General features: G+C 41.5%; 1 protein-coding gene across 1 annotated transcript; it reads left to right on the top strand.

Annotated features, from left to right (window-relative positions):
* Positions 1-4147: 4147 nt before the first annotated feature.
* On the top strand, positions 4148-31094 carry LOC308314944 (cohesin subunit SA-1-like; the record flags this gene model as incomplete). Its single annotated transcript, XM_080762768.1, has 29 exons — positions 4148-4186; positions 4605-4701; positions 5727-5803; positions 6430-6634; positions 6771-6922; positions 7163-7360; positions 7683-7781; positions 8441-8520; positions 8739-8846; positions 9229-9325; positions 15736-15832; positions 15963-16066; positions 16321-16413; positions 17059-17151; positions 17291-17491; positions 17645-17712; positions 17869-17956; positions 18441-18524; positions 20094-20180; positions 20547-20688; positions 21587-21717; positions 22546-22647; positions 23609-23742; positions 26446-26574; positions 27057-27193; positions 28591-28807; positions 29963-30043; positions 30585-30708; positions 30923-31094. 29 exons carry the CDS (start codon positions 4148-4150, stop codon positions 30980-30982), a joined length of 3324 nt encoding a protein of 1107 aa, XP_080618894.1. The 3' UTR covers positions 30983-31094.
* Between the last annotated feature and the right edge of the window lie 26985 nt (positions 31095-58079).

Below are 58079 nucleotides of genomic sequence, written 5' to 3'. Positions count from 1 at the left end.
TTTTTGTTGACCAGTGATGAGATCCTGTATAGGAATCTTGTTCTTGGTTGACTTTTTTTGTTGGTGGCCATTTTATCACTGGAAAGATTTGCCTCCAGGATGGAACCCTTAGAGTATATGGAACCAACCTAGGTAGGTCATTTCATTTTTTCGTGTGATAACATTGTCACCCACTCTAACCAAAAAGCCATCTGCCTTGCTGAGATTAGTATTTGATCCAAAAAAGAATGGACCACAACACCACAAACGAACGAGAAGACAGAGAATTGAGAAGACCTGGGGTGGGGTCCCCCTAGTGGGGTCACACCAGGTACAAAGCCTGGTGGTGTTCATTCGGAACCCAGTGGGATTCGGTTTTGAGTTGAGCCTCAGCCTGTAATTTGCACACGCACACGCACCGCTACCGCGTGCAGCAGCAACCTGCAACGTGAATCGATCCCAATCTAGATCCCATCGTCCGTATGAGAAGAATTAAGAAGGTCGTATTGTGATTGGGTAGAAACTGAGTGTCCTGGTTGTGGATTGGCCGATTTGGCATCGTTTAATTGGCGCTCTTTGTACGCAGAGGGGGAAAATTTTTAAGCATTTTGAGGAGGAATCATCAAAGTAGCCCACACACTTTAACGCTACGATTAAAAAGGTATGCTTTACATTTACACAACCAGAATTGTTAACGCTATGTCTGACTGTATGTTTTTCGCCACATTACTACTTTATTATTTGTTTTTTGTTAAGTGAACTTACTTTGCCAATATGAAAATATGAAAGCTAAAGTGTCAGATTTGTAAGCTAGTGAAAACCTAGCCCTGAAACATGACTGCCATGATGATCATGAGAGTCATGAATCATGGCTAGTGAAAACCACATTTATGCACATGTCCTAAGGTTCAAATGTGTATATGAAGAGACAGTGATTCTTTTTTGATGACGAATTTGAGTGTTTTATATTGAGTTTAAGAAACGGTAAAAGTTGAAGGGCTGCTCTTGTAATGGCAGCTGCCTCCTTAATATTAATATCAATCATTTAAAGATGGCATTCGCCTCCTTGTGTACTGAACACAGAAACATACTTCATGCTTATCCACGACATTACTATAGACATACGGTAAAGGGTTTTGTAAACTTTTGGAGTATAGGTGCTTAAATGTTTTATTATTGATTGATTAAGGGCTTTATTGCAAAAGTGCATTTATAGAGGTCCACATGTCTAGAAACGACAATAGTCAAGTCCTAAAAGTAGCTTTTAGCTAAAGAGAATTAATGTATAGGCTATTCATTGTTGCACACACTATAGTCAGTGTTGGGGAAGTTACTTTGAAAGCGTAGCTTGTAAAGCTACAAGTAGCTCACCATGGCAGTAGCTTGATCAAGCTACATAGCTACCCCTGGAGAAATGTAGCTTGTAAAGCTACAGCTACATGGAAAAAGTAGCTCAGCTACTTTATATTTTTCAGCGTTAAATTGAGAATGTACATGCGGTGCATATGAAACAAAATATAATATCCTACAAAAAAGTCACATGCCACGATGCCAGCTGAAATATGCCTCTCAACAGTTTTATTAAAAAAAATAAAAAAAATAAAAAAGACTTAGAGACTTACACAAATAAAAGAGGATCTGTTGAGGATACTGTGTGTTATACATGGCATTTAATCGTCAATGTTAACACATCTTAACTGTAAAAAAAGAGACCCTTGTATAATGAGAACTACACCTACATTATAACTAAACAACTGTTACATGATGACATTTGATCGTCAACATTTGAAGACCCCTGTTCTAGACAGATTTTCCCCCATTAAAGAAAGGATAAAACAAACCAATTGTTGAGAATGTTATTAAAACGGGCATAGTCTTTACAGTCACACAAATAAAAGAGGATCTGTTGAGGATACTGTGTGTTTAAATGGCATTTGATCGTCAATGTTAACACATCTTAACTGTAAAAATAATAATAAAGGTCTCTTGATAGCCACACCTATACATAAATCTTAACTTAACACAACCTAAACTGTATAACTGTAACTTAACTGTAAAAGAAAGTTGGGCCTATATTTTTTTATATGCCAGGGCAGAACCGTTTGTTGACGCGACACATGAGCAGTCTCTCAAAGTTCTTATCGGATAAGCGGTTGCGTTTGGCACTGAAAATGTCCTTGCCAACACTGAAAAGCCGCTCACATGCGGCACTGGATGGGACACCACTGTTGAACTTGTGGTGTTCTAGTGGGGGGGTTGTTCTAGTACAAGCATTAACACAGCAACCAATGGTCAAAATGAATATATTTATTTCATGTTATTGCCCAAAATTGTAGCTTGTAACTTGAGTAGCTAAGCTACCAAAAATTACCCAAAAAGTAGCTGAGCTACTTGACGAGGTACACCAATATGAATGTAGCTAAGCTACCACAAGCTACAGCAAAATGTAGCTAAGCTACGTAGCTCAGCTACATGTAGCTTAATACTCCCCAACACTGACTATAGTCAACCTTTTGCTGTAGCTAAATGGAAGACAAATGCAAATACTGAAAAGACAAATACAAATACTGAAAAGATGCACTTGGATTTATTTCAATGTGATGCTTTGAGGTTAAAAAGTGAATGAGTGCATTGAACCCATCATTCAATATTGTTAATGTGGTATACCCGGCCTGGCTTGGGACCCGGCCATAACACTAGCCACCTCAATGTAACTTTATGTGCATTGCATTGCTAACGTTAGCAATGCAAAATCTAACCATGCTGGCCCGAGTTCAACAGGTTTCAATATACAGCAAACTTTCCCCCCTGCACAGCATCTTTTCTGGAAGCTGGAACAATGGACAGTCAATCAGATGTTGACAGGTAATATTAGCCATGCCTTATGTGGATCAATCGCAATAATTCATGCCTTTCTCACTTCCCAAGTGTGATAAAGACAGAGACTGCCTTTCTCACTTTAACTTTTTGTTGTTCACCAATGCTAATTTCATGCTGCAGCATACTCACCATTCCCATGTTAGAACTTATTATTACAATATATTCATCACCATAACCTTTTGTTACAGATCAATTACCTTTTGTCACAGCACATTATGGTCAGCACCAAGCACTGTTTGCTATATAATGCTAGCTACAGTATGTTGATAATCAGAGAGTTGGTATTCACACCTTGACCCAGTTCAATACATTTTAACATTCATGTCATCATTTACATTTTTTTCAAACACAAATACAATTGGTTGGTTGAAACATGACACCTTTATTACCGTAATCTCAACAGTTTAAAGCATAGACACAGAAAGGTACCGTAAGTAGATGCCTCATTCGGCTCTGGGGCGTGTGTACTCAAGCTTGCACTTCCGGTGCATGGCATGGCATGGCCTTCTGCACTTCCGGTGCACTTCCTCCCTCACGTCGATACAGGTCGCTACAATGAACTGCAGCGGCCAATGATGCATCTATTTTTGAGGGGTGCTAGCCCTTCCTATATCCAGCTTTTAGTGTATGTTCTTGTTCTACACAAACATTAAATTCCCATTGACAATAAATGGAGAATTTTACGCATTGTGTCTGAGCAAATCAGCATAGTGTCTATACTGTACCACTTGCCAGGGGTGTGTGCGTTCTAATGAATGAGTTGTGTTTCTAAAAACATGATTAATTGTGAATGCTGATCATTTCTATAAGGTTTGGGAAATGTTTTTTTGTTTTTGTAATTTTCACTACAGGTGAATGTTTTGAGTGAACCTGTCCTTACGATGGTTAATTTTGTCAATATTTATCAGTCTTGAAGAGCTGGATGAAGTCGACAGTCTATGGGTCGAACCCAAGTCCAAGTCTAGGAGAAGGGGCCGGGGGAGAGGGGCAGCTAAGCCTCAAGCTACGCCTCAAACTGTGGTAAATAAGCCAATCCTTTTCTTACTCTTTTATACTCCCATGATGTAAATGTAGTTTTTTTTTAATGAGCTGCCATCCGATATCTCTTTCATCCTTCAAGCCATCTACAAGACCAAGAAGGAGCAAAGCTGCATGTGAAGAGAATGAATCTATCATACCCGCTCCTGTAGACAGCTCGTCCAACTGGCAACAGGAGGCGTCCAGGCAGGGTTCCCCTGTCCATGGGAGCAGAGAGACCCAGGAGAAACCGGGTATCACACCAAAGGACATGTTTTCAGCCGTACTCTCTGCGAAGACTGCCATGGTGGTGAGAAAAGCATAATTTGATTCATTAGAAGGGGGGAGGGATTGTTGCGAGTTGGGCTTGGAAATAATGTTTTAGGAGAATGAGCAGCTGTTGAGGTGCAAATAGAAAGATGAGTGGCGATATTGTAGGCCAGCCAGGTTATGAATATTGGCACTATGGGTTCTATTGATTGATTTTTGGATAATGTGTGGTCTGAGGTAGTTCTAATTTTGTTTGTCAAGTAAGAACACATTCAAATAAGAAAACATTGAAGAATCCCGGATTTGTGCTTAAAATGTTCATATTGCATGAATGGTTTCAGCACAGATTTGTGTGTACGCGGTCTGTTTTTCTGTGAATGAGGGCCAATGAGAGGACGATGAGAGAATGAGCAGGCTCTCAGGATCTCATTGGCTACATCTCTCTTGTCCATCTTCAGACAGTGGTGGACGAGTGGTTGGACAGCTATAAGCAGGACCGAGAGGAGGGGCTGCGGGTGCTCATCAACTTCATCGTGATGTGCTGCGGGTGTCAAGGTCAGTTGGAGTCTGAGAGGCAGGGGTTGAAGTTTCAACAGTTCTTCTAACGTGATCTCAGTATAAGTATTGAATGGGATGCCACTAAATCTAAAAACTCACCATGCACCTTGATTCGTTGTGAGCCTTTAGATCGGCTATTTTCTCTGAATGTTCACCCCAAAATATGGACACTAGGATTCATGTGGTAAAAGGACCATATCCATATGCATACACTAACCTCTAGCCATTGGTTGATCAACTAATCAACCAATGGGTAATCCAACTTTGAGCTTTATGTCAGCTTTACGTTTTGTTAAAATTGCATTATTGCGTTTTAACCCATTCAGGAATCAGGATGGGAACTCTTTGGGGTTCTTGTTGCTATGTACAATATATAGCAACAATCGGCCTCAGTATTAAATGGGACATATATTGATTTGAAAAGTCTAGCCAGAAATAGAAAGTTTAAATTACATTTTTATTTATTCAAAATCTATCAAAAGGCAGTATGTTTTGTAAAATGCTTGGCAGTACTGGCTCACTAAACAAGCAATTCCATCGGTGTGATCCTTTCAAATAAAGTAACTATCCCGCTAGGATGGAAAGACATGCAGCAAAGGTTGTCATGAACAGGACTCGAACAGGTCAAAGCCTATATGTGGCATGCGCCTGGACCACTTGGCCAGCGGGCGCCCCTCTTTTGCTGTTTTTACAATCGGTGGTTGTTTTTCAATAACATTAATTGAAACATTTCAATTTTTGTGCGTTTTAGGTGTATTGTATTCTAATCTGCTCAGGATCGGATAAGAATTCTCTGCCCTTTATACTGTATTTACGTGAAATAGGCATTCCTCTTTCTTTCAAAACAAATTTCACCGCTTCGGTAAATCATTTTTTGATTAGTAAACTGCCGATTACTACAGTAGAACAATACTGTAGATAATGGGCTGGTGTTTTACAATTATAGCAAATTAGTATGTGTGCAGATGAAAACAATTGAATTCCATTTCAGCTGAATGAATATATTTTGTGTTTTTGTCCAGTTGTTGTAACCAAAAGGATGTTAGACAACATGGACAACACCACTATCATCAGCAGACTGACCAAAGACTTCAAGGAGGTGAGACATGTGGTGTTCTTTCCAAGTCCTGAGTTTGAATCTCTCTTTGTATTTTTTATTTTTCTTATCTCTGCCAGGCTGCCGTGTCAGGAGACAGATTTTATTTTCTGTCCTATGTGTCTGTCCGTAGATAATTTCGCAAACTGCTGGTCCGATCTGTTTCACATTTTGCATGCAAGGGCACTGCAGGCTTTACATTTTGGCTTATAACTCTTCAACCATAGGTCATACAATAACATTTCTCTTCACCTGGTTTCCTTGGATCATCATGATTTAACTTTTTACGTATGCCAGATTATGAAAAGTTCTGTATGTCTGATTTAATATTCTATATCAACTGGCTATAAATTTTACAAAAAATGTCAGTCATGAAACAGTGTTGAATTGCCACTAAATTGTAATCACACAATGACGGACCTCTAAACAACGCAGAGCCAAACACCATTTCACTTGGACCCATAGGGGTGCCACAAATGCGGCATTCACAACTTTACAGCAAAAAACTAATTTGTACCCTGTATTACAATGTGGTCACATTTGAATTGATTAACTGTCTTGCGTTATTGCATCATTATTGTTATTAATTTAAGATAAACAGCATTTCTCCCACCTCTGCTGATTCCCAGGTCTCCGGGAATTACCCTCTGTGCTCCACAGAAGCCAAGTGGAAGCGATTCAACGAGAACCTGTGTGAGTTTGTCGGGGTTCTGGTGCGCTCGTGTGAGAACAGTCTGCTGTATGACGATAACCTGTTCTCCGTTCTGCTGCCGCTGCTCACTAGCCTGTCTGACTCACAGGTCCGAGCCTTCAGACACACCAGCACACTGCTGGGTGAGTTGGCAACGCACACTCAACCACACGCAAACACATGGCTTGCCTTAAGTTGGAATTAGGAGTATATATTATCTGTGTATGTGCGTGTGCGTGTGTGTGTTTGTGTGTGTGCGCGTGTCTGTGCGCGTGTCAGCCATGAAGCTGATGACGGGTATAGTGGATGCATCTGTGAAGGTGTCCGCTCGACTGCAGACCACCACTCGGCATTACGAAATCGAGATCACCAAGCCAGTCCAGCACCAGGAGTTCGCCAGACTGGAAGACCTACAGAACGCTATCACCCAGGTGTTACGTGCACGCATACACACACACACACGCACGCACGCACACACACACACATTCATACACACACACACACACACACACACACACACACACACACACACACACACACACACACACACACACACACAAACAGACACCGACATCATTATTTTCCTTTACTTACACTTTTAACATAAGCCTACATTTCTCATACATATGAGGACATCTCATTATTTGTGTGTGTGTGTGTTTGTGTTGCAGTTGAGAGAGAACCGCGAGGAGCTGACGGTCATGACAAACAGCACTTTCAGTGGTGTGTTTGTCCACCGGTACAGGGACATAGTGCCAGAGATCAGGGCCATCTGCATCCAGGAACTGGGCACCTGGGTAACGCACAACCCAGGGTGCTTCCTCAATGACCAATACCTCAAATACGTTGGGTGGATCCTATTTGACAAGGTGACCCCCCCCCACACACACACACACACACACACACACACACACACACACACACACATGCACGCACAAACACACAGACACAGACACAGACACACACACACACACACACACACACACACACACACACACACCAATTTGGACACACACATTAACACACACAAATAATTAAAAAGCCTTCCCAAGACTGCTCACACTGTGTGTGTGTGTGTGTGTGTGTGTGTGTGTGTGTGTGTGTGTGTGTGTGTGTGTGTGTGTGTGTGTGTGTGTGTGCGTGTGTGTGTGCATGTGTGTGCGTGCGTGGTGTTGTTGTTTGTCCCTCCAGGAAGGCTCAGTGCGTCTTCAGTGTGTGCGCGTGCTTCAGGGTTTGTACCAGGAGAAGGATTTCATTGGACGCCTGGAGATGTTCACCAGCAGATTCAAAGTCAGTAATACTCCTTGATTTCTATACCTTTTCTCAATACCATTCCTTTCCTCAATGATGTCAGCAAACCATTTGCTGTATGTGGGAGCTTTGGGAGCACACTGGGGATTGTCATTCTTAAAATTAGAAGGTGACCTTCGGTCCAATATAGTGCAGACAGTGGTTTTCAAACAAATGGGTGTCTGCATGAGTGTACTGTACATGGTCAAAGACAGATAAAATGAATTACCGGTACTCACCTAATGCCCCGCAGGTTCCATGTTTAATTAGCGTAATTCCAAAGTGTGTACATTGACGGATGGATGGTTTTCATATCGTAAATATATGAACTTTGGCTAAAAGCTTGTGTTGAATCCACATGGGTTTTTGTTTACTTGGTTAGACTAGTACTCCGAATGGCTTGTCATGGCAGCTTGGTTATAACCGAAACATACTTCCTCAATCCTCTTCCTCTTGATTCGATTAATTGTGCAGCAGTACCGCTGGGGGTCCACGGACCCCACTTTGAGAACCACTGCTTTACATCTATGCATGTGTATGTCTGTGCCATGCACACTTGTGTGCAAATGGACTCACAGGTATTGTGTGTGTGTATGCGCGTGTGTGTTTCTGTGTGTGTGTGTGTGTGTGTGTGTGTGCGCGCGCGCACGTGCGTGCAGGAGAGAATTCTGAGCATGGCGCTAGACAAGGAGTTGGACGTGGCTGTTGAGACCATGAAGCTGCTGTTGCTCATCTATCAGTGAGTCTGCTCAATGCATGTGTTACTCAGCACTGGTGTAGGAACTCAAAAGCCGGAAGTAAAAAAAAGAAGAACTAGATTAAACGACGGAAATAAAACTGGGACAAACATGTACTGTAGTGTACTTTAGCTTTTTATGATAAAAGATGCTGGAATTTAGCTTATGGAATATAACTCTTCTGATGTGTTTGTGATTGTTTGTTTTGTCTGGTTTGTAGGCAGACAGAGGGAGGCCTGACAGACACAGACTGTGATCACTTGTATCATGTGGTGTTTGCCAGCAACAGAGGACTGGCTGCTAGTGCTGGTACTATCGTCTACAACATGTACGCTAATGTCCCTCCATTTTATATCCACTACAGTACCCACAGCCTGGCTACAAAAGAGATGCACATAAGCATCTCTTTTGTTTCCCTAGCCTAGCATGTGCATCAAAACTCAAATTGTACACACAGTCACACCAAGAGAGAGAGAGAATATTAGCAATTCTAATAGTACAAATGTAGTTAATCTACCACACTTTATTCTATTTTTGCATAGTTGTAAGTCATCTGCAACATGCAGCATATCACAAATAAAGTCCACAAAATCTACAACACATTAAAATGTTACTTTCTAGTTTGAATTCATCCGCAGTGTGTGTGTGTGTGCGTGTGTGTGTGTGTGTGTGTGTGTGTGTGTGTGTGTGTGTGTGTGTGTGTTTGTCAGATGGAAACGGAAGGCTGCTGTAGAGCTGCAACGTGCTGACCAAGATGACACCAAGGTCTTTTTTCAGTTCCTGGTGACCTTCTACGTGCAGTCTGGGGTAATTCCTCTGTCCTCTTTCCTCTTCATCCATGCTTCTCTCTGTCGTTCTCACACCGCTCAAACTCTTCCCTGACTCATGATGCTTAAAGTCGACAGTTTCTAAGTTGCTCGATTCATAATTTAGATATTTGATATTCAATTAAGCTGCCCTGCCCCCATCATATACAAACTCATTGTAACTTCAACCTCCATTTTGGGAAGTTGTACTATACAACGTAGTTTCGGGAGAAGAGACCTCCTTCCGCTTGACCTTAACCACAACCACTCCTCCCTCATTATCAACAACTCCTCCCTCCTCATCAACTCACCCGAACCACTCCTCCCTCATTATCAACAACTCCTCCCTCCTCATCAACTCACCTGCCTTTCATTATCACCCAGCCAATCCCTGGCGCAATCACCACAGCATAAATACACCTGCGATCTCTCAACCAAGTTGTTTGTTCTGCTCCACGACAGACCAAACATGGGTTGTGAGTACTGCACTTGTAGATCGGCCATTTTCACTATTCTTCAAAATCGCCATCACTTTATTCCTTGCTAGGAACTGTTATTTAACAGCTTATCAAATCATTGTTGTGTGCTTGCAGACCAGCTACTTCTGCTTCATTGTCCACACTATGCTTGATGAGTATGAGTTTAATTATTTTATCAAGTGCCACTAACACTTGTCATGTTCCAGTCTAACTACTGTAGTATCATGCTTTCAGTAGTTCCAATCTTACACACGTTTCCTCGAAACGTTCGTAATTTTACTAAAGCTTTTGTACAAGTGTTCAAGTGCTCCAGCCATTTTCTAAACACCTCAAACAGTTCTCTCTGAACGCCTCCTTTCTAAACGCCTCTGATGAAAAGCTCTTCTGAACAACACCTCCAGCCATCGCTACCATACAGGGGAGTCAACTCTATTACAACACTTTGATACTGTTTCAGTCAGTATGACATTCTTGCATCTAACGGTTCAACCAATTGTTTTGTGCCATAACATCCCAGCTCATCTGCAGCTTGAGCTTCACTCTGACTCCTCCTTCTACCTCACCGGTCATCGGAGTCCAGCCACTCAGCCGAGGTCCAGGCAGACCTGTCTCCCGGCCCTTCTCATCCCAGACTCGAGTGGCCCACTCACATGGACCTCACACACGACACGTGTGCCACCATGCTTCCCCCCCCCCCCCCCTCCTCCCTCCCCCCCCCTCCCTTGGATCGGCTCCGTGCTCCTCGATCGTTCGCCCTCCTCCCCCTCCCTTCCCCCCTCCTACCTCCCCCCTCCCTCCCTAACGAGCATGCTGGTGGGTGTGGCCCCGCCCACCCTGGCCACGCCTCCCTCCAACTCAGCCCACCAGCCTCCTCCTGCTTCTCAGCAGCACCAAGAGGTCAGCAAGTGCCTCCTTCCTCTCCCCCTCAAGTCCGACGCCGCGCATCCCAGGACCACGCCATCTCCCCTTCCCCCCCCAGCCCCCCCGCCGTGGTCTCTCTCGACAACCAGCCTGCAAACACTCCCCATCCGCTTCCTCATCAGCGTTGCCAAGCGGGCGTACGCCCCTCACCTCCCCGTCTCCTCCCCCTGCCTGCCAGGCTCACGGAGACCGCCACCCCCCCCCCCCCCTTCCCCCCCACCTGCCAAGGCAAGCCCCTCCCGTTGTCAGGCTCGCCACTCTCCCACCCAGAGCCCACCCGGCGCCAGGCTCGACACCGCTCACCCCCCTCCTGCCGACCTGGAGCCCCCACGGTGCCAGGCTCGCCACCGCTTGCCCCTCCCTCCTCCTCCCGCCCATCCCGAGCCCACCCAGCGCCAGGCTCGTCGCCGCGGACAGGCTCGCTGCCGCTCACCACTCTCTCACCTGGAGCCCACCCAGCGCCAGGCCCGCCGACCTGGAGCCCACCCAGTGCCAGGCCCGCCGACCTGGAGCCCCCACGGCGCCAGGCCTGCCGCCGCTCGCCTCCCTTCCCTCCCCCCCTCCCGCCGACCTGGAGCCCGCCTCCTTCCCCCCCCCTCCCACCGACCTGGAGCCCCCACGGCGCCAGGCTCTCCACTGCTCGCCCCTCCCTCCTCCCCCCGCCCACCCCGAGCCCACCCAGCGTCAGGCTCGCCGCTGCTCACCTCTCCTCCTCCTCGCCGTACAGCACTCCACTATGCTCAGGCCGCCCCTCCACCTTCCGCCCACACCCCCCCTCGCCCCAGACGCCAACAACTCTGGTCATCTCCCACATTCTCTTTGGCCTCAGCCCCACCAAGTGTCTCACAGGGAACGCCACTCCCCCCCGACACCTGCTCAGGCAGCCCCCCCCCAAATCACCTCCACGTGCAAGCCGTCCCCCCCCCAGTAGACCGGCACAGTGCTCCCCCTCCCTGGACTCCGCACAGCGTGCCCCCCTCCCTGGACTCTGCTCAGCGTGCCCCCCTCCCTGGATCGGCACACCGTGCCCCCCTCCCTGGATCATCAAAGCGTGCCCCCCTCCCTGGATCGGCACACCGTGCCCCCCTCCCTCCCTGGATCAGCACACCGTGCCCCCCCTCCCTCCCTGGATCAGCACACCGTGCCCCCCTCCCTCCCTGGATCGGCACACCGTGCCCCCCTCCCTCCCTGGATCGGCACACTGTGCCCCCCTCCCTGGACTCTGCACAGTGCGCCCCCTCCCTGGACTCTGCACAGTGCGCCCCCCTCCCTGGACTCTGCAAAGTGCGCCCCCCTCCCTGGACTCTGCACAGTCCGCCCCCCCTCCCCGGATCGGCACACCATGCCCCCCCCGGATCGGCACACCGTGCTCCCCCCCCCCCCCCCCCCCGGATCGGCACACCGTGCCCCCCCCCCCCCCCCCCCCGGATCGGCACACCATGTCGGAAAGGCACAACGTGCCCCCCTCCCTGGACTCGGCACAGCGTGCCCCCTCCACCCTCCCTGGACTCGGCACAGCGTGCCCCCTCCACCCTCCCTGGACTCGGCACAGCGTGCCCCCTCCACACTCCTTGGACCCGGGAAAATGACCCCCCTCTTCCCACACCTCGCCCACAGTCCACACCCCCGGATCTCCACAGCGTGCAGCCTCCCACCCTCGGAACCCGCCCCCTTCTCCCTCAGACCGGCACACCCCCCCCCCCCCCCCCCCCCTTACACAGCGTGCCTCCTCCCTCCGGCACATCATGTCTCCGCCCCTTCCACTCGGCTCAGCGTGCACGCCTCCTCCCCCAGCGGACTGCGTGCCTCCCCACCCTCCAGATCCACCATTCTCTGCCTTTGGATAGGCATAGCGTGCCCCCGCCTCCCTCGGTCCGGTGCATCCTCCTCCCGACGCCATGCATATCCATCCTCTCCACCCTCGGATGACCACATCATGCCTCCGGACAGTCGCCGGTCTAAGTGAGAGGTATTCCTTTCCAACGTCCCAACCGGAAGATGGCGTTGCTCGTTGCTTCGCTGGCCTACTCCGTTCCAGACGCAGCCCCGCCCACCCAGGGCACACGTTCCACGACTCCGCCAACCAGCCCCCTCCTGCTTTACAGCTGCAGCAACAGACACGAGCCCGGCCCACTTCCCCTTCCCCCCCTCCCTCACACACACGCCGGCCGGCGCACGCACCGTCTGCTTCCCTTCCTCCCCCTCCTCCCTCCCTCCTCCTCCCCCCACAAGCACGCTGGCAGGTGCAATGCAATGCACCACGCAGGCGGGCGCGTAATACGCCCCGCAGGTGGTCGCGGCAATGCACCTCGTCCACTTCCAACCTCCCCCAAGCACGCTGGCAGGTGTGGCAATGCGCCACGCAGGCGGGCGCGTAATACGCCCCGCAGGCGGCGGTCGCGGCGACGCACCTCGCCCACTTCCAACCTCCCCCCCCCCCCCCCCCCCCCCGAGCACGCTGGCAGGTGCGGCAATGCGTCACGCAGGCGGGCGCGTAATACGCCCCGCAGGCGGTCGCGGCGACGCACCTCGCCCACTTCCAACCTCCCTTCCCTCCCACACACTCCCGGCCCAGTCCAAAGCCAAGCACGTCAGGACCATGCCATCTCTCCTGTATACTGTAGACCGTATACAATTCCACAACAACAATCCCCGATGACAAGCAGCACCGCCGGGCCCATGAGTTCAAAACACCTTGACCCCTCCGCACATCAAACGTACTCCGCGAGACTTACCCAATAGTCTTCGCCATGCTTTTTTGGGGCCACGATTCGACACAAAGAAGCATCCCAATTCTCTAGGCCAACTCAAGATCATACTCCCCCCGATAGACTCTTCTCATTGCCCACATCCATCCTACTCGTTCCACTCCTACCAAACCATCAACGGATGCACTCATCCATCATTCATCGGTCCCGAACAACTCTCCCCCCAGTCTACCCGAATCCATCCTCCGCCACATCCCCACATGACGTTCCTCAACACTGCAACTCAAGACCATCTCCTCACAGAGACTGGCTTCGCCACCCCAGTCAAATCTTGACTCCTACGTCACTCCTACTCTGGCACTCGTCCCGCATTGGTGTCATTCCTACCACACCACATGAGCCCAACTCAAGACCATCTCCGCACAGAGACTGGTTTCGCCACTCCTGGCTCCACCCCAGCCAAATCTCGACTCCTACATCTGGGCACTCGTTTTGCATCGGTGTCATTCCTACCACACCACACGAGCCCTTCAGATCATCCCGCACCCCCGGTCGATGGTCATCCCAAACCTACCACAATCACATCAGTAGCAACATCCACATCGCCCATCCCCATCCAGGATGACCGTAACGTGCCGCATCATCTTCAGCCTGTCCGCCCCGGAAGGGGGTCCCCTCTCTTGCGATCCTTCCCGAGGTTTCTTCCTCTTTCCTCAACCTAACCTAGAGGGAGTTTTTCCTCGCCCAATTGAGGGTCTAAGGACAGGGCGGATCATGCGACACGTTGCCCTAGCTTCAAGACCTTCGGTCTCTACCTCCCAGCCATTCACACCCGTGGGCCAGCTCTTTTGGGGGCAGTGACGGAGCAGAGACGACCAGCCGCTCATTCCGAGTATAGAGCAAAGATGACCGTCAGCTCCAGAGACTACGCCCCCACCCTGAGTCTCGCCCTACCTTGGGTTCCTCACTCCACTCCATGCATTCATCTCATTCTGTTTCAATAAACTGTTAATCTTGAGCGAAGGTGTGGTCTCTTACTAAGTGAAGGGAAGTTGTACTATACAACGTAGTTTCGGGAGAAGAGACCTCCTTCCGCTTGACCTTAACCACAACCACTCCTCCCTCATTATCAACAACTCCTCCCTCCTCATCAACTCACCCGAACCACTCCTCCCTCATTATCAACAACTCCTCCCTCCTCATCAACTCACCTGCCTTTCATTATCACCCAGCCAATCCCTGGCGCAATCACCACAGCATAAATACACCTGCGATCTCTCAACCAAGTTGTTTGTTCTGCTCCACGACAGACCAAACATGGGTTGTGAGTACTGCACTTGTAGATCGGCCATTTTCACTATTCTTCAAAATCGCCATCCTCCTCCACCCCAACCTCCTCCTTCCGCCTTGATTCTCTAGGAATCCAGGGGGGGCAGTGACGGAGCAGAGACGACCAGCCGCTCATTCCGAGTATAGAGCAAAGATGACCGTCAGCTCCAGAGACTACGCCCCCACCCTGAGTCTCGCCCTACCTTGGGTTCCTCACTCCACTCCATGCATTCATCTCATTCTGTTTCAATAAACTGTTAATCTTGAGCGAAGGTGTGGTCTCTTACTAAGTGAAAACCATGATAGATTAATCGAAAACACCGTCCTTTTTTCTGGTGACTGATACTGCCCTCCTAATACATAAGGTGACCGTGTTTCTATCATTACTTTTTTCATTTGTTTGGGGTAAAAAAGCCACCGCTCATCTGCTGAAGGATTTAGTTGAGGAAAAGGATCTGTGCACAATCAATAGATTTATTGCAAGCTCATGGGAGTTGTAGTCCTATCAGTGAACTACAAGGCACCCAAAAAAGACACAAGTCTCCACTGAGACAGGAGAAAACATCACGGAAAACATTACAATTATTTACAAATGGAGAAGAAAAACACTATCTTTTGGAGAAAATGAAAAAAATCGATAAACACAGACATCTCATGTATTATGAAGGCACCAGAAAAATGGATGGGTGTTTCCAATTAATCTAACATGAATGGTTGAAGCTACAATGGGTTTGTATAGTAAGGGGCAGCTAAAATAAATATAAAATATCTAAATACTGAATCGAGCAACTTTAAAACTGTCTGGGGTAGACGTTGAGTACGTTTATTTGAAAAGTGAAATATCCACATAGTGCCCAGACAACGAACGGACAATTGGAGTTGGACCTTCATGGGACGTTAGTGTTTTATACTGTATGTATAATGATTTGGTTTGGTGTTCAGGAGCTCATCTCTCCCTCTCCTTCCTCTTCCAGTTTCATGAGCATGGATCTTACCTTGTGGACAGTCTGTGGAACGCCCCTGAGCTCAGGGACTGGAACACCATGACCTCCCTGCTACTGCAGGAATCTGGTACTGATACATACACAAACATCCTCTCAGAGTGGACAAAAAAAGATCCATTCTATCCACCCCTTCCCTCTTCTCCCAATACTAGATTTTAGATGTACAGTTATTCTGATTATCTGTCTGTGTGTGCCAGGTCTTCAGTATGAAGAGGAGGGTGCTCTGATAGAGCTCATGATATGTGCTATCAGACAGGCAGCTGAGGCTAAACCCCCTGCAGGGAGAGATGTGGGCAAGAAGGTGGACACACACACACACACACGCACACGCACGCACGCACACACACACACACACACACACATTCTGTGTTTTCCTCACTGGCCTATACAATACTGTTCTGTTCTGTGTATCTGTTACTCTACCTTGTACATCTGTTGTCATGTTACCATTGTGTCGCTCTGTTTGTGTGTGTGTGTGTGTGTGTGTGCGTGCACGTGTGCGTGTGCGTGCGCGAATGTGTGTGCGTGTGTGTGCGAGTGTGTGTTTGTTTTCAGGTCTTAAGCAAGAAGGATCAGCAAAGCCAAGCTCGAGACAGGATGCGCATCACCAACCATTTCATCCCTGTCCTGCCACAGCTGCTGGCCAAGGTACCCAGGAGAGAGTGGAGGTATCTGGGTGGCATGGGGCTAGAGCACCCGCCCACCACAGCAGAGTTGATTCCTCCACGTTACCCCAGTAAACACAGCTGTCAGTGTTTGCTGTCAGGGGATTCATATAGTACATTGCACACTTTCAGGATGTAGATAATACCTCAATGTGTACATCCAACAATTAAGCCCAAACCACACCAATGATTCGCCATGCAAGGCCTTGCAACCAGTAGTTGCATGCAACCATTATCCCCGATGACAGTTGCAAGGAGTTGCATTGGTGTGACATGTCCTTAAAACTGTTACATTTCGAAGGAGTTTAGACTATTTGCATTGGTCTGGTTTGAGCCTTACAGTAGTACAGTACATGTTCTATAATTTCTTTATTATAGTGCCAATTTATTTAATCATAACAAGTTGTCTCAAGACACTTAACATATTGAGTAGAGACCTGACATTGTTTAACCACTTTCAACCTGGTGTTTTCAAATGTTTAAAAAAATAGTGAAAATGGCACATTGTGAGCTTGTAAATTTCAGAAATGTTTTAATGTAAAATAGAGGCCGGGTGAAGGGGTGGGGGGGTGATCTTTAACTAACTATGGGGGCTACACTAATCCTTTCCTTTACCTCTGTGCTCCAGTATTCTGCAGACACTACGTATGTGAGCCGCATCCTGGATGTCCCTCTCTACTTTGACCTGGAGACCTACAGCTCCAATGGAAAACTAGACAAGGTTGGCAGACAGGAAGTCACCCAGTTTACCCAGAAGTTTCTTGGTGACACAGTTTGGCTTAACTTGACCAGGCAGCTATATTCACATTTCCTCTCTATCCCTTCTCTCTCTCTCTCTCTCTCTCTCTCTGTGTGAGCAGTACCTGGATCTGCTGCTGGAGCAGATGTGTGACATAGTGATGAAGCACACAGAGGCCAGTGTGCTGGAGGCGTGCGCCTGTCTGTTCATCTCCCTGTGCTCGGAGCAATACACTTTCTATGCTCGCTCCAAAACAGCCATCAGCCGTCTGCTGGACATCCTGACAGACCACTTTAACCCCTTAGTCAGCAATGTGCTGGAGGTACATACACACACACACACACGCACGCACATGCACACACTATCCTTGGCCCACCACCACCAGAGACTCACTGTCTTAGACCTCAACAAGGCTCAGTTGGCTGCACATGGTCATGCATGTTGTGTAAACGGTGAAGGTGACTGTGTGTTTTAGGGAACTGCTGATGAAGATGACCTGTATGGTGCTGCCACAGCTTTGACCAAGATTGCTGCTCTCAGCAGGTAAATCAAAACAGTGAGTGCAAGTGCATGTGTGCATCCAAGTATATGTCACTCGGTGTGTGTTATAATTCTCGGCGTGTGTGTGTGTGTGTGTGTGTGTGTGTGTGTGTGTGTGTGTGTGTGTGTGTGTGTGCGCGTGCGTGCGTGATGTTTCAGATCATTTGATATAACTGGGTTACAGCTCTTGGAGCCCTGTCTTCAGCTGCTGAAGAAGGGTGTGAAGTCCGCAGACATGATCAAGCAGGTGTGTGTTTTCACACACGTTGAACTCAGCCACCATTCGCATACATTTTGAGTGATTGGACGTACAACCACTTGAACCCCATCCCATATTCTATGGCCAACATTAGCCAAAAATTGCCGATTTTCAAGCACACAACGCAGACTATCTTTGGCAAAGATATTCGTGAAGATGGACAAAAGCTCTCCGAGTAGAGATCCAACTCAGGTGCAGTTTACTAAGTAGAGGGTTTAAGTAGTTCAAAAACTGAAAACAAATTGCTATCAGTTTAGAACAAATTCATAAAACGTTAACCACTACAATTATACATAACGGGGGTTAGACGATGCATGAAATACATGCTATTATCATATTTCGACCATGGTCGAGATCATGGATTTCACAATGCCACAACAAACAAACAAACAAACAAACAAACAAACATAAACTTAAACAGCAGTGGTTAAGACAGATCCTGACTAAGATTTTCTCCTCCATATGATTCCAGCTGATGGTTCCAGCTCTGCATACTGCTGCCTCCCACCTGTTCTGGACCAAGGGGCAAGTGTTGGACAGTTCCTCTCCTGCCATGGTAACCACATACGCAAAGAGCAAAGGACAACCTTAAAATGACTTGATGCAGCAAAATTATTCAGAAGCCAAATGTTTGCACAGTGAAATATACTACTTTCACTGTTTTTGTTCATTGACTGGAGAATAAGAACTGAAGCTCTTATTCTCTTGAGTTGTTGTGGGGCAATGTATGGAAGTAATGGTGTCCAATCTGCACACTGGAAAAGGGTGATGTCTCATGCTCACATTGAGAACTCAATTAAGATAAGTCCATTTTCCAAAAGAAAACACCATCAGGTGATTGCCGTTCACCTGCCCCAATTTACAGCTTGTATATCGCCCAATTTCAATTGGTAATTCAATTTATTGTATCTTTCTATTTAAAATGTCTCCCAAATGTAGTTGTTGTGCCAATTGAAATTTAAATGTGTGAATGTTTTGGAATGTCCAAAATAGGGACACCAGTTGTCAGTGGTTAAGCTGTGTTTTTTTAATTTTTATAAAGTATATTTTTTGGGTTTTTTTTTATTTTATTTTTTTAAGACAAACAGACATTATACAACAAGAACATAAAAACAAATAAAAGAAAAGAAAAGAAAAACAAAAACAGCTCAGGCACAACACTATTATAAATAAAAAGATTGAATATACAAAGACATGACAAGGACAATGAACCATAATGACAAGTGGCTTTTGAATTTTGATAGACTCCAAATCAGGAAATACAGTACATCTATTAACAAGGCAGACAACAGTTATCATAGGCACAAAGTAACTAAGGTTGGTACGGAAAACCTCCAAGTATCGTGGCAGACAGTGTGGTTCCAATATGATTCAAATAAGGGTCCCAAATTTTGTAGAAAGTGTCCAATTTAGAATGCAGCATGCAAGTAATGTATTCACAAGGAATACAGTCCATTATAATGTTATGCCATGATTTCTTTGATGGAGCAACATCCTTGATCCAAAACAAAAGAATATTTTTTCTAGCAGCAAACGTTAATAAGTTGAACAACCTCTTATGTTTGTCATCAATGACATGATCATCCGGGAGACCAAGTAAAAGACACAACGGATCTAAATCGATCGAGACACCAAAAATAACAGAGAGTTCTGACACAATGTCATACCAATAGTTCTGAAGCTTCACACAGGACCAAAGACAGTGAACATAATTACCAATCTCTGTCTTGCACTTAAAGCAAAATGTGGACGCACTGACATCAGAGCAGGAGTTATATGTATACGATGTAATATTCTGAACTGGATGGATTTAGTTCGGTTACAAACTGAAATCTGTTTCGCATAGGCCCACATATTTGCCCAGCCCTCATCATGAATAGAGACATCCTGATCTTTTTCCCAGGACTGCTTAGTGGTCTGAGAGGATATAGATGAGTGGGAATTCAATACGTCACAGAAAATTGAAATTTGTTTCTTAGATAATTTCAAAGAGAGGGCTATTTCTACCTGTGAAGCGGAACTATTGGCTAAAAGTGAAGTGTCCTCAGTAATAAAATGTCTAATTTGTAAAGGTTAAGCTGTGTTAATCAGTCACAACAATCGACCAACTCCTTCTCTCTTCCAGATGGAGCAAGTGAGCAAGGCGGTGAAGTCTTTCTACAAAGTGTCTGAGAAATGTCTGTTCTCCAACCAGGCGGAGATCAGAGACAAGGTCAGATCTTCACTATAGAATCAAATCCGATTTACTTTTGGCCAGTTCAAATGTTAGCCCAAATTAGGGGGCTTGCCAGTATATCACCAGATGATGATCATCCCTGGTTCATTTCCAATTGTGTGTGTCCTTCTGTTTCTCTGTCCCATTTCCTGTCACTGTCTCTTTTCCATTCTAAGTAAAAACTGCAACAACAAAGAAAGACAGTAGTAGGCTGTAAGAGTGACTGATGTGTATGCCTACTCTCTCTGTGTGTGTGTGTGTGTGTGTGTGTGTGTGTGTGTGTGTGTGTGTGTGTGTGTGTGTGTGTGTGTGTGTGTGTGTGTGTGTGTGCGTGCGTGCGTGCGTGCGCACTGTCCTCTCCAGGCCTTTGAACTGCTGTGTGACATATTGCTGCTGTACAGACCTCAAGACCTCAAGATGATGAGCCCTCAAACCCTCCAAATTGAAATGTCTGGCTTCCTCGTCGATTTCATCTTCACCAATCCCGAAGACGACGAGTTTGCTGGTGCGCCCACGCGTAATAGAGCACAGAACGTGACTCGCTCAATCAATCAATCAATCAATCAATCAATCAATCAATCAATCAATCAATCCGTTTACTGCTTTGTTCTTTCTTCTCTTGATGATGTGTTCAATCTGGAAACAAAACCAAATGGTTTTGTTTCCAGATTGAACACATCATTTACTTTTAACTTTTGTACTCTCAACCTGTGGGTCTGAGAGTACATTATGTACAATTGAAGGCCTTTTTTAACATCTCAAGAAAAAAAGAAATAAAATAAAAAGAAAGACCATTAGTGCATGCATCAAAGGTAATCAACCAAACTAAACTGTAAATACTGGTGAAACATTGTCCAAATTGTCAAATGATAAAAGAAAGAGCTAGGCAAATTTGTGAAAGTAGATCTGCTTATTTTCACTATATTTATGTGGAATCAAGTCAAACTAAATGTAGTGCCTCAACTTCTACATTTCCAAGTCAGGGTTGGGGGTCCCAGTTCAAATGTGATTATTTTGGGGGGGTCCTGGCCTGAAAAGGTTGAGAATATACAGTATCTATGTACTGTAGTACGTACTGGTATATTATAAGTATAGGTGGTTCATTATCTCTCTACTTCATTATTTTTCTGGACACTTATATTACACATCGAACAAGTGAATCGGAAAGGCCCCAAAGGATGGAGTACATCCTATTCTTGCTTGACATGGAAGCACAGCATAGCTATGAATGAACCTCTTATCTTTTGCTTTGACCATCTCTCTCTCCATCTTTTCCTCCTTCAGGTGACTATGCTAGTATGCTTACAACTGCAGTATGGTTCACCGCTAATATTGACCAGTGTTGACTCATACTTTGTTTGTTTAGTTTGTTTAGTTTGAGACAGTCTGTCTTCCCTACCCAGATGAGACGGAGGAATTGAAGCTAGCCGCTGTCCAACGGAAACGCAACCAGCTGGCTGGCTACTGCAAACTGATAATCTTCGGAGTGCTGGACCTCAAGGCTGCCACAGATGTCTTCAAGTATTATGACAAGGTGGAGAAAATGCAAACAACTGATATGTTCTGTGCTACATGAGTCTCCTTCCATATCTCTGCTGTCCGGAGGAAACCTCATAACTCCAAAATGTTCATTTTTCAGGAAAATGAACGTTTTTAAGAAAATGAATAAAACCTTATATTTTTAAAACGATTCAATACTGCCCCATCAAAGTTGGTGTTGTGACTTTAGATATTGTCAATTACTTGCATGAGAAGGAGAGAGGTGGTGGAGAAATAAAAAAATGGGTTCAAGGCAATCTTTTGAGATCATTGAAGAACATGGATCGATGTATGGTTATAAACTAAATGTATCAAATCACTTAATTATGAACCAAATAAAGAAATTAGTAATAGGTATAACTTAAATTGGACAGCTAAATCAATAAAATATTTGGGACTTTTGGAGTATCATACCACTTGTGAAGTGGTTCAAGTGAACCTACTACAGAGGTTGCTGCATCTTTTCTTGTCATTACCACTTTTACCAGAATCACAGTTTTCAACATGGGATAAATTGATTAACAGGTTTGTCTGGGCGGGGGCTAGACCCAGGGTGAGACTCAAGACCTAAAAGAAGGTTATATATAATAAGCAACACAACAAAAATAATCCCAGTCAATAAACTAGTATAGCAGTGTACCAGGTAAAATAAAGCCAGGATTATGTCTGCTTTACAAATTGTGAGCTTGTCGGTATTTAGTTGATTGCTTCCTTCCAGGAATGTAGAAATGTGGAAAGCCCTACATGGCCAAGATGACAGAGGATGGTGTCTGGGAAATTAATAATGACTAACTTCCTTTCCTGCTTTCCTTCTCTACTGTAGTGCTATAATAACTTTGGTGACATCATCAAGCTGGTTCTAAACAAGAGCAAGCTCATCGATCCAGTCGAGAGTGCCAAGACCGTGTGTCTCTGCCTGCAGCAGGTGTGTGTGTGTGTGTGTGTGTGTGTGTGTGTGTGTGTGTGTGTGTGTGTGTGTGTGTGTGTGTGTGTGTGTGTGTGTGTGTGTGTGTGTGTGTGTGTGTGTGTGTGTGTGTGTGTGTGTGTGTGTGTGTGTGTGTGTGTGTGTGTGTTTATAAAATACCAAGTATTATATTGCCAAGTATGAGGTTCCCACATGGAACATTGTGTATTGACAAGTGACAACACAACCTTAGACAATACAGGACCACTTTTGAGTATAAAGTAGGTGGGGTTTCACTGTAAAAAAACAAACAAAAACACTTGTGTGAAGTGAGGGGCCCTCTTATTATCATACATCATCATACATCACATTCCGTGCTCAAACAATCAAATCATCACATTCCATGGTACAAACACACACTAAGCTGTGCATAGGAGGGCTCTAAAATAATAGCGCACATCCTCTTCTTCTTGGTGCAAAAACAGAACCATGATAAACAACGCGGGATCTCGCAACTCACTTTTGAATGCTCAAAATGTCTATTTACGACAAACGGCAGATACGACGTTTTGACCCTTTCGGCCTTTTTCCAAGTATAAACAAGAAACGGGAAATTACATCTTTATATATACAAAGATCACACCCGTGTGAAGTGAGGGGCGGTCTTATTATCGTACATCATCTCATTCCGGCCAATCAGAATTTACACGAACGTTCAAAATTGTCCATTCATTATAAATGGGATTTAATGTTTGTGTAGTACGTACTGGTATATTATGTAAAGTATAGGTGGTTCATTAGCTCTCTACTTCATTATTTTTCTGGACACTTATATTACATATCGAACAAGTGAATCGGAAAGGACAAAGTTTGTGCACATAAATAAAGTTGTGTGTGTGTGTGTGTGTGTGTGTGTGTGTGTGTGTGTGTGTGTGTGTGTGTGTGTGTGTGTGTGTGTGTGCGTGCGTGCGTGTGTTTTCAGCTATTCACAGAGCTGGGCCCTACTGAGAACACAGGGAGGGGGTTTGAAGAGATCACAGGATTGGCCAGGAAGCACGCCATGAGCTTGGGTGTCAACCTGCAACGCATCCAAGAGCCACTGCAGGCCCTGCACAAGTTAGTCCCTCCACCTCCTTGTTTTGCATTTAGCTGATGATGTTCTCCACAACCACATAAACCATTGCACCCTTATATAGGGTATGTGTATGCATAAAGTGAGTGTCAAATCGAGTGGAAAATGAGTTTAACGTCACTTTCACTAGTAAGAAACCACACCACTGTTCAAGATTAGGAGTATTTATTGCACAAGTGAGATGTGGGTGTAATGATGAGGAGCCCGGGGAGGGCGAGACTCAGGGTGGGGGCGTAGTCTCGGGAGCGTGACGACCGACCTGCTCTGCCCGGGAGCGGTCGGTCGCCTCTGCTCGGATGCTGCCCCCCCCCCGGGCGCTCCTAGGAGAAGGAGAGAGAGAGAGAAGTGTTAGCAGGGCGATGCTGAGGATGGAGGGGGTTAGTTGAGGAGGGGGGGGGGGGGGGGATTTGACAGCACGAGGCGGTATCAAACGGGTAAGGAACAATATGAGATGTGTATTTATGCTGTGGGGAATGTTACGTGATTGGCCGTGGGGACACAGGTGAACTTGACGAGGAGATAGGGGATGGGAGTGATTAGGTTGAGCAGTGGGTGGTATCTACTCCTGAATCTACGTTGAACACAACTACATTAAGGCAATTATATAGGACTTTTCTGTTTGAATGTATGGGCTGTCGAGGCACTCGGTAGGTGTTCCCGCATAACTTCCGGGTGTGATCACGATGTCACACGCATGCCTTGTATTCTGGGGAAAATATTAAGCGGGAGTAGCAGATCGACAAGCTCACAAGGCGCATCGACGTGACACATTGTGACTATGTAGATCGGTTACTTATTTTGGGTGAAGAGGTTTGTTTTAATGAACTAATTTCAACAAAAAAAAGTTCCAGCATGTGTCTCCACAGTAAGCTGAATTATAAAAAGTGGGAATGGAGTTTCTAGGTGAATATTTGACGTGCCAATATCTGCCATTGAGCCCCATTATACATTTTTCAAATTTGAAAGCACTATATTTCTAAAACTATGAAACATTTTTTCAGGCAAACATGTCCACCGTAAGATGAACCTAAATAGGTGTGAATGAGGTTTATAGGTGTAAGTATTAGGGCTGTCAGAACGAATTTCATAATATGAAAGAAATTCGAATATTAAAAAAAATATATATATTCGAAAGCTAAAATTGCCATTCGAATGGAGCTTTTATAATTTATTAATTCTATTTAATATTTTTATTTTGTTTTATGTTATTTTATCCGCTCACTAAATGTATTGAGTAACGCATCTACCGCTGTGAAATCTCCCCGGCCGCTTCCACTGCATGTGAAAAGGTGCACGCCGGTCACGTCGCAGAAGAGGTCATTGATTGGCTAAAGTAGGGCCAGATTTCAGGGTAAGCCAATCAGAGACAGTCTACAGGGTGGGCGGGCTTACTGGCAGTAGCACATTTAATCACAGACACACAAACCCTTGTAACACATACATGGATAGTAGTATACTACGCAGACAGAAATCTCCGGTAGAACGAAAATCATAATACAGTCTCACGACGCAACTTTATTGCACATCTGTGCTTGCCTTTCATCCACGCTTCTATAGCCTTTTAAATCTCATTTCCCATCCACGGGCACAAGCAAAGTGATATCAGCATCTTCCACCCGATCTGTGGTGTTTCTGACGAGGGTAGCAATTAGTTAGCATGGGAGCTAACTCTGGTCCATATCGTTAGAAGCCAAGGAGTCCTCCTTAATAACACACTCGATGCTGCGTTTACACGGGCAGACACAGACGAATGCTAATATCATTTGGAGCAGGCCGAGCAGCTACTGTACACGTCTGTTTGCATCAACATGTTGCTGGCTTCACAATGAATGATAGATTTTATCGTTGCCTCTCCCCGTGCACGGGCAGAGGCAACGATAAAATCCTGACCATTAAACATGTTTAATGGTCAGGATTTCACTGTCCACAGCATGCAGACCTGTCAAAACTATGCACTTCCCAAAACTCACAAGACATGCCAGCCACGTGTATTATTATAGGCTAAATATGAGCTAAAATAAACAATGTAAATATTCGAATATTTTCGAAAATTACAAATAATTAAGCAATGAAATTCGAATTGGATTATAGAGGTGAACTGACAGCCCTAGTAAGTATGTAGAAATATTAGCATGCCAAAGTTTGTGCTATTGCCATTGAGAATGCATTGGGCGTTTAAGTTAAATAACTCAGAAACTACAAAACATTTCAAAGTAAAAAGTTCCAGCATCAAAGATGGGAAAAAGCCAAATAGATAATGACAGAAAAGCCAGAGGCTTGTTTCCATTGTGATTCATAAACAGGACAACAAACGATAGACAAAGTTATGTTATGTTTAATTTTTTGTAATAATGTTGTTACTCAAAGGCAAATATAATGTGTGCCACAAATGCAAAACGAACTACTGGTATGCTGAAAGTAACTAGCTTCTATCAAAAAGTGCATGAGTTTCTAAAAAATGGAAGCTTAACCGCTGTACTGTACTGTACTGTGTGTGTGTGTGTGTGTGTGTGTGTGTGTGTGTGTGTGTGTGTGTGTGTGTGTGTGTGTGTGTGTGTGTGTGTGTGTGTGTGTGTGTGTGTGTGTGTGTGTGTGTGTGTGTGTGTGTGTGTGTGTGTGTGTGTGTGTGTGTGTGTGTGTGTGTGTGTGTGTGTGTGTGTGCGCGCGTGTGTGTGTGTGTACTTCAGACAGGGTATACACTTTGCGTTCCATGACATACAGGAGGTGGAAGGGGGGACCCAGCCCACAAATCTGCTGTTTCTGGAGATCCTCAGTGAATTCAGCTTTAAAGTTCTCCGCCAGAACCGAACCCATATGTGAGGAGACACACTCAACATGCACACTCCTTTACCTGCTGCTGTTAGAAGTCTGCTGTCCCGAGCATGAATAGTTTTGAAAAAGGGCATACACAAGTTGATATCGTCGTTGAGGCACTACAAGTCCAGTGTACTGTATATTGACAGGATTACAAATAAAGCACCAGTCTGTTAAATGCACAATAAATAATAAACGTCCGGCCTGGGCCATGGCTCAGTGGTCCAGGCACCATGGCTGGTAATCCAGTCTGGCAGTGTGCCGCGGGTTCGGCTCCCTCTCCCGACAGCCCTTACTGCATGTCTTCCCCCCATCTCCTGTCAGCCTACTGTCTGTCCCCCCATAAAAAATATAAAAATAAATGCGAAAGCCAAAAAAAACGTCCCTTTTCCGTCATTCCATTCGTGGCAAAGTGCTATGGTAACTACTTATAACAGAATTGAACTAAGAGTTTTTTGTATGTTTTTTCACTTCATTTTAACAGAATTGCCATCCTTAACGCCGAGTGCTCCAAGGCTGCCCTCTCCTGGCCATCTGTCAGAATGTACCATCGTTCCTTGAACACCTGTAAATCCAGCCCTATGCACTTGCAGCCAAAACGCAGGAGGCCCACCAGCCCATGTGAGAACGAGACACATCATTTGTCATAATAATGTTTTTATGGGATCATGTACGTATAATTACAGGAGTCATTGTATTGGCATTTTATCCCCAAGAACCCAATGCTCCAGGGTGCATGTGTTTGGTCCGACGTACCAACAGGCCCTCATTTATCAACCGTGCGTACGCCAAAATATGGGTGCACGCCGAAATTACCATTTCCGGCAAAGCTTGAAATTGAACTTGACAAGTTCAAAACCCACGTCTGCTCGGCAGCTGGTGTACGCTTTGTCCTTGGCTGTTTTTCTTTCGTACACAAGCGGAGCAGCATTGTCTGAACTGCTGACACGCTGTCACAGGCATCTAAACATATTTCTAAAACGGGTAGTCCCAATACTTCATTCTGATTGGCTGGTTACCATCACGTGACCGGTGTAAATTTCACCGATAACCCACTCCTTCAATCACTTTGTATCATCTTGCAGCCTTGTAGCTGAACTGGGGAAGGAGAGCGCTTGATTGATTTACAAACACATGCCGTGCGGGCGTCTAAGCACCCCCCGGCTCATAATGACTGTGAATGTGTGGCTCCAGGCAGCCCCGTAAAAACATCAAGCGCTATTCTCCCGTCACATAGCCTACTTGCCGAGCACAACAAGGAAGTTATGTGGCTCGCTCTGGTAGCGCAAAGCGTAGCTATTTTTGTGAATTCAATAGTTTTATTAGGTTACTATGGTACATATGTTTGTAACCGTTTTAGAAAAGCAATAAGCCACTCGAGGCCCCAGCTTACCGGGGTAGAAGACTTACACTGGCTGCGGGGTAGAACGCCTACGCCCCCAGCCAGTGTAAAATACCCGGTAACCTGAGACCTCTCGTGGCTTATTGCTTAAGTTTTCACTCCTAAAATGTTAATATAAAACGGTATGTGTATGTGAAAAAAAAGAGAGATTTCCAACTTTACAAGTAATTGATTTGGCTTGATTTCATAGGGCGTGCCAGATATATTTCAGCCGTCACATTTATTAACGTCAGAACGAAATTAAGGAAGGATCAGCTGTTTGCGATCACTTTATAAATGCCGTGGCGACGTGGGTGTACTACGAAACCTGCACTCGAATCTGTGGCAGATTTTACACTCGATTGATAAATGAGGGCCTAACAGTCCGACAGGTATTAGTCTGACATCCTACCCAAAACCCAAATCCTAAGACTAACCTCAGAGGAAGCCACGGGTTGATTTTAACCTTCCACAGCTTAGTTTTAACCTGCCGCGCATGTCGGGAGCAACGTGTGTGTTTTAACACGGGGATGGGCTAGTTGTAACCGTTCACGCTTGTCGGCAGCACCAGTGTTGTTGGACTAATGCCTGTCGGACTGTTAGTATGTCTAACCAACGTATGCACTCCGTGCTCCAGGGCCAGCCCTTGGGTCAGAGAGCAGTATCCCATTCCCGAGCATGGTGAAATCGACTTTGCTCAATGGGTCAGAGGGTGGCGCTCCCAGTAGCCCATTGCCGAGCAACCTTGGACGTCCAGCCTTCAGCTCCACCGTGCTCCGTGCGGAGCCAACAAAGCTCTTGGATGAAGACGGACACATCTCTGAAACGGGCTCTGAAGAAGACTTCTCTGAGGGGTATGTTTTGTTTTTTAACAGTGTAACAGCAGTGTGATTTTCAAACTTTAATTATTTTGTAGTTTCTGAGTTATTTAACTTAAACGCCCAATGCATTCTCAATGGCAATAGCACAAACTTAGGCATGCTACTAGTCCTACATACTTAAACCTACCAACCCCATTCTAGCCTACTTAGGTTCATCTTACGGTGGACATGTTTGCCTGAAAAGGAATCTTTGAAATGTGTCATAGTTTTAGAAATATAGTGCTTTCAAATTTGAGACTTTTAACATGGGGCTCAATGGCAGATTTTAGCTCGTCAAAAAATCACTTTCACCTAGAAACTCCATTCACACTTTTAATTATTCAGCTTACTGTGGAGACACATGCTGGAACTTTTTTACTTTGAAATGTTTTGTAGTTTCTGAGTTATTTAACTTAAACGCCCAATGCATTCTCTATGGCAATAGCACAAACTTTGGCATGCTACTAGTCCTACATACTTAAACCTACCAACCCCATTCTAGCCTACTTAGGTTCATCTTACGGTGGACATGTTTACCTGAAAAGGAATCTTTGAAAGGTGTCATAGTTTTAGAAATATAGTGCTTTCAAATTTGAGACATTTAACATGGGGCTCAATGGCAGACCTCGTGTTCAATCCATAGACTGTAAAAAATATGGACAAAGCGTTCCGCGGGTCTAACATGAACGTAAAATGAAGCCTGTCAGTCCTTGCAATGGAAGTCGCCATCTTTCTAGATCCGTTTGGGCCCAGCTGGACCATTGGCTGATAATTTTCCAAAAAGAATATTATGACATTAGAAATGAGACTTTAAACTAGTGACTGGAAGCAAAAAGTATTCATGACCATGTTTATTAAGGTAATACAGTCTAGGTGAAGTTGTGCCCAAATACATGGACTTCTATGGGGCTATGGGCTTTTTTGAGCCCAATGACAGCGCCACAACAGGCCATTATATGAACTTTCATTTCCTTAGTGGCTTCACAAAATATCTGTCTGACTACAACGGCCTCTCCCTTTCTGTTGTCGTCCACAATTTTGCACCACAGAATGGCAGACCTCCCTCACTAACAACGGCCTCTCGCTTTGCAGTCACTATTAAATTATTTGTTATTAGAAACTATAATGTGTATTCATGTTGTTTTTTAGGTCCTTGATGCACAAAGTGAATACCCAGAGTCTACAACATGACTCTGACCTCAGCAATCTGGACTCCCACATGCTCACAATGTAAGAGGGGGCATTAGCCTGTGTTATAAACGATCTCTTATCAGTTTTCAATTATTGTCATTCCAACATTTTTAATATTTCCAAATATATCTGTCATTTTGGACAATAATTGTTCAGATTTATAGCTTGCTACGATTTCTTTGCTAATTGATAACATATCGTGCTACCTATCCCCTCCGAAAGGAGCAACAACTTCACACAGGGTCAACGTGTTTACTCAAATCTCCGGCCATTCGCAACCTAAAATAACATAACTAAGTACTTTATAGTACTTTTATTATGATTTCATACATACATTTAAACACATGAGCTTAGCTCTTTAGATTGGGTTAGTTGGTATCAAACCTTTGATTAGGCTTTGATTAGGTAAAAAATCACACACGTGTGAACTGAGTGGTGCAATCAACGCTGAGATTCATACTCAGCCGAACAATAATTCTTCATATTGCGATAAATTAATAAATCTACCTGGAAATGGACTGTATCGCCGCACTCGGTGGTCAGCAAGCGATCGATGCCAGATTTGTGTTTTGCTTTCCAGCCTGTCTCTGATTGATGAAGATGAAGAGGAACCTACAATTGAGGACTTTGACGATTGGGAAGAAGGGCAAGCTACAATAATTGAGGACATCAATTCAACAATCAACTCTGACTGTGGACATACGGTAATGCGTGTCTGTGTAAATATATACTTGTGTATATGCTGCATATTTCTCCTAATAATTAGGCTGGGTAGATGCAGAGGACAAATTTCACATATATCTGCAAATGTAGAGTGACAAAAAATACCCCAAAGGAGTGGGGAAACCAGCTCAAAGGTCTTCGGATAGAATGTCCGCCCCTGCTTTATACAACTAATACTTCCTCTTTGGTCTGCAGCAATCCACTTCCACTTATCAACCCTCCACCAGGTCCAGCTTCCTTGAGGACCTGTTCTAGCGATTGTCCTGAAGAACCTGGGACGTCCCGCAGTGAGGGCCCTGGAGTCTCAGGAGCCTCTGGGAGACTTCAAGAAAATGTTAACAATGTTGATATCAGTTATATATCTAATCTCTACTATAGTTTGTTGAAAGAAAAACATTTGAGTGCATTGGCGACATCTTGCATGTTAGTTAGTGACCAGCATTTGTTTGATTCATCTCGCTAAATAAGTTATTGTATGTAGCTGTATTTACAGCAGTGATACTCAAAAAAAATCTGGAAAATGAAATAAAAATAAATAAATCTGAATGAAGTTATCTTTAATTACATTATTATAAGTAATACTATTAGAGTTGTACTATTACTCGAACGAAAATAAAAGCTTGGGGGCGGGGGGGGGGAGATGCAATGCAAATGAAAGACATATACTGTGTATCCCTATTCCCTGACATAATTTTATAGCTAAACGGACAGAATTCTATTTTATTTGAATGATGAAACCCAGCTGCCATTAATAGTTGGAAATGGAAATTGCGGAAATGGAAATTGCGGAAATTGTAATTGCGGAAATGGTGGAAATGGAAATTGCGGAAATGGTAATTGCGGAAATTACGGAAATGGAAATTGAGGAAATTGCGGAAATGGAAATTGCGGAAATTTCGGAAATGGTAATTGCGGAAATTGCTCTTCAGTTATAGCTATCTATTTTCAGGTAGATTGTTTTATTTTACTCAGTCAGCCATATCACTACTCATTTTTTTTTCATGAAAAAGGTCATAGCTGGGTAATCTATTTTCAGGCAAATTGTGTTTATTGTATTTTATTTTACTCAGCCATAACAATTTATTTTCTGTTAACCAACTTGCTGGCTGGCAGGCAGGCAGACAGCTACTCATAGACAGGCAGACAGACAGACAGCTACTCATGGAGAATTGGACAGGCAGTCAGACAGCTACTCATAGACAGGCAGACAGACAGCTACTCATGGAGAATTGGACAGGCAGGCAGACAGCTACTCATGGACAATTGGACAGGCAGGAAGGCAGACAGCTACTCATAGACAGACAGACAGCTACTCATGGACAATTGGACAGGCAGGAAGGCAGACAGCTACTCATAGACAGACAGACAGCTACTCATAGACAATTGGGCAGGCAGGCAGACAGCTACTCATGGACAATTGGACAGGCAGGAAGGCAGACAGCTACTCATAGACAGGCAGACAGACAGCTACTCATGGACAATTAGGCAGGCAGGCAGACAGCTACTCATAGACAGGCAGACAGACAGCTACTCATGGACAATTAGGCAGGCAGGCAGACAGCTACTCAGACAGGCAGACAGACAGCTACTCATGGACAATTGGACAGACAGACAGGCAGGCAGACAGACAGCTACTCAGACAGGCAGGCACCCAGCTACTCATAGACAGGCAGACAGTAAGACAGCTACTCATTGACAGACAGACAGCTACTCATGGACAATTGGACTCCGTGCTCCAGGGCCAGCCCTTGGGTCAGAGAGCAGTATCCCATTCCCGAGCATGGTGAAATCGACTTTGCTCAATGGGTCAGAGGGTGGCGCTCCCAGTAGCCCATTGCCGAGCAACCTTGGACGTCCAGCCTTCAGCTCCACCGTGCTCCGCGCGGAGCCAACAAAGCTCTTGGATGAAGACGGACACATCTCTGAAACGGGCTCTGAAGAAGACTTCTCTGAGGGGTATGTTTTGTTTTTTAACAGTGTAACAGCAGTGTGATTTTCAAACTTTAATTATTTTGTAGTTTCTGAGTTATTTAACTTAAACGCCCAATGCATTCTCAATGGCAATAGCACAAACGTAGGCATGCTACTAGTCCTACATACTTAAACCTACCAACCCCATTCTAGCCTATAGGTTCATCTTACGGTGGACATGTTTGCCTGAAAAGGAATCTTTGAAATGTGTCATAGTTTTAGAAATATAGTGCTTTCAAATTTGAGACTTTTAACATGGGGCTCAATGGCAGATTTTAGCTCGTCAAAAAATCACTTTCACCTAGAAACTCCATTCACACTTTTAATTATTCAGCTTACTGTGGAGACACATGCTGGAACTTTTTTACTTTGAAATGTTTTGTAGTTTCTGAGTTATTTAACTTAAACGCCCAATGCATTCTCTATGGCAATAGCACAAACTTTTGCATGCTACTAGTCCTACATACTTAAACCTACCAACCCCATTCTAGCCTACTTAGGTTCATCTTACGGTGGACATGTTTTCCTGAAAAGGAATCTTTGAAAGGTGTCATAGTTTTAGAAATATAGTGCTTTCAAATTTGAGACTTTTAACATGGGGCTCAATGGCAGACCTCGTGTTCAATCCATAGACTGTAAAAAATATGGACAAAGCGTTCCGCGGGTCTAACATGAACGTAAAATGAAGCCTGTCAGTCCTTGCAATGGAAGTCGCCATCTTTCTAGATCCGTTTGGGCCCAGCTGGACCATTGGCTGATAATTTTCCAAAAAGAATATTATGACATTAGAAATGAGACTTTAAACTAGTGACTGGAAGCAAAAAGTATTCATGACCATGTTTATTAAGGTAATACAGTCTAGGTGAAATTGCGGAAATTGTAATTGCGGAAATCGTGGAAATGGAAATTGCGGAAATGGTAATTGCGGAAATGGAAATTGCGGAAATTGCGGATTTTTTTTCTTCATTTTTTCATTTTTTTTTAAATCCTCAAAAATGATGAAAAACGGCGCGCTATAGTATGCCGTACGATATGGGCTATAGCCCATCGTCCAAAATGATGAGAAACAAGGATAACTTTTTTTTCCAAAATTTCAAAAAACATGGGCTATAACCCATCGTTTTTGTCATTTCGTCATTTTTTTCAAATCTTCAAAAATGATGAAAAACTGCGCGCTATAGTATGCCGTACGATATGGGCTATAGCCCACGGTCCAAAATGATGAGAAACGAGGCTAACTTTTTTTTTCAAAATTTAAAAAAACATGGGCTATAACCCATCGTTTTTGTCATTTCGTAATTTTTTTCAAATCCTCAAAAATGATGAAAAACGGTGCGCTATAGTATGCCGTACGATATGGGCTATAGCCCATGGTCCAAAATGATGAGAAACGAGGCTAACTTTTTTTTCCAAAATTTCAAAAAACATGGGCTATAACCCATAATTTTTGTCATTTCGTCATTTTTTTCAAATCTTCAAAAATGATGAAAAACTGCGCGCTATAGTATGCCGTACGATATGGGCTATAGCCCACGGTCCAAAATGATGAGAAACGAGGCTAACTTTTTTTTTCAAAATTTAAAAAAACATGGGCTATAACCCATCGTTTTTTGTCATTTCGTCATTTTTTTCAAATCCTCAAAAATGATGAAAAACGGTGCGCTATAGTATGCCGTACGATATGGGCTATAGCCCATGGTCCAAAATGATGAGAAACGAGGCTAACTTTTTTTTTCAAAATTTCAAAAAACATGGGCTATAACCCATAGTTTTTGTCATTTCGTCATTTTTTTCAAATCTTCAAAAATGATGAAAAACTGCGCGCTATAGTATGCCGTACGATATGGGCTATAGCCCACGGTCCAAAATGATGAGAAACGAGGCTAACTTTTTTTTTCAAAATTTAAAAAAACATGGGCTATAACCCATCGTTTTTGTCATTTCGTCATTTTTTTCAAATCCTCAAAAATGATGAAAAACGGCGCGCTATAGTATGCCGTACGATATGGGCTATAGCCCATGGTCCAAAATGATGGGAAACGAGGCTAACTTTTTTTTTCAAAATTTCAAAAAACATGGGCTATAACCCATCGTTTTTGTCATTTCGTCATTTTTTTTCAAATCTTCAAAAATGATGAAAAACGGCGCGCTATAGTATGCCGTACGATATGGGCTATAGCCCACGGTCCAAAATGATGAGAAACAAGGCTAACTTTTTTTTCCAAAATTTCAAAAAACATGGGCTATAACCCATCGTTTTTGTCATTTCGTCATTTTTTTCAAATCTTAAAAAATGATGAAAAACGGCGCGCTATAGTATGCCGTACGATATGGGCTATAGCCCACGGTCCAAAATGATGAGAAACGGGGCTAACTTTTTTTTTCAAAATTTCAAAAAACATGGGCTATAACCCATCGTTTTTGTCATTTCGTCATTTTTTTCAAATCTTCAAAAATGATGAAAAACTGCGCGCTATAGTATGCCGTACGATATGGGCTATAGCCCACGGTCCAAAATGATGAGAAACGAGGCTAACTTTTTTTTTCAAAATTAAAAAAAACATGGGCTATAACCCATCGTTTTTGTCATTTCGTCATTTTTTTCAAATCCTCAAAAATGATGAAAAACGGCGCGCTATAGTATGCCGTACGATATGGGCTATAGCCCATGGTCCAAAATGATGAGAAACGAGGCTAACTTTTTTTTTCAAAATTTCAAAAAACATGGGCTATAACCCATCGTTTTTGTCATTTCGTCATTTTTTTCAAATCTTCAAAAATGATGAAAAACGGCGCGCTATAGTATGCCGTACGATATGGGCTATAGCCCACGGTCCAAAATGATGAGAAACGGGGCTAACTTTTTTTTTCAAAATTTCAAAAAACATGGGCTATAACCCATCGTTTTTGTCATTTCGTCATTTTTTTCAAATCTTCAAGAATGATGAAAAACTGCGCGCTATAGTATGCCGTACGATATGGGCTATAGCCCACGGTCCAAAATGATGAGAAACGAGGCTAACTTTTTTTTTCAAAATTTAAAAAAACATGGGCTATAACCCATCGTTTTTGTCATTTCGTCATTTTTTTCAAATCCTCAAAAATGATGAAAAACGGCGCGCTATAGTATGCCGTACGATATGGGCTATAGCCCATTGTTACGGCCAGCCATAATTAGGTTATTTTGTATTTGGTATTATCTGTTGTTTCCTTTGTTCTGAGGTGGAGAGTTGATGAGAGGAGGAGGAGACCTGTGTCATCATGAGACTGATTACTGGAGAGTGCTTGCTGCTGTGGGGAACTAGTCCTCTCCATGGATTGGCCGGCTCTGATGAGCCCTATGACACCAGCAGTGGATTGGGTGGTGGCCACACCCGAACTATAAAGCTCAGTGACAAACAATTCTGTTCAGAGGACTGTCAGCTTCAGGGCAGCAGGGAATCGGTCCCCCTGTCCTCTCCCCACATCACCACAACCTGTGACCATCCTGTCAAGCTCTTTATTTGGGATAAGTTTTGAGTTCTGTTTTGATTTGTGTTTGTTATGTTTTTCTTCATTTTTTCATTTTTTTCAAATCCTCAAAAATGATGAAAAACGGCGCGCTATAGTATGCCGTACGATATGGGCTATAGCCCATCGTCCAAAATGATGAGAAACGAGGATAACTTTTTTTTTCAAAATTTCAAAAAACATGGGCTATAACCCATAGTTTTTGTCATTTCGTAATTTTTTTCAAATCTTCAAAAATTATGAAAAACTGCGCGCTATAGTATGCCGTACGATATGGGCTTTGGGCTTGGGCTATAGCCCACGGTCCAAAATGATGAGAAACGAGGCTAACTTTTTTTTTCAAATTTTCAAAAAACATGGGCTATAACCCATCGTTTTTGTCATTTCGTCATTTTTTTCAAATCCTCAAAAATGATGAAAAACGGCGCGCTATAGTATGCCGTACGATATGGGCTATAGCCCATGGTCCAAAATGATGAGAAACGAGGCTAACTTTTTTTTTCAAAATTTCAAAAAACATGGGCTATAACCCATCGTTTTTGTCATTTTGTCATTTTTTTCAAATCTTCAAAAATTATGAAAAACTGCGCGCTATAGTATGCCGTACGATATGGGCTATAGCCCACGGTCCAAAATGATGAAAAACGAGGCTAACTTTTTTTTTCAAAATTTCAAAAAACATGGGCTATAACCCATCGTTTTTGTCATTTCGTCATTTTTTTTCAAATCTTCAAAAATGATGAAAAACGGCGCGCTATAGTATGCCGTACAATATGGGCTATAGCCCACGGTCCAAAATGATGAGAAACAAGGCTAACTTTTTTTTTCAAAATTTCAAAAAACATGGGCTATAACCCATCGTTTTTGTCATTTCGTCATTTTTTTCAAATCTTCAAAAATGATGAAAAACTGCGCGCTATAGTATGCCGTACGATATGGGCTATAGCCCACGGTCCAAAATGATGAGAAACGAGGCTAACTTTTTTTTCCAAAATTTCAAAAAACATGGGCTATAACCCATCGTTTTTGTCATTTCGTCATTTTTTTCAAATCTTCAAAAATGATGAAAAACGGCGCGCTATAGTATGCCGTACGATATGGGCTATAGCCCACGGTCCAAAATGATGAGAAACGAGGCTAACTTTTTTTTTCAAAATTTCAAAAAACATGGGCTATAACCCATCGTTTTTGTCATTTCGTCATTTTTTTCAAATCTTCAAAAATGATGAAAAACTGCGCGCTATAGTATGCCGTACGATATGGGCTATAGCCCACGGTCCAAAATGATGAGAAACGAGGCTAACTTTTTTTTTCAAAATTAAAAAAAACATGGGCTATAACCCATCGTTTTTGTCATTTTGTCATTTTTTTCAAATCCTCAAAAATGATGAAAAACGGCGCGCTATAGTATGCCGTACGATATGGGCTATAGCCCATTGTTACGGCCAGCCATAATTAGGTTATTTTGTATTTGGTATTATCTGTTGTTTCCTTTGTTCTGAGGTGGAGAGTTGATGAGAGGAGGAGGAGACCTGTGTCATCATGAGACTGATTACTGGAGAGTGCTTGCTGCTGTGGGGAACTAGTCCTCTCCATGGATTGGCCGGCTCTGATGAGCCCTATGACACCAGCAGTGGATTGGGTGGTGGCCACACCCGAACTATAAAGCTCAGTGACAAACAATTCTGTTCAGAGGACTGTCAGCTTCAGGGCAGCAGGGAATCGGTCCCCCTGTCCTCTCCCCACATCACCACAACCTGTGACCATCCTGTCAAGCTCTTTATTTGGGATAAGTTTTGAGTTCTGTTTTGATTTGTGTTTGTTATGTTTTTCTTCATTTTTTCATTTTTTTCAAATCCTCAAAAATGATGAAAAACGGCGCGCTATAGTATGCCGTACGATATGGGCTATAGCCCATCGTCCAAAATGATGAGAAACGAGGCTAACTTTTTTTTTTCAAAATTTCAAAAAACATGGGCTATAACCCATCGTTTTTGTCATTTCGTCATTTTTTTCAAATCCTCAAAAATGATGAAAAACGGCGCGCTATAGTATGCCGTACGATATGGGCTATAGCCCATGGTCCAAAATGATGAGAAACGAGGCTAACTTTTTTTTTCAAAATTTCAAAAAACATGGGCTATAACTCATCGTTTTTGTCATTTCGTCATTTTTTTCAAATCTTCAAAAATGATGAAAAACTGCGCGCTATAGTATGCCGTACGATATGGGCTATAGCCCACGGTCCAAAATGATGAGAAACGAGGCTAACTTTTTTTTTCAAAATTTCAAAAAACATGGGCTATAACCCATCGTTTTTGTCATTTCGTCATTTTTTTCAAATCTTCAAAAATGATGAAAAACGGCGCGCTATAGTATGCCGTACGATATGGGCTATAGCCCACGGTCCAAAATGATGAGAAACGAGGCTAACTTTTTTTTTCAAAATTTCAAAAAACATGGGCTATAACCCATCGTTTTTGTCATTTCGTCATTTTTTTCAAATCCTCAAAAATGATGAAAAAAGGCGCGCTATAGTATGCCGTACGATATGGGCTATAGCCCATGGTCCAAAATGATGAGAAACGAGGCTAACTTTTTTTTTCAAAATTTCAAAAAACATGGGCTATAACCCATCGTTTTTGTCATTTCGTCATTTTTTTCAAATCTTCAAAAATGATGAAAAACTGCGCGCTATAGTATGCCGTATGATATGGGCTATAGCCCACGGTCCAAAATGATGAGAAACGAGGCTAACTTTTTTTTTCAAAATTTCAAAAAACATGGGCTATAACCCATCGTTTTTGTCATTTCGTCATTTTTTTCAAATCCTCAAAAATGATGAAAAACGGCGCGCTATAGTATGCCGTACGATATGGGCTATAGCCCATGGTCCAAAATGATGAGAAACGAGGCTAACTTTTTTTTTCAAAATTTAAAAAAACATGGGCTATAACCCATCGTTTTTGTCATTTCGTCATTTTTTTCAAATCTTCAAAAATGATGAAAAACTGCGCGCTATAGTATGCCGTATGATATGGGCTATAGCCCACGGTCCAAAATGATGAGAAACGAGGCTAACTTTTTTTTTCAAAATTTCAAAAAACATGGGCTATAACCCATCGTTTTTGTCATTTCGTCATTTTTTTCAAATCTTCAAAAATGATGAAAAACTGCGCGCTATAGTATGCCGTACGATATGGGCTATAGCCCACGGTCCAAAATGATGAGAAACGAGGCTAACTTTTTTTTTCAAAATTTCAAAAAACATGGGCTATAACCCATCGTTTTTGTCATTTCGTCATTTTTTTCAAATCTTCAAAAATGATGAAAAACGGCACGCTATAGTATGCCGTACGATATGGGCTATAGCCCATCGTCCAAAATGATGAGAAACGAGGCTAACTTTTTTTTTCCAAAATTTCAAAAAACATGGGCTATAACCCATCGTTTTTGTCATTTCGTCATTTTTTTCAAATCCTCAAAAATGATGAAAAACGGCGCGCTATAGTATGCCGTACGATATGGGCTATAGCCCATGGTCCAAAATGATGAGAAACGAGGCTAACTGTTTTTTTCAAAATTTCAAAAAACATGGGCTATAACCCATCGTTTTTGTCATTTCGTCATTTTTTTCAAATCTTCAAAAATGATGAAAAACTGCGCGCTATAGTATGCCGTACGATATGGGCTATAGCCCACGGTCCAAAATGATGAGAAACGAGGCTAACTTTTTTTTCCAAAATTTCAAAAAACATGGGCTATAACCCATCGTTTTTGTCATTTCGTCATTTTTTTCAAATCTTCAAAAATGATGAAAAACGGCGCGCTATAGTATGCCGTACGATATGGGCTATAGCCCACGGTCCAAAATGATGAGAAACGAGGCTAACTTTTTTTTTCAAAATTTCAAAAAACATGGGCTATAACCCATCGTTTTTGTCATTTCGTCATTTTTTTCAAATCCTCAAAAATGATGAAAAAAGGCGCGCTATAGTATGCCGTACGATATGGGCTATAGCCCATGGTCCAAAATGATGAGAAACGAGGCTAACTTTTTTTTTCAAAATTTCAAAAAACATGGGCTATAACCCATCGTTTTTGTCATTTCGTCATTTTTTTCAAATCTTCAAAAATGATGAAAAACTGCGCGCTATAGTATGCCGTATGATATGGGCTATAGCCCACGGTCCAAAATGATGAGAAACGAGGCTAACTTTTTTTTTCAAAATTTCAAAAAACATGGGCTATAACCCATCGTTTTTGTCATTTCGTCATTTTTTTCAAATCTTCAAAAATGATGAAAAACTGCGCGCTATAGTATGCCGTACGATATGGGCTATAGCCCACGGTCCAAAATGATGAGAAACGAGGCTAACTTTTTTTTTCAAAATTTCAAAAAACATGGGCTATAACCCATCGTTTTTGTCATTTCGTCATTTTTTTCAAATCTTCAAAAATGATGAAAAACGGCGCGCTATAGTATGCCGTACGATATGGGCTATAGCCCACGGTCCAAAATGATGAGAAACGAGGCTAACTTTTTTTTCCAAAATTTCAAAAAACATGGGCTATAACCCATCGTTTTTGTCATTTCGTCATTTTTTTCAAATCTTCAAAAATGATGAAAAACGGCGCGCTATAGTATGCCGTACGATATGGGCTATAGCCCACGGTCCAAAATGATGAGAAACGAGGCTAACTTTTTTTTTCAAAATTTCAAAAAACATGGGCTATAACCCATCGTTTTTGTCATTTCGTCATTTTTTTCAAATCTTCAAAAATGATGAAAAACTGCGCGCTATAGTATGCCGTATGATATGGGCTATAGCCCACGGTCCAAAATGATGAGAAACGAGGCTAACTTTTTTTTTCAAAATTTCAAAAAACATGGGCTATAACCCATCGTTTTTGTCATTTCGTCATTTTTTTCAAATCTTCAAAAATGATGAAAAACTGCGCGCTATAGTATGCCGTACGATATGGGCTATAGCCCACGGTCCAAAATGATGAGAAACGAGGCTAACTTTTTTTTTCAAAATTTCAAAAAACATGGGCTATAACCCATCGTTTTTGTCATTTCGTCATTTTTTTCAAATCTTCAAAAATGATGAAAAACGGCGCGCTATAGTATGCCGTACGATATGGGCTATAGCCCATCGTCCAAAATGATGAGAAACGAGGCTAACTTTTTTTTTCAAAATTTCAAAAAACATGGGCTATAACCCATCGTTTTTGTCATTTCGTCATTTTTTTCAAATCCTCAAAAATGATGAAAAACGGCGCGCTATAGTATGCCGTACGATATGGGCTATAGCCCATGGTCCAAAATGATGAGAAACGAGGCTAACTTTTTTTTTCAAAATTTCAAAAAACATGGGCTATAACCCATCGTTTTTGTCATTTCGTCATTTTTTTCAAATCTTCAAAAATGATGAAAAACTGCGCGCTATAGTATGCCGTACGATATGGGCTATAGCCCACGGTCCAAAATGATGAGAAACGAGGCTAACTTTTTTTTTCAAAATTTCAAAAAACATGGGCTATAACCCATCGTTTTTGTCATTTCGTCATTTTTTTCAAATCTTCAAAAATGATGAAAAACGGCGCGCTATAGTATGCCGTACGATATGGGCTATAGCCCACGGTCCAAAATGATGAGAAACGAGGCTAACTTTTTTTTTCAAAATTTCAAAAAACATGGGCTATAACCCATCGTTTTTGTCATTTCGTAATTTTTTTCAAATCCTCAAAAATGATGAAAAAAGGCGCGCTATAGTATGCCGTACGATATGGGCTATAGCCCATGGTCCAAAATGATGAGAAACGAGGCTAACTTTTTTTTTCAAAATTTCAAAAAACATGGGCTATAACCCATCGTTTTTGTCATTTCGTCATTTTTTTCAAATCTTCAAAAATGATGAAAAACTGCGCGCTATAGTATGCCGTATGATATGGGCTATAGCCCACGGTCCAAAATGATGAGAAACGAGGCTAACTTTTTTTTTCAAAATTTCAAAAAACATGGGCTATAACCCATCGTTTTTGTCATTTCGTCATTTTTTTCAAATCCTCAAAAATGATGAAAAACGGCGCGCTATAGTATGCCGTACGATATGGGCTATAGCCCATGGTCCAAAATGATGAGAAACGAGGCTAACTTTTTTTTTCAAAATTTAAAAAAACATGGGCTATAACCCATCGTTTTTGTCATTTCGTCATTTTTTTCAAATCTTCAAAAATGATGAAAAACTGCGCGCTATAGTATGCCGTATGATATGGGCTATAGCCCACGGTCCAAAATGATGAGAAACGAGGCTAACTTTTTTTTTCAAAATTTCAAAAAACATGGGCTATAACCCATCGTTTTTGTCATTTCGTCATTTTTTTCAAATCTTCAAAAATGATGAAAAACTGCGCGCTATAGTATGCCGTACGATATGGGCTATAGCCCACGGTCCAAAATGATGAGAAACGAGGCTAACTTTTTTTTTCAAAATTTCAAAAAACATGGGCTATAACCCATCGTTTTTGTCATTTCGTCATTTTTTTCAAATCCTCAAAAATGATGAAAAAAGGCGCGCTATAGTATGCCGTACGATATGGGCTATAGCCCATGGTCCAAAATGATGAGAAACGAGGCTAACTTTTTTTTTCAAAATTTCAAAAAACATGGGCTATAACCCATCGTTTTTGTCATTTCGTCATTTTTTTCAAATCTTCAAAAATGATGAAAAACTGCGCGCTATAGTATGCCGTATGATATGGGCTATAGCCCACGGTCCAAAATGATGAGAAACGAGGCTAACTTTTTTTTTCAAAATTTCAAAAAACATGGGCTATAACCCATCGTTTTTGTCATTTCGTCATTTTTTTCAAATCCTCAAAAATGATGAAAAACGGCGCGCTATAGTATGCCGTACGATATGGGCTATAGCCCATGGTCCAAAATGATGAGAAACGAGGCTAACTTTTTTTTTCAAAATTTAAAAAAACATGGGCTATAACCCATCGTTTTTGTCATTTCGTCATTTTTTTCAAATCTTCAAAAATGATGAAAAACTGCGCGCTATAGTATGCCGTATGATATGGGCTATAGCCCACGGTCCAAAATGATGAGAAACGAGGCTAACTTTTTTTTTCAAAATTTCAAAAAACATGGGCTATAACCCATCGTTTTTGTCATTTCGTCATTTTTTTCAAATCTTCAAAAATGATGAAAAACTGCGCGCTATAGTATGCCGTACGATATGGGCTATAGCCCACGGTCCAAAATGATGAGAAACGAGGCTAACTTTTTTTTTCAAAATTTCAAAAAACATGGGCTATAACCCATCGTTTTTGTCATTTCGTCATTTTTTTCAAATCTTCAAAAATGATGAAAAACGGCACGCTATAGTATGCCGTACGATATGGGCTATAGCCCATCGTCCAAAATGATGAGAAACGAGGCTAACTTTTTTTTTCCAAAATTTCAAAAAACATGGGCTATAACCCATCGTTTTTGTCATTTCGTCATTTTTTTCAAATCCTCAAAAATGATGAAAAACGGCGCGCTATAGTATGCCGTACGATATGGGCTATAGCCCATGGTCCAAAATGATGAGAAACGAGGCTAACTGTTTTTTTCAAAATTTCAAAAAACATGGGCTATAACCCATCGTTTTTGTCATTTCGTCATTTTTTTCAAATCTTCAAAAATGATGAAAAACTGCGCGCTATAGTATGCCGTACGATATGGGCTATAGCCCACGGTCCAAAATGATGAGAAACGAGGCTAACTTTTTTTTCCAAAATTTCAAAAAACATGGGCTATAACCCATCGTTTTTGTCATTTCGTCATTTTTTTCAAATCTTCAAAAATGATGAAAAACGGCGCGCTATAGTATGCCGTACGATATGGGCTATAGCCCACGGTCCAAAATGATGAGAAACGAGGCTAACTTTTTTTTTCAAAATTTCAAAAAACATGGGCTATAACCCATCGTTTTTGTCATTTCGTCATTTTTTTCAAATCCTCAAAAATGATGAAAAAAGGCGCGCTATAGTATGCCGTACGATATGGGCTATAGCCCATGGTCCAAAATGATGAGAAACGAGGCTAACTTTTTTTTTCAAAATTTCAAAAAACATGGGCTATAACCCATCGTTTTTGTCATTTCGTCATTTTTTTCAAATCTTCAAAAATGATGAAAAACTGCGCGCTATAGTATGCCGTATGATATGGGCTATAGCCCACGGTCCAAAATGATGAGAAACGAGGCTAACTTTTTTTTTCAAAATTTCAAAAAACATGGGCTATAACCCATCGTTTTTGTCATTTCGTCATTTTTTTCAAATCTTCAAAAATGATGAAAAACTGCGCGCTATAGTATGCCGTACGATATGGGCTATAGCCCACGGTCCAAAATGATGAGAAACGAGGCTAACTTTTTTTTTCAAAATTTCAAAAAACATGGGCTATAACCCATCGTTTTTGTCATTTCGTCATTTTTTTCAAATCTTCAAAAATGATGAAAAACGGCGCGCTATAGTATGCCGTACGATATGGGCTATAGCCCACGGTCCAAAATGATGAGAAACGAGGCTAACTTTTTTTTTCAAAATTTCAAAAAACATGGGCTATAACCCATCGTTTTTGTCATTTCGTCATTTTTTTCAAATCTTCAAAAATGATGAAAAACGGCGCGCTATAGTATGCCGTACGATATGGGCTATAGCCCACGGTCCAAAATGATGAGAAACGAGGCTAACTTTTTTTTTCAAAATTTCAAAAAACATGGGCTATAACCCATCGTTTTTGTCATTTCGTCATTTTTTTCAAATCTTCAAAAATGATGAAAAACTGCGCGCTATAGTATGCCGTATGATATGGGCTATAGCCCACGGTCCAAAATGATGAGAAACGAGGCTAACTTTTTTTTTCAAAATTTCAAAAAACATGGGCTATAACCCATCGTTTTTGTCATTTCGTCATTTTTTTCAAATCTTCAAAAATGATGAAAAACTGCGCGCTATAGTATGCCGTACGATATGGGCTATAGCCCACGGTCCAAAATGATGAGAAACGAGGCTAACTTTTTTTTTCAAAATTTCAAAAAACATGGGCTATAACCCATCGTTTTTGTCATTTCGTCATTTTTTTCAAATCTTCAAAAATGATGAAAAACGGCGCGCTATAGTATGCCGTACGATATGGGCTATAGCCCATCGTCCAAAATGATGAGAAACGAGGCTAACTTTTTTTTTTCAAAATTTCAAAAAACATGGGCTATAACCCATCGTTTTTGTCATTTCGTCATTTTTTTCAAATCCTCAAAAATGATGAAAAACGGCGCGCTATAGTATGCCGTACGATATGGGCTATAGCCCATGGTCCAAAATGATGAGAAACGAGGCTAACTTTTTTTTTCAAAATTTCAAAAAACATGGGCTATAACCCATCGTTTTTGTCATTTCGTCATTTTTTTCAAATCTTCAAAAATGATGAAAAACTGCGCGCTATAGTATGCCGTACGATATGGGCTATAGCCCACGGTCCAAAATGATGAGAAACGAGGCTAACTTTTTTTTTCAAAATTTCAAAAAACATGGGCTATAACCCATCGTTTTTGTCATTTCGTCATTTTTTTCAAATCTTCAAAAATGATGAAAAACGGCGCGCTATAGTATGCCGTACGATATGGGCTATAGCCCACGGTCCAAAATGATGAGAAACGAGGCTAACTTTTTTTTTCAAAATTTCAAAAAACATGGGCTATAACCCATCGTTTTTGTCATTTCGTAATTTTTTTCAAATCCTCAAAAATGATGAAAAAAGGCGCGCTATAGTATGCCGTACGATATGGGCTATAGCCCATGGTCCAAAATGATGAGAAACGAGGCTAACTTTTTTTTTCAAAATTTCAAAAAACATGGGCTATAACCCATCGTTTTTGTCATTTCGTCATTTTTTTCAAATCTTCAAAAATGATGAAAAACTGCGCGCTATAGTATGCCGTATGATATGGGCTATAGCCCACGGTCCAAAATGATGAGAAACGAGGCTAACTTTTTTTTTCAAAATTTCAAAAAACATGGGCTATAACCCATCGTTTTTGTCATTTCGTCATTTTTTTCAAATCCTCAAAAATGATGAAAAACGGCGCGCTATAGTATGCCGTACGATATGGGCTATAGCCCATGGTCCAAAATGATGAGAAACGAGGCTAACTTTTTTTTTCAAAATTTAAAAAAACATGGGCTATAACCCATCGTTTTTGTCATTTCGTCATTTTTTTCAAATCTTCAAAAATGATGAAAAACTGCGCGCTATAGTATGCCGTATGATATGGGCTATAGCCCACGGTCCAAAATGATGAGAAACGAGGCTAACTTTTTTTTTCAAAATTTCAAAAAACATGGGCTATAACCCATCGTTTTTGTCATTTCGTCATTTTTTTCAAATCTTCAAAAATGATGAAAAACTGCGCGCTATAGTATGCCGTACGATATGGGCTATAGCCCACGGTCCAAAATGATGAGAAACGAGGCTAACTTTTTTTTTCAAAATTTCAAAAAACATGGGCTATAACCCATCGTTTTTGTCATTTCGTCATTTTTTTCAAATCTTCAAAAATGATGAAAAACGGCGCGCTATAGTATGCCGTACGATATGGGCTATAGCCCACGGTCCAAAATGATGAGAAACGAGGCTAACTTTTTTTTTCAAAATTTCAAAAAACATGGGCTATAACCCATCGTTTTTGTCATTTCGTCATTTTTTTCAAATCTTCAAAAATGATGAAAAACGGCGCGCTATAGTATGCCGTACGATATGGGCTATAGCCCACGGTCCAAAATGATGAGAAACGAGGCTAACTTTTTTTTTCAAAATTTCAAAAAACATGGGCTATAACCCATCGTTTTTGTCATTTCGTCATTTTTTTCAAATCCTCAAAAATGATGAAAAACGGCGCGCTATAGTATGCCGTACGATATGGGCTATAGCCCATGGTCCAAAATGATGAGAAACGAGGCTAACTTTTTTTTCCAAAATTTCAAAAAACATGGGCTATAACCCATCGTTTTTGTCATTTTGTCATTTTTTTCAAATCTTCAAAAATTATGAAAAACTGCGCGCTATAGTATGCCGTACGATATGGGCTATAGCCCACGGTCCAAAATGATGAAAAACGAGGCTAACTTTTTTTTTCAAAATTTCAAAAAACATGGGCTATAACCCATCGTTTTTGTCATTTCGTCATTTTTTTTCAAATCTTCAAAAATGATGAAAAACGGCGCGCTATAGTATGCCGTACAATATGGGCTATAGCCCACGGTCCAAAATGATGAGAAACAAGGCTAACTTTTTTTTTCAAAATTTCAAAAAACATGGGCTATAACCCATCGTTTTTGTCATTTCGTCATTTTTTTCAAATCTTCAAAAATGATGAAAAACTGCGCGCTATAGTATGCCGTACGATATGGGCTATAGCCCACGGTCCAAAATGATGAGAAACGAGGCTAACTTTTTTTTCCAAAATTTCAAAAAACATGGGCTATAACCCATCGTTTTTGTCATTTCGTCATTTTTTTCAAATCTTCAAAAATGATGAAAAACGGCGCGCTATAGTATGCCGTACGATATGGGCTATAGCCCACGGTCCAAAATGATGAGAAACGAGGCTAACTTTTTTTTTCAAAATTTCAAAAAACATGGGCTATAACCCATCGTTTTTGTCATTTCGTCATTTTTTTCAAATCTTCAAAAATGATGAAAAACTGCGCGCTATAGTATGCCGTACGATATGGGCTATAGCCCACGGTCCAAAATGATGAGAAACGAGGCTAACTTTTTTTTTCAAAATTTAAAAAAACATGGGCTATAACCCATCGTTTTTGTCATTTCGTCATTTTTTTCAAATCCTCAAAAATGATGAAAAACGGCGCGCTATAGTATGCCGTACGATATGGGCTATAGCCCATTGTTACGGCCAGCCATAATTAGGTTATTTTGTATTTGGTATTATCTGTTGTTTCCTTTGTTCTGAGGTGGAGAGTTGATGAGAGGAGGAGGAGACCTGTGTCATCATCATGAGACTGATTACTGGAGAGTGCTTGCTGCTGTGGGGAACTAGTCCTCTCCATGGATTGGCCGGCTCTGATGAGCCCTATGACACCAGCAGTGGATTGGGTGGTGGCCACACCCGAACTATAAAGCTCAGTGACAAACAATTCTGTTCAGAGGACTGTCAGCTTCAGGGCAGCAGGGAATCGGTCCCCCTGTCCTCTCCCCACATCACCACAACCTGTGACCATCCTGTCAAGCTCTTTATTTGGGATAAGTTTTGAGTTCTGTTTTGATTTGTGTTTGTTATGTTTTTCTTCATTTTTTCATTTTTTTCAAATCCTCAAAAATGATGAAAAACGGCGCGCTATAGTATGCCGTACGATATGGGCTATAGCCCATCGTCCAAAATGATGAGAAACGAGGCTAACTTTTTTTTTCAAAATTTCAAAAAACATGGGCTATAACCCATCGTTTTTGTCATTTCGTTTTTTTTTTCAAATCCTCAAAAATGATGAAAAACGGCGCGCTATAGTATGCCGTACGATATGGGCTATAGCCCATGGTCCAAAATGATGAGAAACGAGGCTAACTTTTTTTTTCAAAATTTCAAAAAACATGGGCTATAACCCATCGTTTTTGTCATTTCGTCATTTTTTTCAAATCTTCAAAAATGATGAAAAACTGCGCGCTATAGTATGCCGTACGATATGGGCTATAGCCCACGGTCCAAAATGATGAGAAACGAGGCTAACTTTTTTTTTCAAAATTTCAAAAAACATGGGCTATAACCCATCGTTTTTGTCATTTCGTCATTTTTTTCAAATCTTCAAAAATGATGAAAAACTGCGCGCTATAGTATGCCGTACGATATGGGCTATAGCCCACGGTCCAAAATGATGAGAAACGAGGCTAACTTTTTTTTTCAAAATTTCAAAAAACATGGGCTATAACCCATCGTTTTTGTCATTTCGTCATTTTTTTCAAGTCCTCAAAAATGATGAAAAACGGCGCGCTATAGTATGCCGTACGATATGGGCTATAGCCCATGGTCCAAAATGATGAGAAACGAGGCTAACTTTTTTTTTCAAAATTTCAAAAAACATGGGCTATAACCCATCGTTTTTGTCATTTCGTCATTTTTTTCAAATCTTCAAAAATGATGAAAAACTGCGCGCTATAGTATGCCGTATGATATGGGCTATAGCCCACGGTCCAAAATGATGAGAAACGAGGCTAACTTTTTTTTTCAAAATTTCAAAAAACATGGGCTATAACCCATCGTTTTTGTCATTTCGTCATTTTTTTCAAATCCTCAAAAATGATGAAAAACGGCGCGCTATAGTATGCCGTACGATATGGGCTATAGCCCATGGTCCAAAATGATGAGAAACGAGGCTAACTTTTTTTTTCAAAATTTCAAAAAACATGGGCTATAACCCATCGTTTTTGTCATTTCGTCATTTTTTTCAAATCTTCAAAAATGATGAAAAACTGCGCGCTATAGTATGCCGTATGATATGGGCTATAGCCCACGGTCCAAAATGATGAGAAACGAGGCTAACTTTTTTTTTCAAAATTTCAAAAAACATGGGCTATAACCCATCGTTTTTGTCATTTCGTCATTTTTTTCAAATCTTCAAAAATGATGAAAAACTGCGCGCTATAGTATGCCGTACGATATGGGCTATAGCCCACGGTCCAAAATGATGAGAAACGAGGCTAACTTTTTTTTTCAAAATTTCAAAAAACATGGGCTATAACCCATCGTTTTTGTCATTTCGTCATTTTTTTCAAATCTTCAAAAATGATGAAAAACGGCGCGCTATAGTATGCCGTACGATATGGGCTATAGCCCACGGTCCAAAATGATGAGAAACGAGGCTAACCTTTTTTTTCAAAATTTCAAAAAACATGGGCTATAACCCATCGTTTTTGTCATTTCGTCATTTTTTTCAAATCTTCAAAAATGATGAAAAACGGCGCGCTATAGTATGCCGTACGATATGGGCTATAGCCCACGGTCCAAAATGATGAGAAACGAGGCTAACTTTTTTTTTCAAAATTTCAAAAAACATGGGCTATAACCCATCGTTTTTGTCATTTCGTCATTTTTTTCAAATCCTCAAAAATGATGAAAAACGGCGCGCTATAGTATGCCGTACGATATGGGCTATAGCCCATGGTCCAAAATGATGAGAAACGAGGCTAACTTTTTTTTCCAAAATTTCAAAAAACATGGGCTATAACCCATCGTTTTTGTCATTTCGTCATTTTTTTCAAATCTTCAAAAATGATGAAAAACTGCGCGCTATAGTATGCCGTACGATATGGGCTATAGCCCACGGTCCAAAATGATGAGAAACGAGGCTAACTTTTTTTTTCAAAATTTCAAAAAACATGGGCTATAACCCATCGTTTTTGTCATTTCGTCATTTTTTTCAAATCTTCAAAAATGATGAAAAACGGCGCGCTATAGTATGCCGTACGATATGGGCTATAGCCCACGGTCCAAAATGATGAGAAACGAGGCTAACTTTTTTTTTCAAAATTTAAAAAAACATGGGCTATAACCCATCGTTTTTGTCATTTCGTCATTTTTTTCAAATCCTCAAAAATGATGAAAAACGGCGCACTATAGTATGCCGTACGATATGGGCTATAGCCCATTGTTACGGCCAGCCATAATTAGGTTATTTTGTATTTGGTATTATCTGTTGTTTCCTTTGTTCTGAGGTGGAGAGTTGATGAGAGGAGGAGGAGACCTGTGTCATCATGAGACTGATTACTGGAGAGTGCTTGCTGCTGTGGGGAACTAGTCCTCTCCATGGATTGGCCGTCTCTGATGAGCCCTATGACACCAGCAGTGGATTGGGTGGTGGCCACACCCGAACTATAAAGCTCAGTGACAAACAATTCTGTTCAGGGGACTGTCAGCTTCAGGGCAGCAGGGAATCGGTCCCCCTGTCCTCTCCCCACATCACCACAACCTGTGACCATCCTGTCAAGCTCTTTATTTGGGATAAGTTTTGAGTTCTGTTTTGATTTGTGTTTGTTATGTTTTTCTTCATTTTTTCATTTTTTTCAAATCCTCAAAAATGATGAAAAACGGCGCGCTATAGTATGCCGTACGATATGGGCTATAGCCCATCGTCCAAAATGATGAGAAACGAGGATAACTTTTTTTTTCAAAATTTAAAAAAACATGGGCTATAACCCATCGTTTTTGTCATTTCGTCATTTTTTTCAAATCCTCAAAAATGATGAAAAACGGCGCGCTATAGTATGCCGTACGATATGGGCTATAGCCCATCGTCCAAAATGATGAGAAACGAGGATAACTTTTTTTTTCAAAATTTCAAAAAACATGGGCTATAACCCATCGTTTTTGTCATTTCGTCATTTTTTTCAAATCTTCAAAAATGATGAAAAACTGCGCGCTAAAGTATGCCGTACGATATGGGCTATAGCCCACGGTCCAAAATGATGAGAAACGAGGCTAACTTTTTTTTTCAAAATTTCAAAAAACATGGGCTATAACCCATCGTTTTTGTCATTTTGTCATTTTTTTCAAATCCTCAAAAATGATGAAAAACGGCGCGCTATAGTATGCCGTACGATATGGGCTATAGCCCATGGTCCAAAATGATGAGAAACGAGGCTAACTTTTTTTTTCAAAATTTCAAAAAACATGGGCTATAACCCATCGTTTTTGTCATTTCGTCATTTTTTTCAAATCTTCAAAAATGATGAAAAACTGCGCGCTATAGTATGCCGTACGATATGGGCTATAGCCCACGGTCCAAAATGATGAGAAACGAGGCTAACTTTTTTTTTCAAAATTTCAAAAAACATGGCTATAACCCATCGTTTTTGTCATTTCGTCATTTTTTTCAAATCCTCAAAAATGATGAAAAACGGCGCGCTATAGTATGCCGTACGATATGGGCTATAGCCTATGGTCCAAAATGATGAGAAACGAGGCTAACTTTTTTTCTTCAAAATTTCAAAAAAAAATGGGCTATAACCCATCGTTTTTGTCTTTTCGTCATTTTTTTCAAATCTTCAAAAATGATGAAAAACTGCGCGCTATAGTATGCCGTACGATATGGGCTATAGCCCACGGTCCAAAATGATGAGAAACGAGGCTAACTTTTTTTTTCAAAATTTCAAAAAACATGGGCTATAACCCATCGTTTTTGTCATTTCGTCATTTTTTTCAAATCTTCAAAAATGATGAAAAACGGCGCGCTATAGTATGCCGTACGATATGGGCTATAGCCCACGGTCCAAAATGATGAGAAACGAGGCTAACTTTTTTTTTCAAAATTTCAAAAAACATGGGCTATAACCCATCGTTTTTGTCATTTCGTCATTTTTTTCAAATCTTCAAAAATGATGAAAAACGGCGCGCTATAGTATGCCGTACGATATGGGCTATAGCCCACGGTCCAAAATGATGAGAAACGAGGCTAACTTTTTTTTTCAAAATAAAAAAAAACATGGGCTATAACCCATCGTTTTTGTCATTTCGTCATTTTTTTCAAATCCTCAAAAATGATGAAAAACGGCGCGCTATAGTATGTCGTACGATATGGGCTATAGCCCACGGTCCAAAATTATGAGAAACGAGGCTAACTTTTTTTTTCAAAATTTCAAAAAACATGGGCTATAACCCATCGTTTTTGTCATTTTGTCATTTTTTTCAAATCCTCAAAAATGACGAAAAACGGCGCGTTATAGTATGCCGTACGATATGGGCTATAGCCCATGGTCCAAAATGATAAGAAACGAGGCTAACTTTTTTTTCCAAAATTTCAAAAAACATGGGCTATAACCCATCGTTTTTGTCATTTCGTCATTTTTTTCAAATCTTCAAAAATGATGAAAAACGGCGCGCTATAGTATGCCGTACGATATGGGCTATAGCCCACGGTCCAAAATGATGAGAAACGAGGCTAACTTTTTTTTGCAAAATTTCAAAAAACATGGGCTATAAACCATCGTTTTTGTCATTTCGTCATTTTTTTTCAAATCTTCAAAAATGATGAAAAACGGCGCGCTATAGTATGCCGTACGATATGGGCTATAGCCCACGGTCCAAAATGATGAGAAACGAGGCTAACTTTTTTTTTCAAAATTTCAAAAAACATGGGCTATAACCCATCGTTTTTGTCATTTCGTCATTTTTTTCAAATCTTCAAAAATGATGAAAAACTGCGCGCTATAGTATGCCGTACGATATGGGCTATAGCCCACGGTCCAAAATGATGAGAAACGAGGCTAACTTTTTTTTTCAAAATTTAAAAAAACATGGGCTATAACCCATCGTTTTTGTCATTTCGTCATTTTTTTCAAATCCTCAAAAATGATGAAAAACGGCGCGCTATAGTATGCCGTACGATATGGGCTATAGCCCACGGTCCAAAATGATGAGAAACGAGGCTAACTTTTTTTTTCAAAATTTCAAAAAACATGGGCTATAACCCATCGTTTTTGTCATTTCGTCATTTTTTTCAAATCCTCAAAAATGATGAAAAACGGCGCGCTATAGTATGCCGTACGATATGGGCTATAGCCCATCGTCCAAAATGATGAGAAACGAGGATAACTTTTTTTTTCAAAATTTCAAAAAACATGGGCTATAACCCATCGTTTTTGTCATTTCGTCATTTTTTTCAAATCTTCAAAAATGATGAAAAACTGCGCGCTATAGTATGCCGTACGATATGGGCTATAGCCCACGGTCCAAAATGATGAGAAACAAGACTAACTTTTTTTTTCAAAATTTCAAAAAACATGGGCTATAACCCATCGTTTTTGTCATTTCGTAATTTTTTTAAAATCCTCAAAAATGATGAAAAACGGCGCGCTATAGTATGCCGTACGATATGGGCTATAGCCCACGGTCCAAAATGATGAGAAACGAGGCTAACTTTTTTTTTCAAAATTTAAAAAAACATGGGCTATAACCCATCGTTTTTGTCATTTCGTCATTTTTTTCAAATCCTCAAAAATGATGAAAAACGGCGCGCTATAGTATGCCGTACGATATGGGCTATAGCCCATCGTCCAAAATGATGAGAAATGAGGATAACTTTTTTTTTCAAAATTTCAAAAAACATGGGCTATAACCCATCGTTTTTGTCATTTCGTCATTTTTTTCAAATCTTCAAAAATGATGAAAAACTGCGCGCTATAGTATGCCGTACGATATGGGCTATAGCCCACGGTCCAAAATGATGAGAAACGAGACTAACTTTTTTTTTCAAAATTTCAAAAAACATGGGCTATAACCCATCGTTTTTGTCATTTCGTAATTTTTTTAAAATCCTCAAAAATGATGAAAAACGGCGCGCTATAGTATGCCGTACGATATGGGCTATAGCCTATGGTCCAAAATGATGAGAAACGAGGCTAACTTTTTTTCTTCAAAATTTCAAAAAACATGGGCTATAACCCATCGTTTTTGTCTTTTCGTCATTTTTTTCAAATCTTCAAAAATGATGAAAAACTGCGCGCTATAGTATGCCGTACGATATGGGCTATAGCCCACGGTCCAAAATGATGAGAAACGAGGCTAACTTTTTTTTTCAAAATTTCAAAAAACATGGGCTATAACCCATCGTTTTTGTCATTTCGTCATTTTTTTCAAATCTTCAAAAATGATGAAAAACGGCGCGCTATAGTATGCCGTACGATATGGGCTATAGCCCACGGTCCAAAATGATGAGAAACGAGGCTAACTTTCTTTTTCAAAATTTCAAAAAACATGGGCTATAACCCATCGTTTTTGTCATTTCGTCATTTTTTTCAAATCTTCAAAAATGATGAAAAACGGCGCGCTATAGTATGCCGTACGATATGGGCTATAGCCCACGGTCCAAAATGATGAAAAACGAGGCTAACTTTTTTTTTCAAAATAAAAAAAAACATGGGCTATAACCCATCGTTTTTGTCATTTCGTCATTTTTTTCAAATCCTCAAAAATGATGAAAAACGGCGCGCTATAGTATGCCGTACGATATGGGCTATAGCCCACGGTCCAAAATTATGAGAAACGAGGCTAACTTTTTTTTTCAAAATTTCAAAAAACATGGGCTATAACCCATCGTTTTTGTCATTTCGTCATTTTTTTCAAATCTTCAAAAATGATGAAAAACGGCGCGCTATAGTATGCCGTACGATATGGGCTATAGCCCACGGTCCAAAATGATGAGAAACGAGGCTAACTTTTTTTTGCAAAATTTCAAAAAACATGGGCTATAACCCATCGTTTTTGTCATTTCGTCATTTTTTTCAAATCTTCAAAAATGATGAAAAACGGCGCGCTATAGTATGCCGTACGATATGGGCTATAGCCCACGGTCCAAAATGATGAGAAACGAGGCTAACTTTTTTTTTCAAAATTTCAAAAAACATGGGCTATAACCCATCGTTTTTGTCATTTCGGCATTTTTTTCAAATCTTCAAAAATGATGAAAAACTGCGCGCTATAGTATGCCGTACGATATGGGCTATAGCCCACGGTCCAAAATGATGAGAAACGAGGCTAACTTTTTTTTTCAAAATTTCAAAAAACATGGGCTATAACCCATCGTTTTTGTCATTTCGTCATTTTTTTCAAATCTTCAAAAATGATGAAAAACGGCGCGCTATAGTATGCCGTACGATATGGGCTATAGCCCACGGTCCAAAATTATGAGAAACGAGGCTAACCTTTTTTTTCAAAATTTAAAAAAACATGGGCTATAACCCATCGTTTTTGTCATTTCGTCATTTTTTTCAAATCCTCAAAAATGATGAAAAACGGCGCGCTATAGTATGCCGTACGATATGGGCTATAGCCCATTGTTACGGCCAGCCATAATTAGGTTATTTTGTATTTGGTATTATCTGTTGTTTCCTTTGTTCTGAGGTGGAGAGTTGATGAGAAGAGGAGGAGACCTGTGTCATCATGAGACTGATTACTGGAGAGTGCTTGCTGCTGTGGGGAACTAGTCCTCTCCATGGATTGGCCGGCTCTGATGAGCCCTATGACACCAGCAGTGGATTGGGTGGTGGCCACACCCGAACTATAAAGCTCAGTGACAAACAATTCTGTTCAGAGGACTGTCAGCTTCAGGGCAGCAGGGAATCGGTCCCCCTGTCCTCTCCCCACATCACCACAACCTGTGACCATCCTGTCAAGCTCTTTATTTGGGATAAGTTTTGAGTTCTGTTTTGATTTGTGTTTGTTATGTTTTTCTTCATTTTTTTCAAATCCTCAAAAATGATGAAAAACGGCGCGCTATAGTATGCCGTACGATATGTGCTATTGCCCATCGTCCAAAATGATGAGAAACGAGGATAACTTTTTTTTTCAAAATTTCAAAAAACATGGGCTATAACCCATCGTTTTTGTCATTTCGTCATTCTTTTCAAATCTTCAAAAATGATGAAAAACTGCGCGCTAAAGTATGCCGTACGATATGGGCTATAGCCCACGGTCCAAAATGATGAGAAACGAGGCTAACTTTTTTTTTCAAAATTTCAAAAAACATGGGCTATAACCCATCGTTTTTGTCATTTCGTCATTTTTTTCAAATCTTCAAAAATGATGAAAAACTGCGCGCTATAGTATGCCGTACGATATGGGCTATAGCCCACGGTCCAAAATGATGAGAAACGAGGCTAACTTTTTTTTTCAAAATTTCAAAAAACATGGGATATAACCCATCGTTTTTGTCATTTCGTCATTTTTTTCAAATCTTCAAAAATGATGAAAAACGGCGCGCTATAGTATGCCGTACGATATGGGCTATAGCCCACGGTCCAAAATGATGAGAAACGAGGCTAACTTTTTTTTTCAAAATTTAAAAAAACATGGGCTATAACCCATCGTTTTTGTCATTTCGTCATTTTTTTCAAATCCTCAAAAATGATGAAAAACGGCGCGCTATAGTATGCCGTACGATATGGGCTATAGCCCACGGTCCAAAATGATGAGAAACGAGGCTAACTTTTTTTTTCAAAATTTCAAAAAACATGGGATATAACCCATCGTTTTTGTCATTTCGTCATTTTTTTCAAATCTTCAAAAATGATGAAAAACGGCGCGCTATAGTATGCCGTACGATATGGGCTATAGCCCACGGTCCAAAATGATGAGAAACGAGGCTAACTTTTTTTTTCAAAATTTAAAAAAACATGGGCTATAACCCATCGTTTTTGTCATTTCGTCATTTTTTTCAAATCCTCAAAAATGATGAAAAACGGCGCGCTATAGTATGCCGTACGATATGGGCTATAGCCCACGGTCCAAAATGATGAGAAACGAGGCTAACTTTTTTTTTCAAAATTTAAAAAAACATGGGCTATAACCCATCGTTTTTGTCATTTCGTCATTTTTTTCAAATCCTCAAAAATGATGAAAAACGGCGCGCTATAGTATGCCGTACGATATGGGCTATAGCCCATCGTCCAAAATGATGAGAAACGAGGATAACTTTTTTTTTCAAAATTTCAAAAAACATGGGCTATAACCCATCGTTTTTGTCATTTCGTCATTTTTTTCAAATCTTCAAAAATGATGAAAAACTGCGCGCTATAGTATGCCGTACGATATGGGCTATAGCCCACGGTCCAAAATGATGAGAAACGAGACTAACTTTTTTTTTCAAAATTTCAAAAAACATGGGCTATAACCCATCGTTTTTGTCATTTCGTAATTTTTTTAAAATCCTCAAAAATGATGAAAAACGGCGCGCTATAGTATGCCGTACGATATGGGCTATAGCCCATGGTCCAAAATGATGAGAAACGAGGCTAACTTTCTTTTTT

The sequence above is a fragment of the Protomyctophum bolini genome (assembly GCF_963924005.1).
Source record: "Protomyctophum bolini genome assembly, chromosome: 5".
NCBI lineage: Eukaryota > Metazoa > Chordata > Actinopteri > Myctophiformes > Myctophidae > Protomyctophum > Protomyctophum bolini.
The sequence above is the reverse complement of the archived record's forward strand: the minus strand, read 5'-3'. Positions and strand labels throughout refer to the sequence as shown.